The following is a 72,089-nucleotide window of genomic DNA, read 5'->3' on the forward strand; positions in this document are numbered from 1 at the left end:
TCAAATGACTGCAGGCCACAAGAACAGAGATAAAAGTCTCACAAACTGGCTTCAAATCTTCTTGTTGCATTTCATCAAAGCACTGCAAGGCAAGGAGATAGAAGCCATGCTGGACATATCCTCCAATCATTGCACCCCATGACACTACATCTCGCTTCGGCAATTTATCAAGTACTAGGCGGCCCTCCTTCAGGCTGCCACATTTTGCATACATGTCAACAAGAGTGTTCCCAATCACACCCTCTAACCCAAGTCCACTTCTAATGATCTGGTGATGTATCACCCTCCCTTGCTTTAAAGCTCCTATGCCAGAACATGCTTTCAGGATACACAAGAAAGTGACTTTATCCGGCTTTGTTGTTGCTGTCAGCATTCTCTGGAAAAGTTCAAGTGCAAGAAGATCAAGCCCATGCTGTGTATATCCTGAAAGCATTGCATTCCACGACTCCACACTTGGCCTTATCTCTTCCTGTTGCATTCGCTCAAAAAGTTGTAAAGCATGAGCAATATCCCCATGCTGGGCGTAGCCAGCAATCATTGCATTCCATGACACGACATTTCTAGTTGGTAACGTGTCAAACACTTGGTAAGCTTCTTCTAGGTTCCCACATTTGGCATGCATGTCAACGAGTGCAGTCCCAACAATCAAATTTGATTCAAGTCCACTTCCCATAATCTGGTTCTGCATCAGCTTGCCCCGCTTTATGTCTCCTATGCTGCCACATGCATTCAAGACGCATGAGAGTGTAAAACTGTCTGGTTCTATGCCCTCCTGTTTCATTTTCTCAAAATATCCAAGAGCTTTAATACCATGCCCATTCTTTGCACATCCAGAAATCATTGCAGTCCAAGACACCACAGTTCGATTTTGCAATCTGTGAAACACTCTGGCTGCCTCTTCTAGGCTTCCACATTTGGCATATGTGTCAACAAGCGTATTAGCAACTTTTATGTCCCACTCATCTCTCCTTCGGATCATATTATCATGAATAAGTCTTGCTTGCTGTATGGCTCCTATAGTGCCGCATGCTTTCAAGATGCACAAAAACATAACTTTGTCTGGATGAGTGCCTTGTTGCAGCATTCTATCATATAAGTCAAGAGCCATATGACTTTCTCCGTTTATTGAATGTGCTGAAATGATAGCTTGCCATGTAAAAACACTTGGTTCTTCAACCTTACAAAAAACGAGGTTGGCTTCCAGTAAGCTCCGACACGAGCCAAACAGGCGTATAAGATGGTCCCCAAGAACAGTCACAGAGTCAAGCCCAGCGGTCACCATCAGAGACTGTACTCGCCTTGCACCAGCCAAGTCTCTCTTTTTAGTGGACACCCTGAGTAAACTATATATACTATCCCTCGATTTGGGCATGTCCTCCGCCTGAAGTACCACATCTAGCACTCACCTATGGCTCGATTACGAAGGTCTGTGAGCGAAATTTTTGTTTTGAGGACTTGACAGCTGTGTGATCATGCTAGAGAGAATTCTAAGAGTGGACTCGAAATCATCTATCATTTGAGAACTTAAGGGACAGTTCTTAAAATGAAACATCAGCAGACTGAAGGAGACATGCATTATGCCTTGAAAACCAACAACTCGTCAAGGGAGCTGCGGCCTTTAAATTCCTCAGGGAGTCCATTAGGGGACGGACTACGTAGGGGGTGGCCTTTCTCGGGAGGAATCCCGCTCGATCCCGGCCATGGCCGGTGGGCCCGGAGCCAAAATCCGGCCAAATTTCGACCAGAAAGGAAAACAGGGAGACGCACTAGTGTGATGCTGCCACATGGCACTTTTTTCGCGGGTTCCTTTATGAGCTTTTTGCGTTGTAGGGCCGGTTGATCAAATGACTCGGATCACATTTGAGCTGACCCTTGACCTTGACGAGTTGAGCAAGATATTTGGCGTGCATGGATTGAACAATGTCGTAGTTTGAGATCCACGGGTGCATAAAATCAATATGAGCGAATGTTAATGAATTAAAGTGTGCAAATGCCCTTGTGTTAAAAGCTTTGTTTGCGTTTCAAACGTATCACATTTTATTAAAGCTTTGTTTTTGTTTCAAACGCAACACAGCATGCATGCCCCCTCTAGTAGGAAATTTTGAGCCATGTCTCTTGGTTCCAATATGAAGAATGGCAATGTTTCGCATTGTTTTTCTCTTCATGCACCATGTGTTTTTTTCTTTTAAGAATGATTTTAAGTATGTATCATGTAAACATGTAAATGCGAGCAATGTTGATGTAAAACAAGGATCAAGAATTGTTTTCTAAGAGAAGGAAGTTATGCACGTTGTAGATTGCTATGTAATACTTAGTTGACGTGAAAAATGGAAAGGCATGTATCTTTGCAATAAAGTATTAGTATTAAATCAAGGCAAAGAAAGACGATGCACTTTGACGATTGAATGTAAAGTATTCTAGCAAGGTTCTAAAGAAGTTTGAGCAAGTTGTAAAGTAAACTTGTGATTAACGTAGTTGTACTATATCAAATGACTAAAAGAATCAAGGTCCAAGCACTAAGTGCTTTTTGGTTATGAAGAATCGAGGGAATGTTGAGTATCAAGCTCTTTGCAGAAGTCGTGCATCCAACTATCCAATATCAATAGCAATCTTTTATAAAACTGTGTAGAACTCTCACTATCAAGAAGCAAGCTTCCAAGTATCCAAGCCTTATGACTGCTTCATTTAGTTGGACTTTATAATTTAAAAATGTTTCCCTGAGTTGGACTTTATAATTTGATGGACATTTCCTAATAAAAAAAGTACGATTCTATTGCTTGTAATTCATTTAGGATTTGTGATCACCAGCCCGGTGGTTGAAATCTGATAATAGATAAAAAGAACCAACCTGAAGGGGACTATTTTAGTATAGCTTTTTGCAACAATATGATCCGTTTTAGGATAGCAAGACGGGTAGTGCAGGATAAGTGGTCGCCAACACGCTGCACTGTAGGATATTAATTGCCACCAGTGCAGTGGTCAGGAAATTCATTCGTTTAGGATTTGTAGTCACCCGTGGATTTGTGGTCATAGCTCGATGGTTGAAATTTGACAATAGTTGAAGAGAACCAGCCTAAAGGGGACGCCATAAATAAATGCATTTTCTAATATTTCACTAGCTCGATGGTTGAAATCCGACAATCGTTATAGAGAACCAGCATGTTTGTGGGAGCTATTTTCCTTGTTTGCAACCAAGGAAAATGCAATTGGATCGCATGACATGCGATTAGATGACTAAAAACAAGCATGATGGTTGTTTGGGATATACTAAAAACAAGCGTGGGGTTAATTTATTGTTTGGGATTTACAAAAACAAGCGCGGTGGTTGTTTGGGACACATGATGAGGATCCAGTTGGCCTTTCTTGCGACACATGATGAGTGAGGATCCGGGTGGCCTACAGACTGCACATTCATCGGGAGGGCATCGATCCCCATGGAGCAATGCTCCAATACAACCAGATCTAAGATCATTCATAGCTTGCCTGCACAGGTCAATGCATAGGTCAAAACCTATGTGTGTTTGGCAAATTGGCAACAATAAACATTCCTATCTTTGAGTTTCCTGACGTACTAGGCCCCTTCCAATGTCCAAAGCTCCTCTTCCCAATTGAAATGTCAAGATTCCTACCCATCAAATTGAGATACAATCCATCTGTTGACCCAACATGCAAACCCCCTTTTTGTACTGCTTCGAGAAAAACAAAACAAAATACAATATGTGCAAGAACGTGGTCTAATTAAACCTCAATTAAACTAATCAACCTACGAGAAAACAAAATAATTTCAACCCCCGGGGGCTGGTTTAATATGGTCATATAGAATAAGATACTAGCAAATCAAAACAATTTCAACCACCACGTTGGTTTAGGACAGTCACAATTTCAACCACTAGGCTGGTTTAGGACATGGTCACAATTTCAACCATCAGGCTAGTTTAGGGCATGCCGATCATATACTTGTACATTTGAATGCTTTACCCTGAAGCGTGTTTTTTACCCTTGTGCGTGATGGTTAGAGATGGTGCATGTATTGCGCCTTGGGTGATTCTCAATGTTGTATTTTTTGTTTGCAGTCTATGCCTTTGTCATTACAACCTCCAATTTCCTTACATGCAATATGAAAAAATAAAATAATGCTTTGCCTTTGTCTTTGCAACTTCAATTTAAATTACATGCAATTCAAAGAAAGGAAAAATAACATAAACTAATATTTTTCCTTTGTCTTTGCAACCTCAATTTAAAGTACATGCAATTCAAAGAAAGGAAATAATAAAAAAGAAAGAAATCAATTGAAACTTGTAGTCTTTATTGATTTAAAGTGCGTTTACAAGGATCAACCCTTTCGGACGAATTTACAAGGATCAACGCTTGAGGGCACATTTCACTCTAGCCTATGCTTCTTTTTGCTAGATTCCTCACCCTCTTTGGCTGAGGACATGGTCCCACACTCCCTCTCTCTTCCTGGAGGATTAGAGAAAGTGCGTTTACAAGGATCAACCCTTTCGGATGAATTTACAAGGATCAACGCTTGAGGGCACATTTCACTCTAGCCTATGCTTCTTTTTGCTAGATTCCTCACCCTCTTTGGCTGAGGACATGCTCCCACACTCCCTCTCTCTTCTCGGAGGACATGATCCCACTCTTTGTAAGTAGATGGATACAAATCTGCAAAAACAAGTACAAGACATAACAAAGTCCCAAGACAAATGCAAATACTTTGAAGCCTGACTCTAGTTTACTTTCGAATACTTACAATCGGGCCTATGATATGGAAGGCTTGTATATGGATGCACATATATCTCTGCAGGGGTAAAGATGTGTTGAATAGATACCTGAGTTAGTACTTTACTGCTGGGAGACATCTCAAAGTCCGATATCCTATGTTTTGGAGATGTCCATTGCATCCTTCTGAGCCACTTTATAGCACCCATGATTAGTGGGTTGCATTGTTATCCATGAATATTTTCTGTAGAGCTAAGGAATCCATTCCCCATCCTCATCCTTGATGTTCTAAAGTAAAACAAATTGTAAACTACCTTGATATCTATCATTCTCCATCTCCATAGTCCCTATTCCAGCTCCATATGATTAACAACGTCTCTCTTCCTCTCTCATTTCAACCATAAATAAACATAATAATCATTCCCAGAATTCTCTCTCTCTCTCTCTCTCTCTCTCTCTCTCTCTCTCTCTCTCTCTCTCTCTCTCTCTCTCTCTCTCTCTCTCTCTCTCTCTCTCTCTCTCTCTCTCTCGTACTCTCCCCCCCCTCTCTCTCCCTCTCTCCTTTAGCCTACCCCTCACACAAACAAACAAAATATTATTTTAAAATTTGTAGATTACTTCTCTCTCTCTCTCTCTCTCTCTCTCTCTCTCTCTCTCTCTCTCCTTCCTTTAGCCTACCCCTCACATAAACAAACAAAATATTATTTTAAAATTTGTAGATTACTTCTCTCTCTCTCTGTAAAACAAAAAGAAATATAATCTCTCTCTCTCTCTCTCTCTCTCTCTCTCTCTCTCTCTCTCTCTCTCTCTCTCTCTCTCTCTCTCTCTCTCTCTCTCTCTCCAGCCCTCTCCATCTCTCCCTCCCTCTCTATATCCCTCCTCTACTAGAGAAGAAACAAATGTCAAAATAATGTTACAGCTCTAAATATCATCCACTTCTATCTTCTCTTCCTCTCTACCTTTCTGCAACAAGCATATAGATGAATTGTGAGACAAAAACATAATAAAGAGAGAAATTTCAAAGTGAAAGAGTTTTTTCTTCTGAAGTTGATTCTCTATGCTTTGATAAGGCAGAGAAAGAGGCAAAAATGATAAAACGCCCTTTTTTTATACTTCTTTTGAGAAGAATCGGGTAGCACCTTTGGTTTCTAAGAAGAGAGTAGTAATGTATGGATGAATGAAAGTGATAATGAAATAGGAGAGAAGAGGGAGGAATAGAGCTTGTACGGAGGTTTTCTTTGAGAGGTTTTTGCAAGTGTAAGAAAAACGTGAACAAAGAGGAGGGAAAATGACTAATCAAGGATAGAATAGAGATAGTTTGAAACAAGTTCTAGAAGATGGCAGGAATGCGTTTTTTGAGTGCATGGAGGAGGTGAAACATTTTGGAAGTGAGAGAGTTGATTTAGAAGTCAAAGTTGGTTGAACTAGAAGGAAAACGTGAGCATAGTTCTAGTTTAGGGCTAGTTTGGATGGGAGGAAAACTAGGAGGCCTGACATGAATAGGCCACTCCTGCCATGGGGCAATATTTTATTTTAAAGCACCAATGACGTTTTTTGGGGTATTTCTAAAAAAATGAAATTTCCCCTAGAATTGGGAAGCCTCCATTATAGAGAAGTCCACATGGAATAATCTCATGGACGGATTCCATATTCCCTTATCTAGGCCTCTAATATTTTAATAGTTCTCTAAAGGGCCCCTTTTTTAGTTGAAATTTTTTGTAATGCTAGATCTTGCCGTGTATGGCTTGTCCTCTTTGCCATATAAAGGACTTTGTTGTGAATAATACTATATCTTGGCTCTTACTACCCCAAGAATTTGTTCAAGAACCATGCAAGTAACAATTTCCTATTAGTGACTTGCTATCCCATTAAAGTCACTAGATCCTACCAAGTATGATTTGTCCTCTCTACCATATAGATACTTTGTTGTAGTGTCCCCTTGACGTATCAAAACACCTTCTTCGCAACTATCCAATGTGCCTTTGGATTGGCCCTCTCAAGTGTGATCATATGTTAGGCTTCGTAAAGCATAACTATGCCACATACCATGAGTTGGGCTTGGTAAAGCATAAGTATGCTGCATATCATATGTCAAGCCTAGTAAAGCAAAGTAGTATAAAGGACCCATAGTTTGTCTGTAGAGGGTAGTTTATATAACTTTAGTTTTAAAGTAATAATTTGATGTTGATTTTGTTGCTGATGATGACCACTTTGCTAGAAAGATCTACCTTTGCCTCTTCTTCTATATGAAGTTGTAAATTCTTGATCATTGGAATGACCTTTACGTGCGTGAATGGCTTGAGTCCTATGTTCTTCACTTGGTAAAACTGATTGAAGTTCTTCCAGTGTCAAAATTTGTCGTTGGATGGCAATACTTTGGACTAGATTCTCATATCCCTCTCCTAGTCCATTCAGGATTACTTGAACCAATTCTACAAGATTCATTGTCTCTCCTGCTGCTATGAGTTGATTGTTGTAACCTTTGATTCTGAGTACGTAAGCATGACCAGTTTTATTGCTGTTGTAGAAACTCTGGTTGATTTGGTTTCTTAGTGTCAAAATCCTAGAAGTGTTTTTGGACTCATAGAGAGCCGCAAACATATCCCATACTTCTTTGGATGTCTTGATTGTGTTAAGTTGTCCTAGCATGACATCTTGCACAATCTGTTTGATCAAATGATATGCATACTTGTATTTCTTGTCCCATTCTGCTTATGCTTGGGCAATGGAAGGATCTGCTACATGTGCAGAAACTATTGGTGTATTTGGAGATCCCACTATAGATCTCGCTACTAGTGATGTGACAATAGGTGGAGTAGAGGTATACTAGTTGGATCGTCCAATGGTCTAGTTGTAGCTCCATCGACACACTCCCATTTGTCCTAAAGTACAAGAATGGTCTCCATTCGGTATTTCCATGTGCTATAATTGGAGTTGTCTAGCTTAGCAAATGCCTCTAGATTGAGGTTGCTAGTCATAGACATGGTGCAAGATATGCACTCAAAGTGTCTGTGAAAATCACTGTCTGAATCAACTGCAAAACATTGACTAGAGCAAGTGAGATCTGAACTGTTGGTGAAGATAGAACTACAATAATAATCCAATTTGTTACTTGTGGCAAATGCTACCGGGAATAGCCAAGAGGCTTTACAAGCCTTGAAATCATGTGCGCAATGCCGAAAAATAGCCAAATAGGCTTTACAATGATGGCATGTGTGTGAAATCAAATCAGGTGCTATTTGCCCATTGATCTATCGATCAATATCTTTGAACACTCTGAAGTTTGCTCATTGAACTGATGAACGTCAGGTTTCAGGTAATGTGATGATTTGAAATCACATGTGAATGTTGGGACTGAGTAGGAACTATTTAGGAATTTTTCAGCATGGATTCGATTGGCTGCTTTGGAGTTCTCTTTGCTATGGATGTTCTAAAATACTCTGAACTAGAACTAAACCAACCATCGAGCGATGAAAAAGCAGCAAATAATTCCTTTTCTTTGTTCATTTTAAGTGCTGGGTCAAATGCATCGATGTAGAGGCTAATGTGCATGAAGGAAGTGGATTTGTCGGTGAGGCTCAAAAGTGTGTGATACTTGTGCTGAAATATGCGTGTGATGTGATGAGCATGCAGAGCACAAAAAATTTAGCGTTTTTTCTTTTTGGAGCGCCCTCAAATTCTTCTTGGGCCTAATGACATGGTGTGATGATGTGGATGTTGACGTGGTCTAGTAACATGGCATCTGATGTCAACGTGATGACATGGTAGCTGATGTGGAGGTGCTGATGTGTCAGTGATGACGTGGTGGATCAGGTGCCATGTGGCAAGATCTATAACAAGGTCTCTTGGATTAAGATAAGGCCATGTGTCAACTTGTGGGTGTGTCATGTATCACGGTGGAGTGTGTCAAGACATCCATGGAGATAAATTGGAATCTTTAGGATGGCTCAGAGTCTATTCGAGATTTCATCAGTTTAACTGAAATCCTAAGATTCCCGAACAGAATTTACGGGATTCCGTTGGTGGATGAAGTAGTCGCTAGAGTCATCTTGTGAGCCTCCGGAGCTAGTGACATGCTGTATGTTCATCGTGTAGGCTAGCCAGAGGTCACTGTGTTGTGGAAGAGCAGTCTTGTTGGAGCGTGGAGCTTGGTCGATGGCACGTGTTGCATGAGCTCCTTACATTGAGCGTTGGCACTGCACATCGATGATGAGAGCTAGAGATGTCTATGGCGATCACGGATGCAGCTGCTATGGCATGTTGGAAGGCCATTGGTGGATTCAATTGTAAGAAGCTGCTTGGTGTTGGAGCCTTTGGATGAAGCTTGTGATGCTTGTCTTGCTAGAGGTCATAGATGTAGGAGGTGCATTGGCTATAGTGGCCTCAGTTCTGTTTGGTCCTCTAGGAGGTCGCTCGTTTGCTGGAGAGACTCCCAAGATAGTCGTGATGCTGGCCTTTATCTCTTCAGCTCTCTCTCTCTCCCTCTGTGGTGCTAGCCATCACGAAGATTAGAGCTCGTTGTATGCAGCTAGCCATTGCAAAGGTGTGGAGGTGTCCTTGGCTCATCATGTGGAGCATCAGGAGCAGGGGACTGCTTGGCGCCTCAGCAAAAGGCAGAACCATGCTCTAATAACATGACAATATATGAAGAGGGGAGAGGAGAAGAGTGGAGATGAGGAGAGAGGGCATAGCTAGAGAACACACCACAAAATTTAGTTGAAAATGTAGAATAGATACAATACGGACGAGGAAAGGAAAGCTCAACAGAAGAGAAGTCTATGTGAGAGAAGCAATAGCTGACAAAAACATTGAGAAACTATTAAAATCAAACATTGGATTTTGAGATCTGGTGTGCCTATGAACTTCTCTAGACTATAAGCAAACTAAAGAAAATCTCTTTGCAATGGTGTGACAACTAGGATCTCCCACGTTCTTCAAAACCTTCTTTGTAGTGGAGAGATTCTAGGAACCATGTATGTCATGCTTGAAGAACTCAGAGGCAATGGATCACAAGTTGTAAGGGCGATAACACCATTAGAGGTACACGATCCATTCACTACTGCTCAATATTATGTGCATAGATTCAATGCAATGAAACATTTTCTGCAAAAGGACTCGATGATTGTGGGAAAACTATTAAACTATTTCTTCATGACTAAATTCCAAAGTCGTGGTAGCCAGCATGACCACGGCCTATCGTGGATTAAAGATGCACCAACACTATAGTCTACAACTAGTGACAAAATTGTTGCATTCATAGGTCGACATATTTCAACCAACTCTTCATTGCTACATACGTACTGGAACCGATTTCAAATCGACATTACAAATTGCCTTACTGTTTCCCTAATTCTAGCGGGAGTGCTTAGGAACATCTAACAAGGACATTCAAATGCATAAGCATAGGAGAACATGCAAGAAAGGAAGAAGGGACTATAGATTTGGATTCCCGCGGCCACCAATGCGTACAAAACAAATTCTATTGCCACTTAATGTGGAAGAAAGCAACATAGAACCAAAAAAAAAACTCAAGAATATAGAATTTATACTAAATGACTCCACAATCATGTCAATGGACTTTGACACATTCTTACATCATGTCGACATATCCGAACAATAATATATTATGGCACTAAGGTTCAAAATACACGAGTCCACAATGTTCTTAAGAAGAGATCCAAAAAACATTTTTACAAACAACTTCAATGCTACGATAACAAGCTCTGGGGAGCAAACATGGACATACAATTCATTCTAAACCTCCATGGTGCTGCAGCTTATTGCACTTCATACATTGCGAATGAAGATAGAGCAGCAATTAAGCAAGCATTAAATGAGAGTATAATGTCTAAGGCACCAGCTAATGAATATGTACATAAAATAGGAAATGCAATACTAAACACTCAACATATAAGTGCTCAACAAGTTGTCTACCTTTCCTTATCCCTACCTCTAATAATAGCACTACTAGAAGACACACTTACATAAACACTAGCCCACCCGATGAGCATACACTATTGTTAAAGCGAAGTAGAGAACATGGATCCAGAAAGCACATGCATCTTCTTTGATGACAGTATTACTAAGTATCGAAGAAGACCACTACATCTACACCACATGTGCCTTGCACAATTCGCGAGCGAGTACTCACATGACAAGAAGGCCACAAGAAAGAAAAGAAAAGAAAAGGTGATAAGATTTAATAACTACAGCAAGAATAAGGACCCCAAGAACCACTACAAAGAAGAATGCCTTGTATACCTACCTTTCATCGAAAGGGAACACACTGTAATCGAGAGCTTCCAACATGGCATGACTTATATAATGAGAACAAGAAAACCATCAAACATAATAGATTCAAATTTAATAAAATGTTGCTACTCTGACATGAAGTTGGGGGTAATAAACTTCACACACCTCTTCACTTCCTACTGCTTTCAAACTGAGTATACCAAGAATGAAGATGATAACATCCTAAGTGATGTTGTACTCAAGCATAGGGAGAAGGAAAGGATCAGTAGAGGCCATAATCTCAGCAAGCCAGTCTGTGCCAAAGAAAAGAGCGATACGTTGTTGAAAGAAGATCTTGTTGCTCAACATGACATGAATTGATATATATTGAGGAAGTGTAGGAGGTAGAGGCAAGGAGAGAAGTACAGGGCATCACGAGGGTGGAGAATACAAGGCACAGGGGGGAGAGGTAGTGACCGGTATAGGAGGTAAGGAGGAGAGGCTCAGACCTCATGGACAACACAATTGACATAGGTGCAATGTTGCAGTAGAGGGGTCATCACATGCGGCTATAAGGGGGAGTGTAAACGGAGCTGAGGTAGGCCAGGGGGAGGTACAGTGAGGGCAGACTGCGTGGGGGGGAGCATAGAGGAATAGGGAGACTTTGGGGTTTGAGGGAGAGGCAGTACAAGTGCGAGGACTTAGGAGTAGGAGATGAGAATACAGTGTAAAAGGGTTTAAATAGGGTGTTTAGTGAGGGGTAGGAAGAGAAATGAAGTGTGTGTGTGTGAGGGATAATCAATGCGAGGAGTAGCGGTCGGTTAATATTGTAGTTTGCAGTGATGCAATCGGGACAACAGAGTGTGATGTGGTCGGTGGATATCGAGGGGTTGGAAGCCCAAGGGACCAAGGAGAGCCACGACAGTGGGACTAAATGCATGATTGGGGGAGGAGAATATTAACGAGGGAACAGGATAAGTGTGGGAAGTGAGGAGGAGGGGGGGGGTAGAGGGGTTTGGGAGGGTTAAGTTAGGTATAACTAATTAGAATAATTAAGGGATAAAATTTAAAATTTAAAAATTAGGAGAAAGGAAGCAAGAAGACTTAGGAAAGTTAAGGGAAAAGGAAAAACATAAGAAAATAAATACAAAAAAATATTATAAAGAAGTGGATGAGTCTCAAATTTAAGAAAAGAGTGGGAAAAAAAATGAAGAAAAAATAAGGAGAATTAAAGGACCATAAGAAATTAAGAAAAAGGAAAAATATGATGTTTTAAAAGAAAAAATTAGGAAAATAAGAAACAATAAAGGAAAAAATAGGCAAATAAAGACAAAATAAGAAAAAAGCCAATAAACAAATTTTAAGGAAACTGAGGAAAAAATGGGGGATAAATGATTTAAAATTTAAAAGAGTTTAGAAAAAGTAGGGAGAAATATACAAGGAAATAACTTTTTGGAAAAGGGGTTGGGAGAAAGTATTATGAAAAAGGGACTAAAAAATAAGGGATATTTAATGGAAGCAAGGTTATCTAGGGAAAAGTAGGGAAAATTAGGGGGGGAAAGGTGAAGATAGGAGAAGGGGGGGGGGAATAGAGAGAAAAAAGGAGGAAGGGGTAGAAAGTGTGTGTGTGTGCAATACACATGCAAACTAATTCTCTCTATTGTTGAACTTTAATTCAACATATTGATTCAATACAAGTCAAATTATAAGCCCTACTTTGTAAAATAAATTAATGCTTTAAATTTCATGTGATATTTCAATCGATTGGTAAATTTCTTTTTCTAGTTCTGTCTTTAGAGAAATTTCCAAAAATCTAAATATCAATCCCTACATCTATGTATAAATAAAATCCTTTGTTTTTAGATAAAGATTCCTATAACGGCCTAAAAAGATGCCAATATATATAAGGTATAAAAAGAAGCCAACAAACTTATTTTTGAGACTAATCTAATAACAAAAACTTAATGAATATATATATATATATATATCCAAAAAGTATAAATATACAAACATATATAACTATATATAAATAGCTATAGATATATATATATGTATGCATGTATGTATACATTTGTATCATTATATATGGTTATGTATAACCTCTAGAACGAGCCTTATACTAAGAGAACAAATATATAAGGCCTACTTTAGAGAGAAAGCGCTTTTACTTTACCATCACATATACATTCTCACCCTTAAACTTAGTCACACACACATTTAAATATAAATAAATAAATATATATATATACATATATACACATGTATATATGTATATATATATATATGTATATATATATATACATATATATATATATATATGTATATATATATATATATATATATATATACATGTATATGCATACATACATATAAAATTAAAAGAAGGCGAACAGTCCAAGAAAATGAAAAATTATCGGGCCACCTTTAGAGACATAAATTACTGGCCGTTATTCGTATTTAATCACTCCCTAAATTACTAGACATACATATAAAAGAAAGCCTATGAAAGTGATAGAGCACACCACAACGACGCTAACACAACGGCACTAACAAAGGAGAAGTCATTTGGAAGATGCTTCTCCACCTGATCGTATGTCAATACAACATCAGACTCGTGAACTTGCACATGAGGCCTCAAATCATCGTCCGAAAAGTGCTGTAGATCAACGTGATAATTCTTGCTATTCCTTTAATTGAACTTGCAAAGACTAAACACAAGAAATCAAACACGCACAACATAAAAAATCACCACGTTCATCCAAACCACAAATGAAATGCCAATGAAAAAATAACATCCAGCAAAACACTTACTCCACAAAACCACCCTGTGCATCTGAACCACGAATGAAATCCCCATGAAGCACATTATACAACTCCTTCCCACCACGGTTCCCAAACTGAGACAAACAATGTCAGTTTGTGTGAGTCTGGGTGCCTATCACTACTGCTAAGTGCACACAATCCACCTGCTGGATTTTGCTGGTAGCCCAGCCTAGCATAGGCGATCATATACATCATCGTCTAGCCATGACATGCGATTAGATGGTTGCCATGGGAGAATTTCTCGGTCATTGGAGCCAAGATCATAATAAGTCAATGGGATGAGAGGGGAGGTGAGGTGGCACATGCACCCAGCTTGCTAGTAGCCCAGCCTAGCGTAGGCAGTCATATACATCATCGTCTACCATGACGTGCGATTAGATGGTTGCCATGGGAGAATTTCTTGGTCATGGTAGCCAAGATCATAATAATTCAATGAGATGAGGGGGGAGGAGAGGTGGCACATGCACCCAACTTATTGGTAGCCCATCCTAGCGTAGGCAGTCATATACATCATCGTCTAGCCACCATGACGTGTGATTAGATGGTTGCCATGGGAGAATTTCTCGATCATCAAAAAATTCTAACAGTCTGATATGTTCTTACGGTCTAACTCTAGTCTGAGCATTTGAATTAGATGGTCCCTCATGCAAAGTCATTGTTATTACAGTCTGGTTCTGACTCAATGCTAATCTGAGCGTGTGAACTAGATGGCCCCTTATGGAAAGTCATTGATATTACAGTCAACTGCCTTGAAGAAAGGCAAGATCAAAATAGGACATCAGATTAGCATTGATTCTGTTCATTAGACTGTATAACAATAGTTCTCGGTCATAAGAATGAGAACTATTGTTATTAAAGTCTGATGAACTAACTGAATGCTAATTTAAGCTTGTGAACTAGATGGTCCCCCATGCAAACTCAGTTATTACAGTCTGATTCTAGCTCAATGCTAATCCAAGCCTATGAATTAGATGGTCCCTCATGCACAATCTTTGTTATTACAGTCTGTTGATTCTGACTCAATGCTAATCTGGATCTAGGAATTAGATGGTCCCTCATACACAATCATTGTCACTAAAACAAATGCAGTGGTTGTTTGGGATTAGTATTTTATTTGGAATTTCATTTTCCCTTGTTTGGGATTACTTTGGGATTTATTAATTGGGATTTACTAAAACAAGCGCAGTGGTTGTTTGGGAATTACTAAAGGTTATATTTTGTGGGGTTGCAATTAATCCTAAACCAAGGAAAATGCATTTCCTTGCCAATGCCTACCTCCTCAGCCTTAACTATCATACAACTAACGTGTCTGACATATTCATCAATATAATGTGTGGGGAATCTATCGGTACATGGGTCTTCAAAGATGGCAAAGATCTCATTGGATTACATTGTCATGCATGTCAAGACGGCTTGATTTGACAGATTAGAATATGTGAACAATTAAGCTGGGATAGCAGGAGAGCAAACTAAGTTAAAAAACCCGACATGTCTCCAGTGAAGGAACAGAGATGGAAAGCCCCAAAAACAATGACATTTTTTTTGGCTGCTTGTCTTGAGCTTGATGAAGCCATTTCACAAGGGGTCCCTTGGCAACCCAAGATTGTCATAGATGAGATCGCTTGGAGGAGGAACTTAGAGTTCCTAAGAGTATCATTCACAAGATGGTCATATTGTAGGAGGAACTATGGCAAGGTCTTCGATATTATAAGAACCCACAGTTTGTGAAGTATGTTGCTGAAGGCTCCCACTGTGCGAAGTGTCGAGACCTTGTTCCAAAATCCTTGCGTAAATATAAATTCCTTCAAAGATCTCGGACCTGATCTCTTGGAATCTTGGATATATATTACTTGAGACTTTTTTAGGGGCTAACCACCCCTCTAATACAGTTTGCTTTTCAATAGAACTTGAGCTAAGTAGTAAATTTTCTTCTTTGAAAAAAAAAAAAAGTAAGTTATCTTTGTATTTATCCATCCTTAGATACGATGGTGGTCTCTTTTCGAAACGTAGAAGAGTAAAACTTGGTTGTATACTACCCAGATATATAACTTTGGGGGTTGACTATACATTTGGATTTTTTATATAACTTCAATTTTAAAGTAATAATTTGCCATTTATCCATGATAGTTTTATATAATAATTTTTTATATAACTTCAGTTTTATATCTTGTCTCTGCTGAAAGTTATGGGTCTCTATGTCTTATGATAGTTTGGAGAGTGTTTTGAGCTAAGTGTAAAGGTGTCTATGAAGGAGGTGCAATGTTTCCTCTTGGAACCTACCCATCCGACCCAATCAGCCCCTTCCGATCTTGGAACTTTCATAGATGAAATCAACTAACCTAAATTAACCTAACCAAACCAGCGTAACTACACCGAACACTCACTAAACTCGAACACAACTAACACTCAACTAACACATGTGCAAAGCTAATCAACACACAAAGAGGCACTTAACTCTCCATCCTCCCCACTAAACGCAGAGGCACTTAACTCTCCATCCTCCCCACTAAACGCATGCAATTCATCTTCCTCCCATCTCCCTCCCTCCATTCATGATATCTCACAACTCCAAAGCTCCATCCTTGATCTCTCGCATTCTTAATGTCTCATAGCTCCATCACTCCATCCTTGATCTCCCGCCATGTCCGACATTCCATCTTTCGTTCTTGTTCCTACAGATTCAACTCCTCCAGAAGCCACACCAACCTCCACTCCACGTGAAGCCCGAGCAACCATGGAACTCTAGCCTGACTCACAAAACCCCATCGATCGCGGACCAAAAGCAGAGCCAAACTCCGTCAAATGAGGACCTTAACGAGAAACACCTCCATTCTTGGAGATCGACACCAAAATCGCAAAGGAACTCGCATAAGGAGGTGAAAATAGAAGCATTATCAAAGATGACTAGGCATGACGCCAATCTGATCAGTGGCGCAAAGCAAAAGGCATGGACTATACAACGCCAATAGAGAAGATCGACCTCTGACAACTGAACGAGCTGCTCAAGCAATTCATCCTATAGATGATCAAACTCAATCGTAATCTCTATCCAGTATGAAGCCTAATGCTTCGGGAGAATTGTTAGGAAAGAAGAAGAAAGGTGAATCGCTACAATCGGCATTGCGAAGGTACCTTTCAATATCTGCAACAATCCTATCTTTACAAGCAGCCATTAACCACTCATGTTTTTTATGAATAGAACCGTCAGAGAAGATGGAAGCTCAAGGACTAGGACAAAATCCACAATCATCGAATTACAGGATGAAAGACTAATCTTCATTAATGTAGACTTCACAATCACGTCGCCTAGAGGCCTGCAAAGGAGATTCGCATTCTATTGCCTAGCTAGGTTCTTCATACGTAGAGGAACAGAACTTTACAAAGTCCAACGTGCAGACTTCCTCACCAGTCAAGACAGCATAGGAGAATTCCTTGACTACCTTGCCTTTCCAAACATGCAAAAGAAAATTCTTTACATGATAAAACAGACATGAATAAACAACATTGACTGGCTTTCTTTGAATGCAGGTATAACGAAAGGCTCTCTAAGAACCACAGCGTCAACATGACATACTACAAAGAGAAGACCTCCATTCACCGATAAGTATCCGTGAACCAGACGTGATTCTTAGTATGAAAAGAATCTCCCCCCCCAATCCTCCGACAACAAGACCAAAATCGAAATACATCTTCCTACAGCCTATCGCAAAGCCCCGTGGAGTGGTAAGTCCCAAATGACATCCACACATAGAATTTCAATCTTTTTTTTGTTACAATTTCTCAGTTCTCATCCTCATTTTACAGATATGGTGTAACAAAAATAGGGTCGAAAAGAAAACATTAGCTTCAATAGTCTCACGCATGCTGGAAAGCTGTGAACTTCAAATTGCAAACATGACTAACAAAAGTTTGTGGAGCACAGCAGTAAGCAGGCTCATGATGTGCAATGTTCCTCTCGAGGTAGACATGCTAGTTACAGGTCATAAAACACTAGACGCCTTTAGAAGATACGATCAAACAACAGACATGCAAGTACAAGTAGCGCAAGAAATACTATCAAATCCTTATGATGCTCAAGGAAAGGTCGGAGATTATGCATAGGTTCTGAAGGACAAAATGCAAGAATACACAACCAAAAGAGACACAATCACGCGCCTCCAAGGTACCTTAACAACACAAGCTACACAAACAACAACTACGAACAAGCGCAGATGAGCCACAGTTAGGACTTCAATTTCAATTACGAGTACAATTCCACAAATTGACATGTTTCATGCTCTAATTACAAATTCCCTTGTAGGACTTAGGCACAACTCCAATACTCACTCACCATTTGACAATTACTTCAGGAACAATTCCAATTGAAAGTTAGTCTATTGAATTTCATAAATGATTTGATAAATTTGAAAATCACAAAGACACAATGGCATACAACACCACTTGGCAGGAGACAAGACATATTAGAACGGGATAACATCACTAAAAGTGTCACTGTCCACAAGTGAAGGACTCGACAAGATACACTAGATCTTTGACAACTTGCACACAATTGATATGAAATTCATTGAAGAGTTTTGGCCACAAGCATTAAAGGCGCTAAACATAGAAAAATGCACGGATTATCACCAGATCAACCATTCTACAGCAACCAATCTTCAACAATTGTACCGCCAACATACTTGTAGTCGAAACCAGCAACCAGAAAAAATGACAAAGTTCCTATAGTCTACTTCCAAGTTTTCAGCATGCAACAGAAATCCCCAGAAAAAACATTATTGTCTCATGTTTTGTATTTTGTACATAACTTTTCATCAGATCTTTAGTAAAGTCTTCATCTTTGTAAATCTTTAGTCAATTTCGTTATCTAATACCAATGTAAATATCACGATAGAATACAAATGCAAAATTTATTATCTTCGTTGATGTCTCTAAATAACAATTGTGACAAAACACCTTTTTGCCTCTTCGATTTTATTGCCAAACGATTACACTCTATGTGATTTCGTGCTTTGGCAAACGATTCCGTGCTTTGGCAAATGATTCCATCACTTCGGCAAATGATTCCGTGCTTCGGCAAAACCATTTCCATCCATTCTTTTGTCGCTTTGGCAAACGATTCCGTCGCTTCTGAAACTCTTTTGGAAAACCCACATAGGTTAGGCCAAAATGACCATAGGTTACGTGAAAACAGCCATAGGCTAGGAAAACCTAACCACACTTAGGCTAGGTAACCCTCCCCGGGTGCTCCACGTTGGGGAAGGGTCCGCGGTCGGACTTTCCAATCAGGAAAGTCCTCCCACGGACCCTTCCCCAATACATCCGTGCTTTTGCATAATCTACAACTGCCCCCCCCAACCTCTCTGGTTCCTTGATTCTTGGCCACGTCCCGTCAGCCTTGCCACCCGAACTTCATTGCCTTCAATCCTCGCACGTCTCCTCCGAATGATGGACTCGCATGTCCCTCTTTCTTTAATTAATTTTTTGTTGCATTATGTTTACTTCCCCCCCCTTTCTTTGTTCGTTTATTATCCTCATTATAATTTCCTTCTTTGTCTTCCTTTTTTATCCTCATTCTTTGTTCTTCTTTGTTCATTGCCTCATTATAATTTCCTTTATAATTACCTTTTGCCCAAGCCCTCCCCCCCCTCTCCCCTTTCGCAATATTTATATCTAATTTAACCCTTCCCAATATGTATATCTAATTCCCCCTTTCTATACATTTATATCTAAACTTCCCCTTCTAATATTCCTCTTCTCAAATATTTATACCTAACCCCCCTGCTAGTCCCCCCCCCCCTCCCTCTCTATTTAGACATCTGCTCCCATTCCCCCCCTCCTCTCTCTCTATATATCTTTTCCGCTTTTTTTCTATTTTCTATTGTTTCTTTTTCCCTCCTCCTTCTCTACTTATATTATTTGCCCTTTATGGTCCCTTTACATTTCCCCTTCTAACCCCCTTATATTTTTCCCTTAAATTCACCTTCTAATCCCTCCCCCGCCTCCTCTTAAATTACCCTCTCAAAAAAAAAAATCTAATGCTAAGCTCATTTATATTTTAAATGTTCCCCCCCCTCCCTTTATTACCCTTCTATCTCTATCTTGTCTATACTTTTTCACCTCTCTTAAACCTTTGCACTGTCTCATTTAATTTCCCCCTTATATTTCTTTTCCTCTACATTCTTTAAAACCACGTTCTCTTAATTATTCCACCAACTAATTCCCCCTTCTTTACTTACACCTTCCTTCTACAAAATTGCCAAATTCACTCTCTATCATCCCTAAGCACAACACTCATACATGGTTACTCCAATTTACTTGATTTTCATAATATTAATGACTCGCTTGATAGGTTTGTGGTTATGAGTTATTTTTATTGTGACCCTGATAACAAGGGAGGCGTGTTTATAACACCTATCTTCCCAACTAAGGTCTAAGCGGGTTCTCACCACGTTTTTCTTATTGGTGGTAGGTATGCAGACTCTCCTCTTCAATAAAAGTGACGCTTGCCAGGACTTCTTCAAGCTCTTTTTTTTTTTGCAAATTTTTACAAAAACGTTTTATCCTTTCTCACCAAAACTCATGTACTTTTTATAAAAGTTAGTAGGTTTTTTACCTACTTGCTCAAACTTTTCCTTAATTCTATAAGTTTCTATCTCTTTTCCATTGTCCTCACTCTTTCGTCACTTCACTATAAAAAGGGGTTTTGTCTTGTCTTCCACACACATGTCCTTTCCCCTACAACTGCGGACGGTTGCACATAATCCCCTTAAGTTATTAAGGCCTTTTTTGGCTTCTTAACTCCTTTCATTAAGCTTGTTTTCCCTAAATTTTACATTAATCGTTTTACTAATCCTCTTCTTGTCTCTTTAGAAGTATTCTTGGGATGCTATACTCCAGTCCAAGTCTCTCAACAACCCACTCTCGACTCCTTCTCCCACCTCCCAAGCGGTACCTTCATGCTTTTAGCAACCCAAGTTCTTTTCATTTATTAGAACTCATGACCTCGAAGCCCTTTCAATAACTCTCCACTACTCATCAAAACTCTCTCCCTTGATGACTGGATCAAACTCCTTAAATGTACGCACAGCAAAAGTGATGGCACCGTCACTAGACTTGAAAGAGTTGCCTCAAACCTTGCCGCAGCTAGTTTATATTATCCTTGGGTTTTTAACTAAGGAGACATGATTAAAGCTCCTACGATGATCCTTGCCATTGCCATTCAATGGATTCTGAGCTGGGGAGCCGAGCTAGGGAGCCATGCATTCATAATAACCCTTACCTTAGTCCACCCATGTATGGATGTACGATTTTGTTTGAGCTAGTTTATATTATCCTTTGGGGATATGCTTAAAGCTCTCTGTGATGATCGTCCCCATTGCCATCCAATGTTTTCCCCAACTATTAGGGAGCCATGCATTCCCAATAACCCTTACCTTAGTGCACCCATGTATGGATGTAGGATTTTGTTTGAGCTAATTTATATTATCCTTGGGGGACATGCTTGAAGCTCTATATGATGATCATCCTCATTGCCATTAAAAGGATTCCTCAATGATCCTCCTAGTTGCATGGATTTCGAGCTACTGGGGCGACATGCATTCCCAATAACCCTTACCTTAGTGCACCCAATGTATGGATGTGGGATTTTGTTTTAGCTAGTTCATATTATCCTTGGTGGACATGCTTAAAGATCTCTCTAATGATCCTCCCCATTGCTATTGAATGGATTCCCTCATGATTCTCCCTATGCCATTCAATGGATTCACAATAACCCTCACCTCAGTGCACCTGTGTATGGATGCAGGATTTACTTTGTGCTAGTTTATGCTATCCGTCAATGGCTAGAGTCAGCAGAGGACAGATTTGGGCCATCCGATTCGTTAGCCTTCATAATTGTAATGCGTGTCAAACGGTGTAACTAGCTATTGATTGGCTAATAAAGGTAGTGCATCACGACAACTGTTAGATTGTTCTCCAATCAAGGGCTCACGGGTAGCGTTCAATTTTGAGCCTCAAAATCAACACCTCCATCCAACGGTCCACGAAACACCCACAACTGCCGCCTCCAAACCATTCCCTCAAAATACGCATCTCCCACAGTTGGCACCTCTAAACACAAAACACTTTTATCCCCGCCACCTTGTCTCGTTGCAAAACAAACTGACCAAAAACCGCCTAGTACCTCCCTTAGTTGGCGATCGGCTCCAAGAGCCGATTCTGGGGAGGAAACCAGAGGAACTGGCTAACAGTAGCCGAGGGAGAATGCTCAAAGCACTCTCTCTTATGATCCTCGAACGACCAATAATCACTTCACCTCAAATCAGCCGATCCTCTTACGCTCTATCTCCCCCGAAGGACCGATAGCCGCTTAACCTGATATCCTCCCGAGAATCAGCTCCTCCTGAGAACTGGCTCTCTCTCTCATGATCCTCTAAAGCTCTCCCCCCCAAACGACCGATAGCCGGTTAACCCAGTCAATGTTCAGACAGAAAACATTTTTTCCAACAAATCACAAAACTTGGGGTTTCAAATATTGAAGGTTTTTCCCAAAAATCTGCCGATTTTTTGGCTAAAATATAACTAAATTGCCTGAAATTTTGCAGATTTTACAAAATTGAGAAAATATTTTTTATGGGTGAAAATGAAAATGTTGGAGGTTCATTGTATATAGTTTGCAGGTTTTCTGAGAACACTGATTACCCGGTGTCCTCTCGGGAATGGGCTCCTCGATTGTATATAGTTTGCAGGTTTTTTGTGAACACTGAACCCGGGAATGGGCTCGTCGAGCGGATTGGGGCGGGGGGGGGCAGAGTTGGGGACATACTTGAAGCTCTCTGTGGAGGTGAACCTTCCCCTTGCCATTCAATGGATTCCCAGCTGTTGGGGAGCCACTGCTCCTTTGTTTGCAATCGTCCCCTGCTTCCAATTCAACTCCACCATTTCAGACCTTCATGCACCTTTTCATCTCTCTCCTGTATACCTCTTCTCAATCCTTGCACCTTTGCAGATTTTGCTCCCTTGCCGCTTTTGCCAAATTTCAAGCCGTTTTCCCTGTTTTGCAGCTCATTGCCATCCGTCGTTTCAGCACAGGAAACTCTTGATTGGACTTCCACGAACGGAATGCGTACGTACGTCAATCCTATCCTTGAAGAGGGTGGCAGGTTTGTCAATGCAAGGAAGAATTCTGTCGTGCAAACTGTGTAGAGCTGACGATACGGGGGGCTCGCTGGTGGAAGCAAATTGTAGTAAATTTTGTTTGTGGAATTCTTAGAATGGCACGCCCAAAAACCATACATTTTCACGTCCGCTTGAGCAACTGGGACACAATATGAGAAGGGATAGGGATGCATGTACATATCTTATTGGCAACGAAAAGCTCTATCCCTCCAGCTGCTGCGATTAAACGTGTAGTTTTGACTGCAGCTGCTGTTTTCTGCCAATTTCAAAGGCATTCCTTCGGAGGGGCCATGTCAAAGTGAGGTCTGCTGTTCATGTTCTGTGAAGAATCAATTGGAAGAGAAAGGCATGTGAAAGTGGTTGCAGCTTTTGTCGTTTTCACGTACAGGCAATAAAATTGCGGTATGCTGTTAATGACACATTGTTGTGATTTTGGTCTTTAGAAGTGGATCAAGAACGTGACGGTCCAAGTATTTCAGAACCTCAAAGCTTTGGAGTAACATTTGCCATTGCTCTTTTACTCTTCTATAAAAGTGAGCCTCACCCTGCCTCAATACTCTTCTGTAACTAATTGCGAAAGAACTTGATTTCGTAGGTTTTTTTTTTGTCGCTAAATGGACTTCCAGTTTCGGAGGGAGCTTTGCCATTTTGGTCTGTTTGTGATGGTACATGGGGATAAGGCAACGTATTATGTGCAGATAGTGCATAGTCCTTACCATGCGGCGTTATATATTGCATCGCTTTTGTATGCAAGAAATGCAAAACTAATTGACATCGCGGAGACTTTTAATACTCGTGGTTGTGCAAGGTCGTTAAGCTCCCGAAAGGCTTTTCAAAGATTGTAGCGAGAAGACACCTAAATACAAAGACTCAGCGGTAGTAGTAGATTACTATATGGCCTTCCTTTGGTCAAGTCGACTTTTCATGATAGGAATCTCACCACATCTGTAAGTTACGCTTGAAAGCTTCTTTGCTACTAGACTGAGAAAACGGGCAAGCATGGTTTCTACATAGGGAGAGGGGGTAGACAGATCTTTTCTTATAGAGTATTGTCACCGTATCAATTTGTATGAACCAGTTGAGTACCGCCCAGTAGTTGTTCCCATTGAGCTTCACTGAGCGAATGTAACATCCAAGTGCAAATTCTACTTTGCTATACAAATTTCCACAAGATCTACTGGTTATGAGCATAGATTTTGGAAAGCTCAAGCAGGACCATCAACATGAAGTGAACAATTGTGAAACACTATTTCACAGGTTAACAATTAAGCTTTGGTCTTGAGTACTGATAAGATCCTCATCACAACTGTGATTGGGAAGACCATCATGTGAGGCTGAGTCCTCGAATAATAGAAGGACCCTAGTTGGGAGAAAATGGCTCCCAGGGTCGAGTCTGTAGAGTCCCCTGTAGCATCTAACTCTAAACACGGTCCAAAACAGCAAACAGCAAAACAAAAGGATAATCCGCAGGCAACTCACCTCCCAGCCCAGAGCACGTGGGCTAGAGATCAGACTCCCACAAGTGCATGCCTATAGCTTTGGCGTCCCATACCACAAGAACCTATTCCCAAGGAACCTTCGGCACAGCATCTCGTGATCTGCCATGTCGATGATAGGAGTCTAGGCTCAAGATCTAGACTAGATCATCTAGTGGTATGTACACACTGAATCTAGCTCACAATAGCCTTGGCCACTGTTATACAAAAGGGCATTCGTTTTTATGGAAAGCATCCTTGGCTAAAATTAGCCAACCGGCCTTTGCTATTGTCTTCTGTCTATTCGGAAGTTTTTTACCCTCCTGCTGAACAAACATTGTGACTACAGCATGCGACCGAGTGCAACATTGATGCACAGGGAGAAAACATACCTTAGTTTTGCATTATACCATTGCCTAGTGCTGTAGCAAGCCAAGTAGCATAGAGCAAAGATTCTTCAGAAAAGACGAACACTTCATACATTGATAACAAGAAGAAGAAAAATAAGTACTCTAACTGTGATCATCTTGGACACTTTGCTGTGGGAATGCAAGGAGAAAAATGTGAATCAGGAAAAGGAGGATCAGCCCACAGAAGGAGAGCCAAAACCAAAGTTAGCTAATTTGATCAAGGAGGATTTTTTCTGGTGATGACACCCTTTAGCTTCAAGATTGGAAACATTGACCAAGGCATTACATTGCTCATGTCCGTTGTTAAGCAGTGGTCAAAATATCCAGATTCCTTTGTAAAGGTGAAGGATCCACTGAGAATGATGCCATTTGCCTAGGGAGGATGAGGATAAGGCCGCTATGAGATGAAGCGTGTGGCAGTTGGAAACACCGAATGTTGTATGAGCACAGAGTTTTGTAGTGATGCTGAATTGGTAGATACTTTAAGGGAGGTTATCATTTATGGGCTTGCCCTTCTCCTTTTCCTAGAAGCAGTAAGTGCCTTCTCGTCTTGCAAGCTCCCTCATATAGCTTCTTCCATGCCTTCTTCTAGAGCAACAAGGGACTAAGCTCCTTGAACGTGAGTGGCTTTGATCTCTCTCCGGATATGGGTCATCATCAACCCATGGTAGCTTCTTGGCAGTTTACTAAACATGAGCATGACAAACTGATTACTATCCACCTTCTGACTAACTATTGCCAGTTGATCATGCAGAACCTTTCATCTTCACCAAGTGAGTGTTCACAGGTTCACCCTCATCCATTGTCACAACTGATTATGGAGAATGACAATCCACGCTGAATTGTTGGTCTTAAACAAATCATGCAAGATGTCGAGGCCTTTGATAACAACACGGCTGGTTGGATATGTAAAAGCACTGAGTTTGCCACTGTCATCTCGATGATCATAGATAGTGCCTGAACATGCTTGAGAACCACTCCTTGCCATTTGCAGGATCTACATCCTTTATGACTTTGCCCCGCACGCTTACTTCTTTCCACCCCTGCTATTGATCTGCAATATTCCTTGTGCAACCAATAGCTCTAAAATTTCATCTTCCAAACCCATTCAACATATCTGTCTCACCGAAATTAGAAATCGGCATGTGGGACACCATTCTCGCACCATAAGAATTACTTCAAAGGGAATTTCAAACCACAAATTACACTAACTCTTTCTTGTCACATCTGAAGTCGTTCTTTTTTAGTTGTCAAAGCCGACGGGCTTGATAATCAAGGCTTTTCACCTCCTTGGCTTTGATACAATGTTGTAGAATCTAATCATATTCGAGGCGTAGCTCTAATACCATGTTAGAATACAAGATGTAGCTTTTTGATAGTGGAAGACTTTCCCAAACTAAAGCAACATCCACGTTCAAATATAATGACGTATGCACATGTGACAAACAACAAATATGTTGATTTGAAGGAGTATGTAAATCAAATAGGACAGGTGAGATTCCAAATATCTGTTGCACCAAAAGCCTTCAATGTGTATACAAACAGTGCACCTTTGCACAACCCACATGTAAATCAGCCTTCGACCAGCTGAATCTAGATCTATCCAGTAGATTTACAGGACATATTAGAAAGTGATTTCAGGCATGAAAGGTGCAAGGGAGCAAGGAAAGTGCAAACTTTTTAAGGAGAAAATGGATCAGGGCTGTCTTGGAGCTAATCATAATTTTCTTGGAGAGCAACCCAAATTCCAAGAAGTTAGGATCTTTGAAAAGCTTGATGATTTGTAAGGAGAGAGAATTGTGCAGTAATTTGGTTATTGAGAGGTTGCGAGGTAAGGAAGAGCTTACATGGAGAAGCAAGTGTGCAAGAGCAAGGTCAAGGGAGAAGGCTAGCCCAAAAGCAATAGAGTGGAAAGCTGTAGGGCGGTTACTCTATACAAAACCATGTAACATGTGCAATCAAGTACACATTTAAAATACCCCTATATTTAAAATCGTACATTTTTTGGTATAATTGTTTTCCCCTCTTCCAAATACATACCATAATTATATTAGATAAGTGTTTTGAAAACCCCCTCTGTAAATGTTCTATAAGTCCCCAAAAGTAAAAATTCCCCTTCCATTAACGTATCTACTATGTTATGTGTTGTACAGAGTGACCACGAATGCTATAGGGCTTAAAAGCAAGATAATCTAGTCAAGTCGTGCACATTGCTGACATGAGGCAATTGGGTTGGCTATGTAAATAAAGTAATATTGATTTACAGGTAAAGGTTAATTTAAGGGAGTCAAGTAAGAGAATTGACCAGCTTTCTAAGCTGTGTGTGTATACATATATATACATATATATCTATATACAGACATATATATGTATATGTATATGTATATATATAGATATATGTATATATATATATATATATATGTATATATGTATCTTGAGGACTAAGGAAACAAGCTTTTGTTCTTGTGTGGAATTCAGAATTAAAAATGTTACTAAAGCCTTAAAACGTTGTCTTTTAATTTTGCTTTTTGGTGGGTCATTTTTGTAGGGGAAATATCACCTTTATTGCCAGGTAGTTGTCGATATGTGCCAACTTGCAGTGAGTACTCTATACAAGCATATAAGAAGTATGGTGTTTTAAAGGGAACAATTTTGACTGCATGGAGATTGAGCAGATGCAATCCTTTGGGTATGTGTTCATGAGTGTTTTCATCTTTGTGAGGAAGAGTATAAAAAAAGCATGTACCAAATTTGAAGAATGATCTTATTGAGTGTACTTGAAGTTTGGTTTTTGGAAAACACACACACACACACACACTGTTGTCTACATTCTGGGTGGCCTATCTTGCTGCGCATAATCCAGCTCTGAGAGTTGTCTATCCTCTATTTACTTGTGCGCCCATTGGAGAGAGATATAGAAAGGGAACCTGGGGACCCATATGCTGCTGCAGGTGTAGCTAGAGGTTGCCCTATTCTCTGACATGGTATTAGAGCGAGATGTTCTACTGAAGATTTATGTTCCAGCTAGTGCAGAGAGGAATCCCTTGCTTGAGGGAATGCGAATCTTCAGTTAAATGTGGTGTCGTCAAGTTTGGTGCAGGATGCTGAATCTCAGTTAGTTTCCTTTATTTCCAATGCATTCACGTATCCTATCCCTAACTTCGGTGAGGGAGGCAAGCTGGATGGAACCAACGATCCTTTATGGTAGTTAAAGATACGGAACCACTTGGTGGCAAAGAAGATCTATAAGGCCACCAAGGCATGGAGCTGAATCCCGTAGGCTTGATTGATGCTATGGGCAAGATAATGATAGTTGCATATTCAGATGAGGAGTGGGAAGACAAGGATGTGGATGCACATTCCATAATCACTGGGACTAAGGTAGATTCTATGATTCCACACACCTAGCTAACAGCAGCAAAACCCATAGACATGATTTGATGCTAGGGATTATAGCAGATTGGTGATCCATGAGATCCAAGAGAAGACGTCCTTTGAAGCCTAGACTATCCTGTGGGAGACATACATGATACAAGATGCACAACTTTACAAGAGTGCTCAACCTCCAGAACACTGTTTACATGAGGATAGAGGAATGATTTATAGTGCAGGACCAAATCATTAAGTTCAAAGACATTAGAGACTGGTTGGCAGAGCGATTTTGTAAGGAGGATATGAATGTACTGGCAATGCTTTCGCTGAACATGCTTCCATGAATCATAATAGCATTTTAAACTGGTGTGACGAGTGCGGAACTATCAAAGGTGCAAACCTTTGAGACGATGGGGGCTACATTGTTTAAAGAGGAGGTGAGGGCAAAGATGTTTGATGAAGAAGATGACAAGGTCCTTGTTGCATCCAGCAAGGGCAAAGGCAAAGATAACCCCAACAAGGGCAAGTCCAAGGAGGACAAGGACTCTCAAATGCGGGAGAAGTTTTCAGTCAGTGTGGACAAGAAGGAAAATAAATGTTTCTATAATGATAAGCCAGGACATTTGCAAGAAACTGCAAGATGGATCAGAAGAAGAGAAAGGAGGATGAGCCCCAGGAAGAGGAGTTGACATCAGAGTAGGCACATCTCTTGGTACCTAAAAAACTCTACGTTGTGATTGCACATTTGCAGACAGTGATGCTATCAAGTATATGATCATCAAGATCAAGTGGACCTTTGAGCCTCATATCCAGATTGAATAGTGACTATTGGGGATAGCCCGAGCTGCATAGTCAGTGGTTTAGCAACATGCCAGTCGTTACTAGTTTGGTGTTGATGAGCATGAGGCAGATCCCTTGGGATTGAGCTATGATGGGCTTGGGCAGATCGTCTGTCGCAATGCTTCAGAGTTACAACAGGTAGATGGAATTTGTGTCAAGAGAACAGGGCAGCAAACCCCTATATATCCCTGCAGTAGAATTTCTTACCCCAAGGATCCTCACTACTCTCAGATTTCACTTACAACTTGTGCACGCAAGTATACACAACGCACACACTCAGGACCGGAATATACAGAGAAGATAGTGCAAGACATAATGTATAAGCATGCTCCACGTAGGCAGCCAAGGTGCTGCTGTGTACCTTAGCCACACAAGATGCAAAACTGAGCTTAAGGAAACTGCCAAAATCTGCTTCTAACTCTGTTGGTACTCCCTCTCTGCATTTCTTCAGACATTTCTGTAGATGGGTTGGGGAATGGATCCCAATGGAACCTTTCTATAGATGAGGGTGCAAAGACGATGACTGGCTCAGATGGGCCAACTAGATTCCTGGCCTGCCACTGGCTGCCCATTTGAGCTGTGTCAGAGATTGACTTTGAATGAAACTCACTTTCTAGACCAAGCCAAACCAACATGCTCAGCAGAAAATATACCAGATCACACACTGATCTAGATTCCACTCAGTGTATGCACACAAGCATGTATAAATCCCATGCACAGATCTGGAAATGAAAAAGGAGATCAGGGAGTAGTAGAAGAGTAAAGCGAAGTTGCCTGAGGGAAAGCGGATAGCAAGGAAGGTACAGGGAGGGGGTACGCATTTGCAAGAGAGAGCAACTAGACTGCTTAGAACTGATCTTAAACTCCTTATAAATCTTGAGTGAAAGCAGAAAGCTTCAAAAAGCTGAAAGCACAAAAAGAAGCTGAAAAAAGTTGAAAAATCGTCTTCTAATATCTTATTTTCTAATTGAAATATTTGATTAGGTTAGAATAGTCTTTAGGAGTTATCTTAATCCTTTATTTGAGTCTCTTAAAAATTTTGTCCCATGACCCATCTACCCATACACACAATTAATTAAATTAATAGGCCTAGAACAAATGCACATCTTAGATTTGCTAGGCTCATAACTTAGACCTAGGCAGTTCAAAATTTATCCAAACTGAAGCCATCCTTTAGACCTCAACGTGCTCTATGGAATGTGTATGTGAGTGATCAAGGTGCTAGACCTAACACTCAAAGATTAGGGAATCTGAAGATCACATCCGCCCTACGGTCAAATACTACGTGATCTTGATCCGTCATCATTGAGCTAATCATCATTGTCCAACACACAAAGGCTCATCCCAAAGCTTGTCTGAATGATTCGAGAATAAACCCTGGGTACTAGAGACCCATCGGGTGCTAGAACCATCATGGATGTGTGAAGCATCATCAACCTCGTATGGCATGTTGATAACTTAATTATAGGTAAGGGTGATCCAGTAGGAAATAGTCAAACGACTCGAACTTCACTGATGTGAAGTCCACCTCATGCACTAGGTTCCAGCATCCTCTCACTAGATGTGACTATCATGAATCCATCACCATACTGTAATGTAAACAAGACTGTACTGAAGATGGCAAAAGTAAATCGGCTACCATAGTGAAGCTGGTAAAGTCATACTAAAGATGACAAATCACACTGAAGGTGATAGATCACTCTGAAGGTGATAGAGTTACATTGGAGGTGACATAAACATGCTGAAGGTGTCATGGACACACTGAAGCTATCATGTGCTAGCACTATAAATAATGTGGTCATCATGCTAAAGGTGACAGAAGCTATATTAAAGATAGCATCCATGGTGTTTAGCCATGAGAATAGCTCTTAACTGTGAATAACCATGCGTGCAGAATTTGTAGTTGATAACTGGTCGGAGTGTGATGTCTTGTCGAAGAACTCATACAAAGAAAACTCACATGTGTGCTTTTCACCTCTTGAGTGCTGATATGGGTGTGTGGATTTGCATGTGTGAGAGCATATGTTTTAGACTATGGTCTACACCCACTTTTGGGTGTTGATGACATCATCAGGGATGTCATAGTAGTTAGTCCTTGCTATGCGTGATGGAGTTTATGGCTTTCTACCTTATGAGTGACTATCATGAGCTTGAAACTACACACTGTGTTGTATTTTTAGAGGATGAGGTTGGGCATATTCTTGGATTCATCTAGATATATTTGTGGTCAGTAAACATGTGATCATAATAAATGAAAATACGATATCAATAATGATCTAGGAATGTAGGTGAGAAAGCTGTAGGTAAGTTACAGCTCCAGTGTCTTGCATTGCCTTTCAGGAGTGGATGCGGTAACCAAACCTCTGAAGCTCCTAGGAAGTATCTTCAAAACAACCAATGCTACATTAATTTGTGGAGCTTTTGACCTACAACTATAAGGTGATCCTTGATAACCTCTACTGTTATTACATGTCCATTTACTAGACCTTCTTTCTCTATCCTTATTGTAAACAATTGATTTTGTAGTGTCAGAACTATTCCATTGTCCTTTGTCTCATACAAGTTTTTCAAGATAATTCAAGCCTCATTTGAAGTATCCACCAACTAGATCTATGAAATCACTCAGTCTGTTGTTGTACCAATGCCTTTGTGTCCTCCTCTGATTCTTCCATCTTAATTAGGTTAGATGTTCCACCAGCTCTTTTGTGGAATCTTTCTGATCTCAAGGCTTAAGCTCTACACATGTGGCTACCCCCCACTTATTGTCATTAAGGAAGAGCTAACTGTGTGATGATGGTAGCAAACTTAATTTTCATTTGTTCTTGTAGTTTAGTGACTTTAGTTTACAATGGTTTCTGGGCAACAATGAAAAGCAATAACTTGACATATTAATTATTTATAACTTCATCACAATGCTTTCAATGATGCATAAGATGAGCCGTCTTGAGGAAGTAAACTCCATATGCCCATAAGGTGATGTTTTAAGCCTACAAACTTATATATATATACCTTTGTAAGAATACAATATATCCAATCATTACAAATTTAGAATTTTTGTTGTTCTAAAGTCCAAAATTTACATAGAAAATAAAAGAGAAAACTAAAGAGAAAAAAAAGAGGTAATTAAAGTTTTTTGAAAAACAAAATGAACACATACTTAGCAAGCAAAGCAACACTTATGTCGTCATCGGTGCCAAACCATAAGCAGCTATATTGGGTTTCTAAAGACCCACGGAGTCTCTTGGGTAAACCCTGTGCTTACTAGAGTAATGATCAAGTGGATACAACTTTTGAAGTGTTTTCTTGATTTGGCTATCTAACTAGTGTTCTCAGTGAAGGATTCTTTCTTGGTTACTCTCAGGTGGATCGGGATTTGATCCTCCACGATGGTTTGGGGAGAGCAAACCACCTTTGCACTAGTGAATGGTCTTTTCTTTATCTTGTGTATGGAATCTTATTTTGAAGAGCATGATCATATGCAATGTCTATGAATACAACCATGTAAAGGGGAGCATTGAATGCAAACTAATATATGATTGTGCGATTGATATTCAATTAACATGCGCAAGCTCTTGTGAAACCTGATAGTACCAACTAGTTGATGTTTTTAAAAGGTACGTATTATTTGGAGAGTGCATCCTTTGCACAATCTTCAGTTATGTTATGACATTTTGTTTATGAAATATATTTGGATGTGTTATTCTCATTGGCTATGTTTGCATCAGAGTAGATTGCTCTATTTTTCGTATTTGACCCGTCCATCATGACACTTTCATTATTTGAAGGCTTTGACAAAATAGCGCTTGGAAAATGTTTGATTTTCGTGCTACTTTGATTTCAAAGAGGAGAATTCTTAATTGATGAACATGAGGTTCTTGATTGTGGCATCATCAGTAAATAAAAAATGCAAAAGTTCCAAGTAATGAGATTCAACATCTAGACTACCACCATATTCTATTTTTTAAACTGATTAGAAAGTTGGCCATTAAGTATAGTTAATTGACCTTAATATTAAGCTTGAGCACACATGTTGTGTGTGCACATGTGCATGTGTATTCGTTCCTAATACTGTGCACTTTGGAGTGTAGAGGTTTCAATCCACCAATAAGAGATGTAAATTGAAACGTTCTCGAAACTAACAAAAATGGGCAAATGCCTTATTAGCTTATGCATCCTTCTGAGTCTCCTCCTTCCACACATGCAAGAGTGTGTGCACAATGTACATACACACACACACACACACATGTACAATGTGCACACACAAACATCCATCACCATACATGCACATGCACATGCACTTGTTCATGCATGCACATGCACTTACACATGGAAATGGCCATTACATGGGAAGATTGATAAACTTCTTTTGTGCATGCGTGTGATTCCTACCCTAAAGTGCTTGTTTGGAAATTTTACTTAACATATTTTTTGATTTTATGGATAGTTTTGCTAATATGGAATGAGCCTCTGATAGCCCCGTTACAAAACTATAAGGGTGACCTACCCAAGGCAAAAAGGCAATATCAAAGTCAAGGTGATCGAAAGGAGGAAACAACTCTTGAGAAAGAGTCCGTCAACTCTTTGAATCAAGAGAAGGAAGAACTCAAATCCCTCTTCTATAATCAAGATAGCAAAAAATCAAAGTGCTCACCGTGATTAAAGCATGTAGAGTTGTGAAGTAGCAATAGGAATGATGTAAAATGATTGCATACTAGATGTGCTTAGTGTTATTGAAGTAGTGATGGTAGTTGTACATTTTTTGGCCCTCCTGAAAAGAACTTTACTTTAGGCATCACGAGGACTCAATTGGGACAACAAAAATAAAGCAGCGATTGCGATCATTAATGACCTATGAGGCAAGATCTATCGATGTATCAAGCCAAATTTATATATTAAATACACTAAATGGAGAAATCGATGAACTAAGAAAACATGAGGATAGAGAGAGCCAAGCTATTTTGAGCTTAATCTTGTCCAAGATAATATAATTCCCACCATTACGGACACCAAGTACAATGCAAATTTGTCTAGATGAGGGGTGGAGAAGATGTTGATGTCGAATCACGTAGTATAGGCAAAGAGGATCCAAAAGTAGGTAAGCAAGTGAATTCTGAAGGCAAAGAATTCTATGAACAATTTAAGGAGCTTAAGGTGACACTAGATTTGGCGGCTCCTTTTGCAAATACTTGGCTACCACACAAAAGTAGCTACATAGCCATAGTTCAAATCACAAAGGCTCCGTTTTTAGATGATGTCATGCTAGATACCTTAATCAAAAATAGAACATTAATAATCAAGGGGTGATCATAGATGAGATGTTAATATCATTTTTAAAGACATGATGAAAGAATTATAACTCAAACAACGAAAGACATCACCTTTATGATTGATCATTTCTTTTCATGCCTGATGTATGCTGAAGGATGTGTGCATTTGTGTAGTTGGGAACTTGTTATATGGTGAGCTTGATTGGCATATGTCCCTTAAGGAACTCACATAGGTTCAAGAGGGAAGTGGGCTTATTATGGAGGAGACATGCATGCAAGTTCATTAACTCAAAAGGTATTGAGGAGGTAGTGTCTAATCCAATGTGCAACTTAACTCTAGGTACCAAAGAGAAATCTTGCACACTTTGAGCTAGCCAAAGTCTACCTATCAAGTTCTTAAAACAAATCTTGGGTAATGTTCCTTCAGTATTGTGATGTAGGCCTTCATTGAATTGGGAGGAATTATTGTCATTATTTGCCTATTTGTTACTTTTGGAGTCCCCCTTTATAGTCAAAGCAATCCAAGTATGCAACAATTGTATTGTACTCACCCAAACTAGCCTAAACAATTGAAGGAGAGTTGATTAGCTACTACAAGTAGGAATCATTGTGTTAAGGATATATTAAATTGGTCAAGTTCCCATATTGGTACATTATAGAAAGTTGAATGCACAAATTTTTGCCAATACCATTTATAATAGCATAGTGGCTATTATTGGGGCATAAGATCTCTCACCTTATGGATGGATATAGCAACTACAATCGTATCTCTAAAGAAGGCTAGCAAAAGATGGATTTTACCATAGAATGGGGAATCTATGAATGTAGAGTTATGTCATTGGATAAAGAATGAACCCTCACCATTCTAAAGGTTTATGGTGGCCTCATCATCTCACTAAATTCATGGAAATATTCTTACATTATTTTGTCATATATCTTAAGAAATGCTCATCTAACATGCCTAGACAAAGTTTCTAAAGTTTTTGAGTTACATTGTATATTAGTAAACGTTGTCATGTGCCTTGCTAAATATTATGGTGTAGATGTGCCCATGGCTGAGAAAAATCAGCATCTCCCTCATAGAAATCCTTGAGGGCTGTTAGCTCATCATGATAGGGGACTGAAATATTATGAAGTTGTGGTCTACGAGAGAGGGCGTCCACCACTACATTCTCTTTTCCAGGAGTGTATTGGATCTGAAAATGAAATGATTGCAAAAAAGTAGACCACTTCATATGTCTCTCCCTAATCAGTGGTTGAGTTAGAAAATATTTGAGACTTTCATGATCGGTCTTTACTATAAGATAGTGTCTCCACAACTTTACAGCATGAATAATAGCCATGAGTTCTTTTTCTTAGATGTCATAGTGAAGCTCAACATCCCTTAAGCCATCGGCTTTCAAAGACCACTGCATGACCATCATGGGTAAGAGAAGCCCCAAGGCAATCGCCACTAGCATCAACTACTGCTACTAGAAAAGGTTTCCTTAAATCACAAATGATAAGTACATGACCTGTAGTTCAGGGCAACCTTTAGAGCATAAAAGGAGTCCTTTTCTTTTTGGGTCCATCTAAACTTTAGATTTTTCTTAGTGAGGTCATGTAGAGGGGTTGCAATTTCAGCAAAGTGCCAAATGAACCTTCGGTAATATGAGCATAGGCCCGAAAAGGACCTTACCTCATGAGCATTCCTTAGGTCGAGCCATTCTACAATGGTCTATATCTTGGCCGAGTCCACACAGACACCTTCACGTGAGATGATGCGGCCAAGATAGTGGATCTCAGGAAGAAAGAACTCTTCAAAGGCCACTGCATGACCATCGTGGGTAAGAGAAGCCCCAAGGCAATCACCACTAGCATCAACTACTGCTACTAGAAAAGGTTTCCTTAAATCAAGAATGATAAGTACATGAGCTGTAGTTCAGGGCAACCTTAAGAGCATAAAAGGAGTCCTTTTCTTTTTGGGTCCATCTAAACTTTAGATTTTTCTTAGTGAGGTCATGTAGAGGGACTGCAATTTCAGAAAAGTGCCAAATGAACCTTCGGTAATATGAGCATAGGCTCGAAAAGGACCTTACCTCATGAGCATTCCTTAGGTCGAGCCATTCTCTACAATGGTCTATATCTCGGCTGGGTCCACACGGACACCTTCACATGAGATGATGCAGCCAAGATAGTGCAGGAAGAAAGATCTCTTTCTTCTTCTCATTGATGTGAAGAGAATTTTCAGCTAAGACTTGGAATACAATCTTTAAATGATTTTCTAACTGATGTGAAGAGCATTTTTAGCTAAGACTTGGAATACAATCTTTAAAAATCATTTAAAGATTGTATTCCAAGTCTTTAGCTGAAAATGCTCTTCACATCAATGAGAAGAAGAGAGAGTTCTTTCTTCCTGAGATCCACTATCTTGGCCGCATCATCTCACGTGAAGGTGTTCGTGTGGACCCAGCCAAGATATAGACCATTGTAGAATGGCTCGACTTAAGGAATGCTCATGAGGTGTCATTTTCAGGCCTATGCTCATATTACCGAAGGTTCATTTGGCACTTTGCTGAAATTGCAGCCCCTCTACATGACCTCACTAAGAAAAATCTAAAGTTTAGATGGACCCAAAAAGAAAAGGACCTCTTTTATGCTCTAAAGGTTGCCCTGAACTACAGCTCATGTACTTATCATTCTTGATTTAAGGAAACCTTTTCTACTATTGTGGTAAAATGGGTCATATGGCTAAAGATTGCTACAAAAAGCAGAATGACATTATGAATGGAAAATTGGAGCAAGGCAATTATGCATCTTTTAGTAGACAGGGTGATGACAGAAATGAGCGTTTATGGTGCAGCACATGACCGATTCTGTGACAAGTGCAGAAGAAAGAAATGATGTGTGGTATGTTGACTTAGGTGCATCAAACCACATGACAGGTCATGCAGAATGGATGCAGGATGCAAGGAAAATGGAAAGACCAGGATTTGTGGAGACTGGTGATGATACTGCACATTCTATTGTGCAGATTGGTAAAATTCCTTTATCTATGCAAGATGGGAAAAAGGAATACCTATCTGATGTATTTCATGTCCCAAATATCACCAAGAACCTGGTTTCTGTTGGTCAAATGGTTGAGCAGGGCTTGCAGGTCAGATTTAATCCTCGTGGATGCTTTGTTGAGGATATGAAAAATAACGGTCGCTTGATAGTAAAAGGAAAGAAGAAGGGCGGGATGTTTACGTTAGATGCGGACATGCCTGAATTGAGTGCAACAATGTTTGCACATGGGACCGGTGTAGTTGCAGATATTGATATCTGGCATAAACGCATTGGTCATGTTAATGTACAGCGACTTAAATCAATGCAGGCCCAAAACATTGTTGCAAAATTGCCTAAATTCAAGGTTGCAGAAATGCATGTTATATGAAGCCAATCAATTTGGAAAACAGGTAAGGAAACCATTTCCTAGACATGTTCAAGAGAGTAAGAAGCCATTGGAATTAATCCACTCTGATGTGTGGACTACTAAAGCTGCATCTATTGGAGGTTGTCATTATTTTATCACTTTTATTGATGACTACAGCAGAAAAGTTTGGGTGTATTTTATGAAAAAGAAAAGTGAAGTATTTGGGCATTTCAAAGCTTTTAAAGCTATGGTTGAAAAAGAAACAGGCTTGCAAATAAAATGCCTAAGGTCAGATGGAGGGGGAGAGTACCTCTCAAATGAGTTTGCAAGGTTCTTGCAAGAGCATGGCATAAAGCAGCAATATTCATGCAGTCATACCCCACAGCAAAATGGACTTGCAGAAAGGAAAAACAGGCATATTGCAGAGGTATCTCGAGCCATCCTAAATGAAAATAACCTACCAGATTATTATTGGACTGAAGCAGTTGCTACAGCAGTTTACATAATGAACAGGACTCCCACTGCAGCAATACATGGCATGACACCACAGGAGATGTATACTGGTAGGAAACCAGATATTTCTCATTTGAAAATTTTTTGTTGCATTGCCTATGTTCATGTGCCAGATGAGTTGAGGTCCAAGTTGTATCCAAAAGCTGAGAAGTGCATCTTTATTGGTTATTCTCTGTAGCAGAAAGGGTATAGATGCTATAACCCTTCTACTCGTAAGTTAATAGTGAGCAAAGATATTGTTTTTGATGACATGAGCAGCTAGTATAAACCAGTAAATGTGATTGATGATGTAGATGCACAAAATGGTAATGCTGCATAGAATTCACAGCAGCAATCACAAAATATTAGTGGACCTGCAGTGTCCTCTAGTAGTGGTTCACATACTTCGCCATGGACAAGCAAATTGAGATCAGAAGAATCTCCTCAAAGCAATGCAGATAGTGGTATGCAGGTATCACGAAAAGGAAAAGAGAAGGTAGATCAACCCATGTTTGATGTGAATGCAGGTCACTCTTATGTGGATGGTGAATCCAGTGGCTCAGAACAGAGCATTGATGATGAGTTGGGTATTCCTTCTGTTGTTACACCTAGAGTAAGGAAGACTAGGGATGTTTTGAGAGCACCTGGAAGTGAGCCTACTTTGCACAGGTCTACCAGAGCTAGGTATCCTGTGGATAGGTTGAAATATGATGGATTTACAGCCACTCACTATGCCTATATGGTCAAAGTGATACAAAAACCAGAACCCACTTCTTTTGAGCAAGCCATGGGAAAAGAAAAATGGGAGAAAGCCATGGATGAAGAAATGGATGCCTTGGAAGCAAATGCTACATGGGAATTGGTGCCTTTGCCTAAAGACAAGAATGCAATTGGCTGTAAGTGGGTTCATAAGGTGAAGCACAATGCAGATGGTTCTGTGAATAGGTACAAGGCAAGATTAGTTGTCAAGGGGTATGCACAGACATATGGCATTGATTATGAAGAAACATTCAGTCCGGTTGCAAGGATGGCAACTGTAAGAGTAGTCATTGCTATGGCTACATCAAAGGGATGGTCTTTACATGAGATGGATGTAAAGAATGCCTTCTTGCATGGTGATTTGCAAGAAGAGGTCTTTATGGAGCAGCCACCAAGATATAATCATGCTATTCATCTTGAGTTTGTCTGCAGGTTGAAGAAAGCCTTGTATGGCTTGAAGCAAGCACCTAAAGCATGGTCTGACAAGATAGGACAGTATCTTGTCACTATTGGCTTTCAAATTTCCAAGGCAGATTTCTCACTTTGAGAAAAACAGAGAAAGGTATTATGCTGCTTGTCATTTATGTTGATGATTCGATCATCACAGGTGATAGTGATGAAGATATCCTTCATGTGAAAATGCTATTGAAGCAGAAGTTTGAGATGAAGGATTTGGGAGAGCTGCGTTATTTCTTGAGCATTGAGGTGATTAGATCACCAAGTGGGATACGGCTCTTGCAGAGACAGTATGGATTGGACATGCTGTCCAAATATGGGATGACAGGCTGTAAGCCTATTTCAGTTCCTTTGGAGCAGAATGTGATGCAGGTGAGCTTTTGGAAGACCCTACTATGTACAGGCGCATAGTAGGAAGTTTGATTTATATGACTATTACCAGGCTAGATTTGAGCTATGCTGTTGGATTGGTAAGTCAATTTATGCAGGCTCCAAGGAAACCGCATTTGGATGCGGCTAGACACATACTCAGGTATGTGAAGTCCACATTGCAGTATGGACTATTTTACGAGGCTGGCATTCAGATACAGTTGCATGGATACACTGATGCTGATTGGGCTGGTAGTATTTCAGATAGATGATCTACTAGTGGATATGTGTTCTCTTTTAGGAGTGTTGTAGTCACTTGGAGAAGCAAGAAATAGCCTACAGTTGCCTTGTGGAGTACAGAGGCTAAGTACAGGGGTGTAGCAATGGCTGCATGTGAGGTAGCTTGGTTGCACAAGCTACTTTATGATATGCATCAGTCTACAAATGGGCCAGTTGTCATTTATTGTGACAACATGAGCAGTATACACTTGGCAAATAACCCAGTCTATCATGCTAGAACAAAGCACATTGAGGTATATTATCACTATGTGCAGGAGAAGGTTTTACTAGGTCTTATTGATCTAGTTTATGTCAGCATAGAGGATCAGGTAGCTGACATATTCACGAAGGCATTGGGCGCAGAGAAGCTGCGCAAGTTCAGAAACCTGCTTGGTGTGCAGGAATTGGGATTGAGCTCTAGGGGGAGTGTTGAGATATCGAGCTCCACTCTGATATGCCAGGGTGACCGTTGTGCATTTATGTCACCGACTTGTTAGCTGCAGATGCGGTTGGTACATCGCCCATGAATAATAGCTGGATGACAGCTATCCTTATGTACTCTAGTTCGTGGCTCAATTAGTATGCCACCTTAGTTAGCTGAGTTTGGTTTGAGACCCACATATTAGTTCGTGGCTCAATTAGTATGCCACCTTAGTTAGCTGAGTTTCGTTTGAGACCCACATATAGGGTTCTTCTATTTCTTTGTACAAGAGTTCTTTTGGCTTTCATAACTAAGAAGAGGAAAATTGTTTTCAGCCTCCACCTTTGTGTGTATTCCCCCATTGTGTATGTGAGAAAGCCACAAGTGAAACTCCTTCCTTCTCTCCCACTATCTTCACAATCACAATCCAAAAAGAAAACCCAAGGATAGTGGACCATCACATATATTATTCTAGTTGGATGTTGTCACCAAAGAGAGTTGACTAAAGAGAGTGAACCATTGCATATGTTACCCTACCTAGATGTTGTCACCAACCAAGTGCGACTACATTACAAGGTATATAATTTCTTGAACTATTTGCTACCAGACTCTCATTTATTGGATCAACAAAATAGTAGTCTAAGAAGACTACTAAGATTTATGTTTGAGTTGCAAGAGATAGTTCAATTGCAAGATTGCTCACTATTTGGCCAAAGTGCATTTAGGAGTAGATTTCCTTGATTGAATGCATGTCAAGCAAGATAAGTTTGGTGTATCAATCGTGGAGATACTTGACATGGTACTCTTTAAAGGTAAGCATGTGGATCTTAGTTAGGTAATCATCCAATTACTTGGTGATAGGTAACATTTTTCAACATGAATGGAATCATGTTTAAATCATGATACATTTTAAGATCCAATTAAATCTATTGCCAAGGACCTGATCAAATGTTACATAGATGGGTACTAGCTCATGAGAGATTTCTATTTCTTGAAGAGGCATATCAACATGACACGACTGCCATAAGAAATCAAGTTCAAAGCATGATACACTTTCACATACAAATAAATCTTCTACCAATGATTTGATCAAATGACAAAGCTAGGTTTTTGGGAGCTGTGGAAGCCTTTGGCAATGTCTTGGCTAGAATGTAGCTTGTATGAGTCTTAGATACTCTCAAGGGTATTGAAAGAGCCTTCTAATGCCTTAAACTTTAGCCATAAAGCTTTGAAGCACCTCAAGGGGATAGAATATGCATAGGAATGGGAAAACATTGAAGGAAGAGAATCTCCTTGACTAGAGAACCTCTTAGGCTTTTTCATCTTGCATTCTCACTTTGAGACAAAAAATATCTTCAAACACTCTTCAAAAGCTCTCTTTCTAGTAAAATAAATCTCACATAGATCACACTCACAAACACTTAAAAGCTACATAAAGTTCAAAGAACCATTACCCTCATTCCAACTATAACAATAGTAGGCTCTCTACCTCGAAACAAATATATAAATCTCACATAGATCACACTCACAAACTCACAGACTTAAAAGCTACATAAAGTTCAAAGAACCATTACCCTCACTCCAACTATGAGAATAGTAGGTTCTCTGCCTCAAAACAAAGATGGAGACTTGAAGTATGCAATGGAAGTAAGAAGAAGCACAAAATGCCTCAAAAGGAGGTCTTTTGCCTTGACAAAGCAAAGGTTTACACTCATTGAAGGAGTAGATGCATTGCACACCATGTAGGGAGGCTATGATACCATATTAAAGAAGATGCAAAGAGTTAAAGAGAGAGGCATGAACAAGAGATGACTAGCCATACACTTGATCAAAATGAAATAAAATGAGAATATATATTATGTTCACCCCTTTATCAGGATTAGGCCATGAACCCTTTGTAGTCCTCTATGCATGGTAAGAGAGCACAAGAGATGACTAATTGTAAACTTAATCAAAATGAAATGTGAAATGAATTGAGAATATATACACGTTAACCCATTTAGTTTGGGGTTAGGAGGTTATGGTTTCTCTCATGAACCCTTTATAGTCCTTTGGGTACGTGCAATTTACACCATTATCAACTTATATTCCTCTTTAAATAGGTATAGTGTACACAATTCTCCATGAATATTAACTAAGACTAGAAGTCATGAATATGTATTATCCAATAGAAAGATGGGTTTTTAAAGAGATTGAGGAAGCGAAGAAATTTAGGCCAACATAACAATCATAACAATCAACCAAGAGGAAACAATCCTCATAGCCCTAGCCAATAGTCAAGAAGTTATTAGTCCTTACAATCTTCATCAGGTCATCATCATCATAAGACCCTTCCAATAAAAGGGGGACATGGAATCCTAGAGTCACATTTGATGCACTGTGGGCCCGATTCCCACCAAGCTTCTTTTGTATGGCACTATGAGAAGGATGGGCTTCTTGGAGCATTGGATTTGGGGTGTTGTACCCCTATATGCCAAGAAGATGTCAATTGGGTTCCACTCAAGGGATTCCTTCTCTCTCTCTCTCTCCCTTGCAAAGTACTAGTGTTGCACTCTAGAGCCTTATCTTTTCCTCTTTGTGGAAAAGGCTATGGAATACTTTCTATACTTCCAAATGGCTAGCCTAACTGGGATCTATTTATCAATCCATCAGGATAATCCTCTCATCTCAGAGTTCACCAATGTTATAGCCTTTTTTTGTAGAGGGCATGGAAGAAAGCCTAGAGGGAGTCCCGGGTGCCCTTGAGGTACATGTTTTACCAATCATCTAGGGCCAGAATCTATTAGACCTAATTGGTTTACTTCCTTATGCTAGCTGAGGTCTAGGAGATCAGGGATCAGGGGCCTCTTGGCTTCCACTAGATCCTATGAGGTAAAACATTGGGGTACTTTGGCTGGTATGTGGGCATTGAAATTTCAATGGAGTAGCAACTTGACCTGATGCTAGAGAGTATGTCACACTCAATTTTGTATTCGAACTATCCCACATGAGGTGCGCCCTCATGGCCAACTAGGTCCTCTTGGTGAAGGCCTAGTTCCCAACATCATGCTAGTTTTTCAAAGAGGATATATGAGATAGATTAGATGCTTGCTGTAAAACTCCTTCTTGGTAAAATCAAATGGCGCAAGGAGGCCTGGCAAATGGTAATCCTTCCAAAGGCAGGACTTGGCATGATAAGGCCAGAGATGCAAAGAAAGCCCTATTTTGCAACTATGGACCCACTCCAGGCTTAAAGACTTGGAAGCTCTTGCTTTAGCCAAGGCCTCTTAGGAACACCCACTAATACATGGTCAGTGTGGTAGTTGTCGGGCAACAATCTTAATGGTGGATCTTCTCAGAGGGCCCCCCTCATTGGAAAGGGCTCACTCTTAATGAGGAGCCTACATAGGGTGTGGCAAAGGCTATTAGGAGTTTAGGTCATACCTCTATATAAAGAGGAGTATTAACACAAATCCCTTTTTGGCATCTAGAGGTTTGAAATTAGTAGAGCTTCATGCTAGGAGACTGGATGATTATTGACTAGGCATAGTGGGATAGTGGCCTAGATAGTTATTTTGGAGCTTGGAGTTATCTTGCCACTAAGGTTGAGGTGCACGGGAGAGACATCTTAAGGCAAGCACATTCTCGAGGCAGGCACACATATGCTAAAGGGATGGACTTCTAGATCTACCCTGCATTCATATGGGGAGTTCTCTAGAACATGTTAGGATCCAATATTTGTGTCGAGAACTTTGATCCTTCCACACTAAAAATTATAGAGTGTGCTTGAGGGGGGTCTCTAGCAAGATTCTAATGGAGACCTAGAGATGGATGAAACCCTAAGCTTGCTTAAGTGGTAGAGGATCAAAGTAGTCCCCGTTTGGCAAGGATTGAACCATCAACCCAACACTAGTCACTTTAGATCATGATGAGTCATGGTGGCCCAGAGGCTTTGGTTATGGGAGGTTTGCTCCCTTTTCTAGATACAATGTGATATGAGTGAGTGGTTTTGACCATCCAAAGTAGAGCACTTACCGATATCTGTGGAGGTTCCCTTTCGCTTATACATGATATGCATCATTCAATGTCTCCAAGTGGAGAAGACAATTGGACCCCTTTGACAAAGCAACATTAAATGAGCATTAGATTGAGAAGCAAGTGCCCTAAAGGTCATTTCATATTTTGGTCATGCTGATAGGCTAGTTTCTAGCCACAATATATTGTTTACTCCTTTTGTATGGACTTCCCATGGGGGTATACTGATCAGCCACCATTGGTTGGAGTAGATGTGTGTGGATGGGAGGTGCAACCATTGCATGGATGGAGACCTTGAGATGATGCTGTGCTATCTCTAAAGATTCTCCATAGCATAGAGGATTGGCAAGGGCCCCTTCAAATAATGGCTATGATCCAGAGGATGCAGTGGGACTTTACCAAGGGCATGGTGACTAGTTGATGAAGGGGGGCCACACCTTCTCCATTAACACTATCAACCCAACTTATACGATCTAGGGGAGAGAGAGTATTTAAGATTGAGATGTAGGATGTGATTTCCCCTTCTTGACGACGTCTTATTTCTTCCCTAGAAGATAGTGTTTGGGAGTCGATGTTCAACATCACTACTTGGAACATGTGGGTCGCTTGTTATATGTTGCAACTTGGTGATGGGAGGCCACTAGGTTACCCTAGTGCCTACCCTCATCACTATTTGGTAGGACATCATCTACACACTAAACACCAAATGGGAGCAAAGGACATCAAAATCTAGATGCAGTCGCTTTTCTCATGCATGTGTCTTTTATTTATCCGTATTGAGTACCTTGGTGATGGACTCTATTTTAGAGATTCCCTAGGCAGGAGCTAGATTCTCTAAAAAGAGTTTGGTTGATAGCTAGCTTTCTCTCCCTTTAAAGCCACAATCAAACATGACATGGATTTCTAATTTGTATGGCTGGTTTTCAAGCATTAATAGAAAGCTCCTTTCTATGAAAAAAATGTTATACAGAATGACACCCTAGGGCATCTGGTCAATCAACATGATTTCTATACTTGAATATGCTTCCATCAAATTCCTTGTTTAATCAAGTATTCTAGCAAAGGCCTTCATATCCTACTGAAACTCAAAATTCACATTTGTTAGTAATGCACTCTACCTAGGAATAATTGAACTCTTTCTTTTCTTATTCCTTCCACTCTCTAGACTTTCTTAGAACAAGGCATTCTTTTTGTGTATTTGATCCACTAGTCATCCCTTAACAAATATTCTAGTACAAAATTGATGTAACTATTTTGGTGCAAGTAGTGTTTATCCCAAATCTCTATGTAATATTTGAATTATACTCTTCAAGGTTGAAACGTGTAATGAACTCATAAAAATGAGACTTCCCCTTCTTTAATGCCAGGTTTTGCACATGGACCTCATAGACTTACTTCTCTTCATTGTACACCTATGGATTTTCCACAACACACCCACTAACTACAATACCAACATGAGGAGACCCTTCCTCTCTCTCATCTTCTTCCTTTTATCCATCTCTCTCTAACAAGACTTAGCAAGGTACCTACCATGAAGCATTTACATTTGGAAACCTACCCACATCAATGGTGGTGTGTGTTGCCTTAAAGGATGGTGCTGAAACTCCTTCTAAGAAAGTGTCCCTCATCATTTGACTCGACGCATTCTTCAAACTTCAATGACCTTTAATTTGGTCTTCATTAGAACCCTTTGCTTGACTTTGTCTCTTATTGCAGCCCTTCTTCATGTGGACAACATCACGCTAAACTAACACTCTAACCACATCATCATGGCTTGTATATCCCTTTGTTGTGACATGTAGTGTCGCTTTGTGTTTTCATTCCAACATGGGACATGTGGATCCCTGCATTTACAAAGCAGGTCATAGTGAGGTGCCTAATTGTTTGGGAGCTCTAGTGCAAATGTTTGGAAATTTTGAAGTACACGATCACCTCGTGTTTGTTTTGTGGACTTTAAATGTTGGAAATGGCATCCATCGGCATTGTTTGATGGTTATTTGCCACTTGCTTGATCTTTTGCACTTTGTTGATTCATAACCAGATGGCCCTTTTTCACCCCTTCTTGATGTTTAATGGAAAGTTGAAGGGGATTGGGAAACCAATTCACATTTTTTACTTTGGAATGCCCCATTTGGTGCATTGCTAGGGTCTCTTGGCAACTTTCCATGCTATGATGGGCATTAGTGGCCTATCTTCTTATCCCTCGGGCTTAAGCTTGGGTTCCTATTCTATTACGATGTTGTAATGGGTAGTGCTTATTATAAACTCAAATGATGTCCTTTTGCTCTAGATGTAGAAAATTTGGGCAAATGGCACTTAAGATGCCTTCGGACACCATGCCTACCCCAGTATAAATCAAGGATGCCCCTAGGACTCTGCACCTAAAAATGAGATAAATAAACCAGCCATGGTTGTCTAGGATAAAGGAAATTTAAATCCAAGATTAGTCCTTCTTCTAATGGTAATTGTACAATGCCTTCTTCATCCCAAGAAAACGCCAAGGACAAGTATTTAAATGAAGGTTGGAAAAACCCAAGGAAATTTGTCATAGTTAGGAGGGACCTTCCACCTCATAAATAGAATCTTGCATCTTCTAATGGACATGGAATTGGTACTATCACTTGGGCTAAAATTACTGCAAGTCATACTCTTCTTTTGGAAGATTAAGGTGCACTTTTAATGCCTAGTCATCAGGCTATGGTTCTACATCAGGATCGAACCTCAGATATTGAGGTGGACATGTAGTCTTGACTTTTCTTTTTTTTGTGTGATAAAGCATGTACATATTATAAATATGTTGGAACAACTAAAAAGCTTGATTTACAATGCACATGGGTTGTGATATGGGAAAATGGAAAATTGTATGACCATATGTCAATAGATCTTAGCTTGATATAGTGGCCTTACAAGAGCAGAATTAGCATGGTTATGCAGGCCAGGCAAAGCATTTCAATAGGATATGATATTTCCTATGTGGGTGACCACTCCTTTTCGAGTGTAATCATGACTAGTTGAAGGGACATCACACATCAAATCAAGATCAAATCAAGATTAACACCACCGACAAGTGTAATCATGACTAGTTGAAGTAGCAAATGGGGCCACGTCACCAAAATCAAGAAGCATTAAGTAGATTGAAAAGGGAACCGTACAGTCCGCTACTCAAGCTCTTCACAATTTTAGTCCCTCTTTTTCTTATTCAAACTATATCCACGCACATAAGAACTCTTGCCTCTATCATGTCCAAACTTACCACCTCCCAAATCTCATGGCAACCAACCATACCAAGCCGAAATTGTGGGCATCCCTTCCAAGAAAAAGGGATCTAAGAAGAAAATGAAGGTCCAATGATGAGGAATGTGAAGGTCAAGAAGACAAAGTGCATCAATATCCAACCACTGCCACAACAAGAAGTGCCAATTAGTTGACTCAAACTTGCTTCACCTATGGGACTCGATGAATTTCAAGAGCTTCCATGGAGCCTCGCATTTGACCATGCAATGGTGATTGAGACGATGAACACATATGGCACTACAACAAAAATATTTCAAGTTAAGGGGAAAAAAATCATGACCAATGAGTAGTCATAAGTATCCTTCACCTTCAAAGTGCTTGCTAAGGATGATGACTCCTAGAAGCTAGCAAATGCACAGTGCAATGAGATTAGCCTAGCTACAAGGCCAAGGCTACATCACAAACAATGAAAAGGATTTAGAAGCCAATAATGTTTTTTCTTCCTATTGGAGAGGATCCACAACTAAAGACCCTCCACACCTCCATCACATGCAAGTGATGAAAAAATAGCACTGAAGGTAGCAAGAAGAGGGTATGAATTGGGCAAATATTTTGACTTTGCCTATCCAAGACCAAGTTGAGGAATTGGGGTTAGGAAACCAAATGGCATCCTAAGTGGACACACATATTTCTCTACTCTCACGAAAAGGCAAAGAACTATCAAGCACATCATTGACCAAACAAACCAAGCTACTAGAGTAGCTATTAGCTGAGCTATCCTTGAACAGACGAGAGAAATAAACACAAAGGAACAAATGGCCACCAACACCACTACAAATTGACAAGGCAAATAGCAAGATAAAGAGCACCTACTGAGCAAATTTCTGAGCCCTCAAACCAATGGTCATTGAGAAGGGAAAGGGACTTGTAGAAGAATCATCCCATTAGGGAGAACGAATGGGTATACCCTCATAAAATTGGGTTCCTTGCAATGTGTCCCTCGTGCTGTGATGAGCGAGGAAGAGATCAAGATGTACCGAGGCAAGTGTGTGATGATTTACCAAAATATAAACATAATGGCCCTCATCTCTAGTATAAGTTTCCAACCTCTTAGCATAAAAGAATTCAAAGTGCAACATCTGAGTGCTAGAATGGAGAGGCAAAAAGCATCATCGGCCCCTGCATGACAAAAAGGATGAAGTGTCAATGTAGGGGTCAAAGGTAATCAAGGAATGCACATGGGAGATCCACCAAGCTGCAGAAGCAAAGTTCCAGGCCGGTTTGCTTAAATAAGAGCTAAAGAAAGTGAAGAATTGCAAGCACAAAGTGAAAATGGCCACGAGCTATCTAAATTGAACATTGAGCTTAAAAATCATGTCGATATTCTCAAAGAACAAGTGGAAATGGCCTTAGGCAAAGCTCATGGAGGTCTAGGAAAAAATTTTAAATGACGTGTCCATCATCTTTTAGGGCATTTGTCAACAATGCAACTCAATTATGAGTGAAGATAGAGGAGCTCCTCCAACTAGTCAAAAATCCCATCAAGCCCTCTCAACCAAACGTATAGAAGGAGGAGAAAAGGACTCCGATTTTGAGCCAAAGGAGCTCCATGGATGACAACCTCAATAGTTGTAGCATCAATCAAGGCTAGCTGCAACATAGAATAAGCATTAATGAACACCAAGCCCAACCAAGATGAGGCTCAAAAGCAATAAACTGAGATGGCGAAGGCGACAAATGAGATGCTCATTTAGAAACAATAAATTCTAGATCTTTGAGCATATTAATAAAGTTGAGTTGTTGACTTTACTTCACGTGTGGGCACATCCGCATTCCAAACTATGCAAAATGTTAGAGTTCCCATTTTTCCAAGGTGGATAACCACCTTGCCCAAATATGCCCTAATTTGGGCAAGAGTTTCCCCAAGCATTGAGGAAAATCCCGTCTACCCCACTGTGTGCAACAATGCCAAATCAAAGATGGATAATCTCCGGTGGAGACCACGGCATACATAACCATCTATTGCTTGTAATAAAGAGGAGAATTCTCCAAATGCATTTGCTTATGTTGCTCGTCTACCATGATACCACTTTGAAAAAACCCTTGGCTGCATAATGTACCTTTTGCACAAAACATCTCCCCCCCCTCCCCCAACACACACGTGCACGCACATACACACATGCACATGCATGCCTATGTGCTCTCTCTCTCTCTCTCTCTCTCACACACACACACACACACACACACACACACACAAAAGTTTCCTTCAACACGTCTAAACCTTCATCCTCTTGAACATGCAAGACCACATGCGCGTTGTGCCTTCACACACACACACACACACACACATGCATGCATGCATGTGCTTGCACATGTGTGCATCCATGCATGCCTATCCACATCATGAATGCTTAAATATATTCATGTATGGAGGTGCACATGCAAGCAAGGATATGTTCATGTGTGTACATACATGTAGGGAGGTCCACATGTGTGTGCATGTGTTTACACACACATGCATACATAGAGGCACACACATATGTAGGTGCGCAAGCACGTAGTACGCATAAATGCACATCCACAAACACATGCATGTATCCTTACAAGTCTCCTTTCATGCATGTGTATGCACATGTGGATATGCACATGTGCATGCAGGCTTGTGAGAACATATTTATGCATACATACAAGGGCATGTATGCACACACATATTTGCATGTGTCGATGGGAAATACATGCATGTAAAGGCAAATCTAACCAGGTAATGAGGCTTGTTTCTTGTTTGCTTTTTATTCTCATTTCTTGTTTGATTAAGAGTTGTGTTGTTTTATTATTGTTGCATTGGAAAATTTTAATTGTTAACTATGTTCCTTTACAGGACAAGAGTGTTATGTTGCATACATGGATATTTTTATCGAAGCTATGCTTATACCTTAGTATCGTGGCAAATTTTTATCGAGCTTAGGTTTTTAGTTTCACAATATTGATAGGATGTAGTAAACTTTTAAATATTTTTTGAATTTTGAAGTAAAAAATGTAAATCCTGGCGAAACTTTAAATTTTTTTGCATAAAAGTTTCAAATCCTGGCGAATCTTCAAAAGTTTTTTTTTATTAGGGCATCAAAATTTCTCATCCAAGCTTGCATAGTCTCCTTCAGATAACAAGCTCTTAGATGTCTCTAGTGATCAAGTACCTACTATTTGTTTACATGTTCTAAGGAAGCAGTAGAGGGAGTCCCACATTTATGTTATCAAGTAGCATAGTTACCTTAGCTATAAGAAGTATGATTACTAAAAATCCTTGTTACAACTCTTATTGTGTTTCTAAAGGAGATATAGCAATACTAAAATGGGTGTTCCACTAGCTTGCCATGTGGTTTGCAAATAATAAAACATATAGTCAGATGTGTTGCTTGTAACAATGACATGAGCTTAGTGAATGCAATATGCATGTTTTGTATAAGTCCAATACCCAAATTATAAACAATATTCAACTTCTACTAGCCAATCTTTAATCAAGTGTAATACTTTATGACTTGCACTAACATAATATGTTATTTCATGTAATTCGTGTTAAAAAAAGAAGAAGTCTTGTATGTTGCCGAAAGCTCTTGTTTTTTTAACCATATGGAAGACATGCATATGGATTCCTACTTATCTTGTCATACTAATTCTTCTTCTTGTTGATTTTCACACGATTACAATGAGTTGATTAATGATGTACGAGGTGCAAGTGTGGCTTAAATGAAATAATCAATATTATTCAACTCAAATGATGTGAACAAGGGCCCATTAATGAGGAGATGCATTTGAAATTTAAATAGATATGGCACAAGCAAGATTTTACTTTTATAGTCCTCTAATTACACACAATGTTAAGGTTTTAAAAATTGAATACTAACACAAATCATCCCTAAAGCTTGACTTCAAATGCGTTGGTGATATCGCGAGGAAAACACTCATTATATTCATGTTTCTAAACTCTGAGGCAACAATAAAGGACATTGCATATACCCAACCTAAACATGTTATTGCCAGTCTTTAGTCATGTCATTACCTCTAAAACTTGAACTTCAAATTGATGCTTCATCAATCTAGTCAAGGTTGTACTACTAATCGTACTAAGGTGGAAATTGTTTGTCATCAAATAAAGTACATGTTCTTTTTAAAAAAATAGAAAGAGTTCCATTATTCCAACAAGCTTAAATCATGATCGCATTTGTGAGAGACTTTGTCTAAGGTTGCCTTTTCGCTTTTGTTTTATTCAATATTAATGCCAAGGCATGATAACAGTGGCCACATAACTCACAAATCACAAACAATGCCCTTTCTTGTTTGAGGGAAATCTAATTAAAACAAGGATTTCCTTTCCAAGAGAAAGGAAAAATATGTGGTATAACACTGGGAATATCTACATGTATCACTATAGAGTGCACATTTTTTATTTAATGAAAGCCTATGCTAAGGAATCACTTTGGTACGTATCATGGTTTAATAATTGTTTCACGTCTTAAAGCAAGCATGACCTTACTTGCTTTCAAGAAATATAAAACCAAAGGAATCCACGTTTTTTGACATTTATGTGGATATGATAAGGACTCATATTTTGTAAATGGAGCATCTACTTTACTGTAAGTGAGCTAATGATAAGACAACAAAAGAATAGCTAAGGGAAGATTGGGTTTTTTAATTAGGATGCAGTCTTAAGATGGATAAAGAGAATGGAGACATATTTAGAGGTGATGCTTTGAAGAGTAAAGAATAGGAAGCAATAGAAAACATATTGGTCCATTGAGGAGGAAGGTATAGAGAATCAAATCCTGATTTTGAAAGCTATAGGTGAATTAAAGGTAGCTTTTGTGGTGAGTTGACGTGACTGGGCTAGGAGAAGCACCCCTCAAAAGTCATTCGCAAAGGTTAAGATTTTGATTATTTGCAATGGAAACCATTAAATTCGTTGAATGGTGCGGTATCTTATACAAAATTCCCATTGATGAGGAGCAGGATGCACAGTTACAGATGAAGTTGAGATTATTTAGATCTTCTTGGAAGCTTCGCATGAAGGGACACGCACAGCTACAATCTAATTGCCGACGATGGGGCACGAGGCGTGCTTGTGTGGGACAGCAAGAGCGAATAAAAAGACAGGGAAACAAGACACGCGAAAAAAGGGTGAAGACCCACATCGACAGAGTGACTCGCGAGGCCGAGGGTCAAAAGGGGAGAGAAATCTGGCCAAAGCTGATTGGGAGAGCAGGAGGAAGGGGCATGGGAAGCGGGAGCATCAGGTGGCTGTGGTGGTCTAATTCTCTCTCAATTTCGGGTCTCTGTCGCTGACAAGCTCTCGCACCCTGGGTAGTGAGCAAGAGCAAGAAGCTATAACAGGAGCAAGAGCGATAACAGTTATCGTTGTCATGAACAAGGTTGTGAACGATTGTGAGCTAGGAAACAGCCTTTTGGACATAAAGCTCCAGAATTGAAGGACACGAGCATTCTCAGGGGCCCTGTCACAGGCTGCCACGCAAAAATTTCCATGGAGGAAAAGCTGAGATGTGAGGCCAATGAGACAAAGCTTTATATGGTACCTCTACCAGCCTTTAGATGGTAACTCTACCAACGTTGAGGGCTCAGAAAGAGGGGGACAAAAACCTGGTGATGTGAAAGAAAGGTTCGGTCGAACTTCGTTATTGGGGAGCGCAAGTTGGCCATGAATGAGGAAGGACCAGCCACCGCCGCACCGGCCACTTTGTTGAATGGGCTAACTGGCAAACCAGCAAATCATTTTTGACGGAAACAGCCTTCATTTTGCAAAATTTTCAGGCAAAAGCACAAAGTTTTTTGGACCAGGAAACCTTCAAATTGCCTTTGTTTGACGGGCAAAAACTAAAAACAGAAAGACCAGGAATTACCACGTCAACCTTCAAATCTCGGGGGCAGGTGGGAGATGAGATCATCCTCCCGCCATGATTTACATCTCACAACCAGGGCTCGAACTGTACAGAAATTTGCCACAATTGTACAGAAACACAAAAAACTGAAGAAATGTCGATTTGAAACTTTGATGTGCCTGATAAAGTTTGTTTAGCTTCCGGCTACACTGTTGAGTTCTCGTGAACTAAAGTACAGCTACCTTCTCGTGGAGACTACAGCTAGGGCAAATGTTTGTCTGAATTGAATAACCTTCTCTACGGAGAGCAGCTTTACAGATGCTTGTAGTAGCCCTTTTCAAAAAGCACAGGAGGCACCCATTTATAAAAACGCTCGCAAACACTGTCCACCCATTTTGCAAGCCGTTCAGTTTGATGACAAAAAGAACGGTGCCCACTGTCCACATGAAAAAGGGGCAAATCAGCATAAGAAAAGGAAGAAACGGAAAGAAAGGCTTGCTACTAGATTCTTCAGGGGGGGGGAGAGAGAGAGAGAGAGAATACGCAAAGAACACAGTGCACACAGGAGTCCGTGACACCTTTGGACAAGACGTAAGTTTAATTCCGTCTGTAGAGAGGGAGGCAACTGTTGTGTCAATTGTTTTATCGTGTCAGCAGCCACACGTACATATTGATATATTATATACCATAAGTGTATTGCAAGTTGATCCACGGACCTCTTTGAGACGCAAGATAGTAGAGAGACAGAATGACGATTAAAGGTTGCTTTGCTGATGAATGTAGGCTGCAGGCACATGGTCATTGGAGAGAACGATAAAACTTTTCATTCATGGTGGAGTGAGACCCACAGGACATGATCAGGGGCCAGTCCTGCCATCTTTTTCTTCGCCTTTACCGGTGGGTTAAAGCATGATATGAGAGCACAGAGAGACGATGCCATTTTTCATGGTGGATTGATGCCATTTTTCATGGTGGATTGAGACCCACGCATCCGGCTGCTGCTTTTGTAGAGTTTTGCCTCGCCTTAAGAGAACCAGAAACATTACTTTAGTAAGCTCTTTGTTTCGTTGCGATAAGAGAATAGGTACCCCCCATTAATGAATTGTTTTGGGAACCCCAAATTAATTAATTTCTGCGTGCCCCTGAGGTTGGTTTTTACAAAAATTAAGCCTCGCTGTATGTAAAAATTAAGCACGATATGTAGAGAGATTGCACAATGCTTAAAAATTAAGCTCAAAAGCTGGGCAACTTCTTGGAGAAGCTTTTACCCTCCAGAAGCTTTTGCAGCTTCCTATAAAGCCCAGGCAGAGGAAGGTAAAGCAAGAGGAGGGCCTTTGAAAGGCTCTCAGAGGAGCGGGGTGTGTGAAAGCCTCTCTATGCCTCAAAGCGGAGAGGGGAGGGAGAGGGGAGGGAGCTGAGGAGGAGAATGGAAAATGAGGCATAGGACATAGGTTAATCTTTAACCTATTACCCACTGACACAAAAAAAAAAGGAGAGGACACGTGGCAGCTTGGAGGAGAAGAGCCTTCCACGTGTCACAAAGAAGGTGCTCTTGGATGGAGGCTTGGAGGGGGGAGGAGGTGGAAAGACAAGAGGGAGGCTTTGGGGAGGAGGTGGAAAGACAATGGAATGGAGGAGATGGAAGGTTAATGGAATGAAAGGAGAAGATGGAAGGTCTTAGAGCCATGGATTAAGACTTAGCCAAAATTTAAGAATAAAACATCCACCTTCAAATGGGGAGTGGTTGAGGATGTTTAGTACTCGTTAGGTTAATTGAGGCAAAAGGGAAAGTGAAAGAGGCGAATTAATCAAATAGCACGAGGAGCTGAATAGAAGAGAATAGCGTTGAGCAAAGAAGCCTTATTTAAAATTTCTATAGGGAAAACCAGACCCACCTTTCTCCGCAGCCTAATGAGATAAGTGTTTCTTGACCACATCTTAGCTCTATTCATTTGTTGTTTTAGCTAGAGAAATTTTGAGAGATCAGAGAAATTCACTGAATCTTCTGGATTTAAGAGACATGATGATGATTATTATTACTGTTTGAGGACCCAAAAAATGGTCCTTGAGAGTGTGTGTGTCTGTGTATGAGAGAGAGAGAGAGAGAGAGAGAGAGAGAGAGAGAGAGCTTATAACATCATGTAGTGTCGAAATTTATGTGTGAGAACCCAGACACCCCTAAATGGATTGGGCATCTAGAAGTCTTTCTCTAGGGTGGCAAAAATGTGGGTGGGCAATGTCTCTTTAGAAAGAGGAAGACATAGGTCGGGCACGTCTCTGTTCTGATAGAAGATTCCTACCGGATGTAATCGGAATCAGGGGCACATGTTAGCCTCAGCTCACAGGACCCTATCGAAGTTCCTGGCACATGTTAGGATTGAAATTCGATAGGTGAGAGAAGAATTTTTGTTGGATATCCCTCTCTTGCCTGCTGCTGAAGTGTGATTGCATGAGTCAGGCATCCGATTGCCTTCGGATAGGCCTGAACCATCCCAAAAAAGCTGCATGTGTCGAGGGTGAGAGAGCTTATGGATCTGTGGGATGGGAATTGATGAATGAACCCAACACCCCCAAATGGGGAGAGAGAGCGAGAGAGAGAGAGAGAGCGCGCGCTCAAGTGGCCTCGAAACTTTGGAGTTTGGTTGGCCATGGGCATGAGCTTGTGGTGGTGTTGTCACTATGGGCTGCATTGGAGGAAGCGAGAGGAGGAGACTATATATAAATAAGGAGAAAGAGAAGAGAGTATATATAAGTATATACAAAATAAGATAATGTATAACTATATACTCCATTAAAAAATATATATATATATATATATATATGCCCATATTTAGTAGGAGTGTGCTCATCCATCATCAACGTCGACGCGTTTGTCACGTTCGTCACCTTCGTCGTGTAATTGAGAGACTTCTGCGTATCGTGTGATGGACGATCTTTCTGTTGCATGAGAGTATGTGAAGAGGGCGAATGGCGAGAGAGAGCCAAATTGATTGATTGATTGTGCAGGAGGAGCACGAGCAAGTGTGCCTTGTGATTGATATCATCCGCGCCGTCTTCTATAAGCTCTCTCTCCATCCCCATTCTCCATCTCCATCGCCACCTTTCACGTCCTGCTCTGTCTCTCTCTCTCTCACTTTCTCTCTCGGCTTCTTCGCCTCTGCAGCGCTTGCTTGCTTCCTTCCTTCTTATCCTCCTCCGTCGCTCTCCCTCATTTTAAGCTCCTCACCACCTCCCTCCTTCCTCCTCCTCCTCCTCCTCCTCCTCTCCATGTCTCTCCTCGCTTATTATTCTTCCTCCCTGCCGTCCCCTTAAACCTCCCTCCCTTCCTCCTCCCTCCGGCTGCTCCATCTCTCCCTCAGCCTCCATCCTTCCTCTTCCTCCCTTCCTCCCGAGCTGAAGTCCTCCTCCCCTCCCCCCCCGCCTTGCCTCCCCCCACCATGGCTCTCTGCCTCGAAATCCCCATCGGTTTCAAAATGGCCAAACAAGTTATCCACCTCAGTGACCCCCGCACCCTGCCTCAGCTCCGCACCGGCTCCTGCAGATAACAGTAGCTCTCCCCCGCCTCTCTGCAGGAGGCGCCGCTTCCTGCGAACTTTTGCAACCCTTCGCCTGCCCTTCTCTCTGTACAGCGTTTTTGGGGTTAGAGTGACCGAATCTGCTGCGGGGCAGCTTGAGAATTGTAGAGTAATTTTGCTGGGAGGCTCTAGATCTGTTTCTGTTCAGGAGGCGTGTTTGCGGAAGTGATGGCATGGAGTGTTGCGGCTGGATCTGATGAGGGAATGAAGCTCCGTAAGGATGGCCGTGGTGAACTTGTGATGGGGCTGGTTTCTCCCGAAATCTCTCCGATTTCACAAGGTTCTTTCTCGTGATACTTGCCGTTTCAATATTTGCCTTCTGTCTGCTGTTGGGCTCACTCTGTCACTTTCTGGTTTGCCGAATTGTCTTTCAAATTTGTGTGAAGTCTTTCTTGTGCTCACCGTCCCTCGCTCTTCTGGTCTATCAGGCAGTCGAGTTGCTCTTACATTCCAAGGACTCTTTTGCTTTGCAATTCTTCGTCGATTTGTAGGTGCAAAATATTTACAGGGGAATGAGACCCACTGTTTTCTGTTCTCTTTACAGATCTTCTCAGCTCGGGCGGCAGAGGGCTTCATAAGCGCCAACTTCAACCTATGCCGAAGCGGCATGAGGAAGTTGACGACGATGACACGGCAGATGACCACGCCAATCCAGCAGAGAAGAAGCGCCGGCTGACGATTGATCAAGTGAGATTTCTGGAGATGAGTTTCGAGATGGATAATAAACTGGAGCCGGAGAGGAAGGCGGTCATAGCAAAGCGTCTAGGGCTGCGTTCTCGCCAAGTTGCAATCTGGTTCCAGAACAGGCGGGCTCGCTGGAAGAATAAGCAGTTAGAGCAGGACTATGAAGCGTTGAAATCCAAGTACAACGCAGCGGTGAAAGAGAACGAGACCGCGCTGAAAGAGAACGAGGTGGTGATGGAGGAGAACAAGAGGCTGCAAGCTGAGGTCAAGAAACTGGGCCATTTGAGCTTGTGTTTTCGATTGCTCGCGGATAGGATGAGGTAGATCAAACTTGCGAATTTTCGCAGGCGATTTGTGTTACTGATCGTTTGCAGGTGATTCTTGCAGATTGTTCGACTTACGGCCTTGCTGCAAAGCTCAGGCAGTCCTAGCGTCTACCATGGGATGGAGGAAGCGTTAGATGGCATGACGAAGGTAGCAAAAGAAGCTGCGGATGTTGAAGGTGGAGAGCAGAACTCAGATCAGGATGCCTCCTTGTTGAGCGAAAAGTCTGAGCTCACGTATCCCACCAAATCAGATGATCAGAGCGAAGTCCAAGACTCAGGGAGGAGCTATCCATCATCAGCAACGGCAGAAGCTGATGCACAGCCAGACATCAACCTCGCCACCACAACCAGTACGATGATATGTCCACTGATGAAGATCGATGACTCAACGCTCCTCTCATCTGATGATCTACTGGGGAACATCTTTAATCCGCTGCTCTTCCAGCACTTGGCTGCTAGTGGCGTCTGCCTGGAAGATTGCAATTTTCTCTTCAGCTGGGAGGATCAGTCCCCTCCTGGTTTTGCATGGTGCGAGTGTGAGTGATTATACCACCTCATTGCCGCCATGGAAGGCCTTCAAGCTTCTGGGCCTCAAGACCATGGAGCTCCTGCAAATTATTCAAGCTGCTTTTTCCTTACTTAGTACTTCTGTATAGACATATAGACATGTATATCAGGTTGTATATGGGAGCCTTTTAACTCTCAACGCAGAGCTGAAGCAGAGTACCATCTCTCTTGTTCTCATTGAGTGCAGAACAGCAGAATACTGCTGCTGCTATGTTTGTGATAGCTCCGAGGAGCTTCAATGGATGTAATAAAGTATAGCCAAGGTTGTGTCCTACAACTGGTCTGTTGCTCAGGGTTGGATGCTTTAGGGTAGTGTGATGTGCTAATTATACTGTGCAATAAATGGTTGCCATAGATGTACGGGCACACCTTGATCAGTAGCTTTGGCTTGGTTCCAAAGGAACTGGCCAAACTACGAGCAATAAAGATCATCTACTCAAACCTGTTGCTGGATTTGTGTCAGGGATTGTATGTCTGCCTGTTTAACATCAGTGCTGAGAACTTCAGTGAGAAGTTCAATAGGTCAATGGCTACCCGCTGAGTTTATATAAGCCTTAATGCTTTGGAGAGCGTACTCTGGAGGAGTCTGGACACTTAGGAAACTTCAGACCGAATTGGGCAAAATGGGGGTGCAATCTATGCTTTGGTACTAGAGAGTTGTATTATAATAGGGATGAAGTAATTGGTTTACAGCTTGACGGTCAATAGCAAAATTGTGGCCAGACTTAAAAATACGTATGATTATTCAGTCGTAGAATCCCTCTTCCAAGAACAAAATAGCGTATTGTTTTACAATCATGGCATCCTGATTGATGGTCTTCTTTCGTTCTGAATCAGACTTCTGATTAAATTCCCGAACCCACTTTTCTATTGATGTCTAACCTTTACACTACAGGTTTCTAAAACCTTAGAATTGTTTGACTCATTTTTCTCCTCTCCATCCAAAATAGTTAGGGATGAATTGCCATGGCCAGGTGTGAAAACCACATATTGACCTATGCTTCTTACCTTCAAAAGTCATGAAATGCCTCGACAAGATGCCTATTTGCCTTTAAAATAATTTTACTAATGTCCAAATAAAAGTTACACACACAATACCATTCGAGAAAACATTTGCTATACATACCTCCTTGAGGATTTTGAAAAACTTGGAAAAGCTACAAAAATACATGTATCTTAGAGCATCCCTTCACTAATTGAGAGTATATGTCAGAGAGGGTCCTATTTTCAAGATGTTCCCATCAATTTTGTCCCCACATTAAGGGTTGCCATACTACTGCAAACCTTCAATATACCAACCACTACTACACACGCATCCTATTGCAACGTTTACGTACCGACGATTAGCGTCTGCCTAGCGTTAATCGTCGGTATAAAAATCGGGTTTCGTAAATCGTTGCTATATAGCGACTTTTGCCAAAAGTTGCTATATAGCGACGTTATTAAAGGTCGCTATATAGCGACTTTTAAAAGTCGCTATATAGCGACACTGAGACAAAATATTATAGCGACGTTTTACAGAGGTTTTTTTTTTTTAAAAGACCTTAAAAATTATTTTTTTCCAATGACAAAATTTTTTAAATTTTCATACATGTTTGAGCTCATAGAGAATTAAAAAATGAGAGCATGTACATCAAGCCTTTGAAGCTCATATATTCATGTCCAAGTTTGAGATGAGAAAAATCAAATAAGAGCATTTACATCAACTGTTTCATCTTGAGCCAAGTCTAAGGCGCCAAGCAAGTCTATCTCCAACTCTATACCGAGTTGATCTCCTATATCATCATCGTACTCTAGTATCGTACGTTCACCTAAAAGTATTTGATCATCTTCTTCAATAAAGCTTAAGTGTAGTGATTGATCTTGATGATTATTGTCTTCCTCGTCAATATCGTGATCTCCATCCTCCTCCCGTGCGATGTCATTATGCGCATCTTCCTCTTGCCTCATATGGTGATCTACATCTTCTTCGCTAGATTCATCAATTGGATCCGGCATTGGTAGTGGCATCTCCATATCCACATGTCGATCTTCAAAAATCTGCTTACTTCGTGGTGCAACTTGGATCACGTACCACCATCTTAGATCAGAACGATCCGGATGAAAAGCCACCTATATTGAAGATGAAAAATCACGTGCCAAATGTCGTCAATTATATATATATCAATGGACTTTAAAAACGAAAGCTTCGACTAATTAAATCATTAGTATGCATCTGCTCACAGTGCTCGGGAAGAACAAAAGTATCACTTTCATCGGTCCAATGTTTGGTGGAGTCTATTGCAAAGAGACCGCTACTATCTTTTCTCACTGTCGCATGGGGACCGTTGTAAGTAGTTCTAAACCATTTTACATCAAGAATGAAAATAGTAAATCGTCTGAAATCAATTTCATAGATGTCGCGTATGGTTCCACAATAATCCAACAATAATCCAACTGTGAGGAGAGAAGATTGGTATCCGAAGCACTTGCTCGGCTATCTTGTGTGAAGTTAGCCATGACTCCACAATCATACGTGACTCTCTTTGAATCGATGCGTTCCACGCGAAAATGTCGTCCATATGACCATAATGCACTGTACTTTTTGTACTGTAAAAGAGCATCATTAAAACAATGAAGATGCACCTATTTTATAGCATATATTGCCACAAATAATTACTTAATTACGTCAAGAGATAAGAAACTTACATGCACCATACATCCAGATGATAACTCCCGCTCACGCTCGTTTATTGTCTCTCCATCACGTTCGGCTTTACGTACAGCTAGTTGTAGCCAATCAAGTGACATGTGAGTAGGGAAAAGAGCCAGATCTCGTGGATATGGTTGTGATCGCCTGTACATTACTCTGAATCTCGTCCTTGCATTTATTCTTTCTGCTTTGGCCACTTCATATCTCTCAATCCACTTCTGCATCTCAGGGCTATTGAGGATACAAAACTTATTGAATTTCTCCATTTGCTCTTCGCTCATCTTTCTTTCAATCCCTTTTCCTTGGGGGACCTCGCCAATGATGCGATCATCATCCTTGTTGTGCCAAGCTTGCGGCATATCAGGATCCGTGGATGCAAGAAACTCTGTGATATATACTAATGACTCTTGCACAAGCCATCCCTCTGCCATGCTTGCTTCTGGTCTTGCTCTTTGTCTTACAAACCCCTTTAAAGTTTTCATAAACCGCTCGAGAAAAAACATCCATCGATTATGAACGGTACCTGCTATAGCCACCTCATCAACTATGTGCACAAGCAAGTGGACTTGAGTTGTCATAATGCTTGAGGGAAAGTGCTTCTCAAGCAAGCATACGGCTTCGATGGATTCCACCCTAGCCTTCTCGATGCTCGATATATAGAGATCTCTTTTTGAGATATCCACCTATTTCACATGTCCATGCATATGTAAGATATTTGAGATATCCACCTATTTCACATGTCCATGAAGAAAATACATAATGCGAATTGATAGTAAGCATACCTCACAATACCACAGATCTTGAATATAGCATTTCTAACATCTTCTTGTAAGCACCCTTTTATTGTAATTGGAAGGATGAACTATCAAAGCAACAATGAAATCATGTCAACAATATAACATAATAATAATTACGCTAATGCATCACTATTATTGGTACACTAATTCTACTTAGAATACCTGTAAGACCTTGTGCCAATCATGGGACTTGAGGCCACTAAGCTTATTGTCCTTTGAAAATGCTCCTTTCAAGCAACGCATGTACCCTGTCGGTGTTTGAAAAGAGGCAATGTCTGCCTTGATCGCTGCCTCCTCCCTCGTAGAGAGGATCCACGTTGCTTTCGGGAGGACAACTTTTCCTGAAGCATGCACTTGGGAACGAGACATCCTATTCATAGCACGCAAGTCTTCTCGCACTCCTCTCGAGTCCTTGGAACCAACCAAGTGTGCCCAAATGGTAGCCCCCACATTCTTAAAGATATGCATGGGATCCAAGAGATGATTGATTTGTAACTGACCCCAATAAGGAAGCTCGTGAAAGATCGATAGCCTCTTCATACCAGGAGGAGGTTCCTCTCCATTCTCCCTCCAAGCTTGAATCCAATCACTTGCTTTCAAATATGATGGTGGTGGATCAAGCTGACCTCCACGTGCGAGATGGTCGAGCGGAAGGTATCGAGCATGACCTTCATAAACATTTTTCCTCATATGTTTGGAGTAGCGTGCAAGCGATTTCAGAGCGGGTCCACAAACAGGACAAGCATGGTACCCACTTGTAACAAGTCCTGCACGCGTGCATGAATATGTTAGTATAAGACATGCGTGCAAAAGAGAGTAAAACATAGTCCCTCATTGTACATGTAAAGACATAACCACTTACCTGCGCACTCTCCATATCCTGGGTAGTCATGCATGGTCCACATCAAGATACCCCTGACCAAAATATCATTGGTATGCCTAGGAGCTCTGGAAATATCAAAGACCTGCACTTCTCTCCATAATATCTGTAACTCCTCTATCAAAGGTGCCATGTACACATCCATGTTTTTTGCCTTGTACTTTCCTGGCACAAGTAGTGCAAGCATGAGGTGTCCCTTTTTTATTGTTAGCCATGGTGGGATATTATAATTCACCACGACTATGGGCCATGTCGACCAAGATGTCGAGCGTAACCCGAAAGGATTCACGCCGTCCATGGCTAGCCCAAGATGTAAGTTGCGTGGCTCTCTCGCAAAGTCCGGCCACTGATTATCTATGTGCTTCCAAGCTGCACAATCTGCGGGAATCCTCAATGTGTGATCAGTGGACCGATGAGATGCATGCCATGTCATCAACTCCGCTATGGATTTGCATCGAAACATGTGTTGTATTCTTGCAATGATGGGAAAGTGTCTTAAGACCTTTACCGGTATCCTCTCACCCTGCAAGTCATCTCTATATCGTTGCTCCCCACACTTTGGACAACTAGCCAAATCTCCATGCTCACGACGAAAGAGAATACAATCATTACGGCAAGCATGGATGGTATCATAATCCATACCCACCATTGTTAGCATCTTTTTCGCTTCATCTCTTGATGCGGGCATGGTATTTGGTGCAGGCAACATCTTCTGGAGCAACCTATGACAAAGACACTTTCCAAATGATGATTCTCAAAACAAACAATATCCAAATAATGAGTCAAATTAATGCAAGGGCTAACCTCATTAAGGCCGAGACACTTGTATCCGACCACCCATACTGTACTTGTAGATTCAAGATTGAGAGACAAGCACGTAGTTTAGACATCCTAGCACCCTCGTACAATTGTGTTGATTGCAACTCTCGCATTTTGACCTCAGACTCTGACATCACGTGTACGTGGGATGTAGTGCCCCTAAAAATGGAATCCATCATGTCGACCATACCCTCGTCGTCATCCGGGAGACTATAGTCTTGTTGAAAGTGAGAAAGCATATGTGTACCCTCGTCACCCTCCTCATCCTGTCATAAGCTCATTCGTGTAAATATAAGATCTTCTATTTCCGGGTATACAATAAGATTGCGAACTTAAATAGCTTTGACTTACCGATGATCCATCAACATGTGCAACACCAACGGGGGGTACTGGTTCTGGCTCCTCCCCATACATCCGCAAGTGGCGCATGATAATACGACGTTGATGTCGTACTTCTCGCTTGCAATGAGTGCAATGACAATATAACCTCTCCGTAAGCCACTTCGTGCTCCCGGGCGTTGGCGCATCATCGAATGAGCTTCCACTCGTCCCTTCCATCTACACTTAGAAAACCACAACATAAGCATGAAGAGGAGATATTGACAATTATAAGCATAGCATGTTTAATTTGAGCTTCTCTTGAGGCCATATAAAAAGAATGACGTCGCTATATAGTAAGGATTGAAACAAAAAATCCTATATAGTAAGGCTATATAGTAAGAGGAGATATTGACAATTATAAGCATAGCATGTTTGAGCTTCACTGGAGGCCATATTAAAAAAATTAACAGTAAGCGTCGCTATATAGCGACGCTCTGTTCCGTCGCTATATAGCGACGTTTTTAATTTAAAACGTCGCTATATAGCGACGCTTTAAATTAAAAACATCGCTATATAGCGACGAATAAGCGTCGCTATATAGCGACGCTGTGGGTTAAAACCCGAAACGCCGAAACGTGCGGCGTTTTGCTCAATCCATTCCTAATCTCTCAAGTAAGCAACCCAAAATCTCCTCCCACCTATTTTCGACGACCTCCCATCTATTCCAAGCAACCTCCCACTCTATTTTTCACTCCTCACCCTTCTCCTACCTCTTGTACTCCCTCTCTCTCCTTTTTCCCTCTTTGGTTTCCAGAAAGAAAGTTCTTCAAGAGGTGAGTTTGTTTCAACAATGTAGGTTGTTTGTTTGTTAGCTTTGGTTTTGTGAGTGTTTCTACTTGTATTGCTAAAGTTGTAAACTAGTTTTCATGCTTGATTTGAAAGGATTGAAACAAAAAACGAGATTTCAAGAAAGAAAGAAAGAAAACGCACCTCTTCTTCCTGTATTTCTCTTCCTTCTCTTTCTCCTTGTCTCCTCAATCTCCTCCTTTCCTTGTCTCCTCAATCTTCTCTTTCCTTGTCTCCTTTCAAGAAGTTGCTTTTGTGATCTCCTCTTTCCACTAACATCTTATTTGAAAAAATGGGTTGTTTTCTCTCTTTTGTAAGGCCAGTCCACTACACCGAGCGGGACATACTCTCTCTTTTGTGGGGCCAGTCCACTACACCGAGCGGGACATACTTTTACAGGTAAGTGCTTCCTCTTCTTTCCATTTAATATTTTTGTTATTTGCATTGGCTTGCAGCAAGCGCTAGCTGTAGTGATGGGCGTAGGAACCCTCTCTTCCCCTCTCTCTCTTTCCGTCTTCCCCCTTCTCTTTTTCTCATTTTTCCCCCTTCTCTTTTTTCCCTCTTCTCTTATTCTCTCTTTCCCCCTTCTCTCTTTCCCCCTCTCTCTTTTCCCTTCTCTCTTTCCTTTCCCTCTTATTCTCTATTTCCTTTCCCTCTTATTCTCTTATGCTTATGCTTCTCTCATTCCCCCTTCTCTCATTCGCATAAGCTCTTTTTCCGCATGAGCATAAGCTCCTTCTCTATTTCCGCATGAGCATAAGCATGAGCTTATGCTTATGCTTATGCTTAAGCATAAGCATAAGCATAAGCTCATGCATGAGCATGAGCTTATGCGTAAGTTTCCGCATAAGCTTATGTGGAAATAGAGAATGAGAGAAGCTTATGCTTCTCTCATTCTCTTTTTCCGCATAAGCTCTTTCTCTTTTTCCGCATGAGCATAAGCTCCTTCTCTTTTTTCGCATGAGCATAAGCATGAGCTTATGCTCATGCATGAGCATGAGCTTATGCTCATGCATGAGCATGAGCTTATGCGTAAGTTTCCGCATGAGCTTATGCGGAAATAGAGAATGAGAGAAGCTTATGCTTCTCTCATTCTCTTTTTCCGCATAAGCTCCTTCTCTTTTTCCGCATGAGCATAAGCTCCTTCTCTATTTCCGCATGAGCATAAGCATGAGCTTATGCTTATGCTTAGCTTATGCGTAAGTTTTCGCATAAGCTTATGCGAAAATAGAGAATGAGAGAAGCTTATGCTTCTCTCATTCTCTTTTTCCGCATAAGCTCCTTCTCTTTTTCCGCATAAGCTCCTCTTTCTCCTTTTATGCCATGCTTATGCTCATGCATGAGCATGAGCTTATGCTTAAGTTTCCGCATAAGCTTATGTGGAAATAGAGAATGAGAGAAGCTTATGCTTCTCTCATTCTCTATTTCCGCATAAGCTCCTTCTCTTTTTATGCATAAGCTCCTTCTCTATTTCCGCATAAGCTCCTCCTTCTCTTTTTATGCATAAGCTCCTTCTCTATTTCTGCATAAGCTCCTTCTCTTTTTCCGCATAAGAAGCTTATGCGGAAATAGAGAATGAGAGAAGCTTATGCTTCTCTCATTCTCTTTTTCCACACAAGCTCTTTCTCTTTTTCCGCATGAGCATAAGCTCCTTCTCTATTTCCGCATGAGCATAAGCATGAGCTTATGCTCATGCATGAGCATGAGCTTATGCGTAAGTTTCCGCATAAGCTCTTTCTCTTTTTCCGCATAAGCTCCTTCTCTTTTTCCGCATGAGCATAAGCTCCTTCTCTATTTCCGCATGAGCATAAGCATGAGCTTATGCTCATGCATGAGCATGAGCTTATGCGTAAGTTTCCGCATAAGCTTATGCGAAAATAGAGAATGAGAGAAGCTTATGCTTCTCTCATTCTCTTTTTCCGCATAAGCTCTTTCTCTTTTTCCGCATGAGCATAAGCTCCTTCTCTATTTCCGCATGAGCATAAGCATGAGCTTATGCTTAAGCATAAGCATGAGCATAAGCTCATGCTTATGCTCATGCATGAGCATGAGCTTATGCGTAAGTTTCCGCATAAGATTATGCGGAAATAGAGAATGAGAGAAGCTTATGCTTCTCTCATTCTCTTTTTCCGCATAAGCTCTTTCTCTTTTTCCGCATAAGCTCCTTCTCTTTTTCCGCATGAGCATAAGCTCATGCTTATGCTCATGCATGCATGAGCATGAGCTCATGCATGAGCATGAGCTTATGCGTAAGTTTCCGCATAAGCTTATGCAGAAGTAGAGAATGAGAGAAGCTTATGATTCTCTCATTCTCTTTTTCCGCATAAGCTCCTTCTCTTTTTTCGCATAAGCTCCTTCTCTATTTCCGCATGAGCATAAGCTCCTTCTCTTTTTCCGCATGAGCATAAGCATGAGCTTATGCTCATGCATGAGCATGCGCTTATGCTTAAGTTTCCGCATAAGCTTATGCGGAAATAAAGAATGAGAGAAGCTTATGCTTCTCTCATTCTCTTTTTCCGCATAAGCTCCTTCTCTTTTTCTGCATAAGCTCCTCTTTCTCTTTTTATGCCATGCTTATGCTCATGCATGAGCGTGAGCTTATGCTTAAGTTTCCGCATAAGCTTATGCGGAAATAGAGAATGAGAGAAGCTTATGCTTCTCTCATTCTCTATTTCCGCATAAGCTCCTTCTCTTTTTATGCATAAGCTCCTTCTCTTTTTCCGCATAAGCTCCTCCTCTTTTTATGCATAAGCTCCTTCTCTATTTCCGCATAAGCTCCTTCTCTTTTTCCGCATAAGAAGCTTATGCGGAAATAGAGAATGAGAGAAGCATAAGCTTCTCTCATTCTCTTTTTCCGCATAAGCTCTTTCTCTTTTTCCACATGAGCATAAGCTCCTTCTCTTTTTCCGCATGAGCATAAGCATGAGCTTATGCTTATGCTTAAGCATAAGCATAAGCATAAGCTCATGCTTATGCTCATGCATGAGCATGAGCTTATGCGTAAGTTGCCGCATGAGCTTATGCGGAAATAGAGAATGAGAGAAGCTTATGCTTTTTCCGCATAAGCTCCTTCTCTATTTCCGCATGAGCATAAGCTCCTTCTCTTTTTCCGCATGAGCATAAGCATCAGCTTATGCTTATGCTTATGCTCATGCATAAGCATAAGCATAAGCATAAGCTCATGCTTATGCTCATGCATGAGCATGAGCTTATGCTTAAGTTTCCGCATAAGCTTATGCGGAAATAGAGAATGAGAGAAGCTTATGCTTCTCTCATTCTCTTTTTCCGCATAAGCTCTTTCTCTTTTTCCGCATGAGCATAAGCTCCTTCTCTTTTTCCGCATGAGCATAAGCATGAGCTTATGCTTAAGCATAAGCTCATGCTTATGCTCATGCATGAGCATGAGCTTATGCATAAGTTTCCGCATAAGCTTATGCAGAAATAGAGAATGAGAGAAGCTTATGCTTCTCTCATTCTCTTTTACCGCATAAGCTCCTCTTTCTCTTTTTATGCCATGCTTATGCTCATGCATGAGCATGAGCTTACGCTTAAGTTTCCGCATAAGCTCCTTCTCTTTTTATGCATAAGCTCCTTCTCTTTTTCCGCATAAGCTCCTCCTTCTCTTTTTATGCATAAGCTCCTTCTCTATTTCCGCATAAGCTCCTTCTCTTTTTCCGCATAAGAAGCTTATACAGAAATAAAGAACGAGAGAAGCTTATGCGGAAATAGAGAACGAGAGAAGCTTATGCGGAAATAGAGAATGAAATAAGCTTTTGCGTGAGCATAAGCGGAAACATGAGCATAAGCTCATGCTCACCCATGAGCATAAGCATAAGCTCATGCGGAAAAAGAGAAGGAGCTTATGCGGAAATAGAGAATGAGTTTCCGCATAAGCTTCTCTCCTTCTCTTTTTCTGCATAAGCTCCTTCTCTTTTTCCGCATGAGCATAAGCATGCGGAAACTCATTCTCTATTTTATGCATAAGCTTCTTCTCTATTTCCGATGCCTATGCTTATTCTCTATTTCCCACTCTATTTCCCACTCTATTTCCCCCTTCTCTCCTTCTCTATTTTCCCTCATCTCTTTCCCCTTCTCTATTTCCCCCTTCTCTCATTCTCTATTTCCTCATTCTCATTCTTTTCTTTCCTTTACATCTTCTTTCCCTCTTCTTTTCCTCTTTCCTTTCCCTCTTCTTTCCTTTCCCTCTTCTTTCTTCTTGCCTATGCCTATGCCTATGAGAATGCTCATGTTTGTTTTTTGTTTTCTGTTTTCGTGTTTGTGTCTATGTTAGACATGGGATCACGTCGCTCATCCGATGAGTACGGACAGCCTCGCAGGAGGAGAGCTCACGATCTATATGCTCCAGAGGACTTTGATTCCTCTCAGGCGACTACCCCGAGGACTACCCCTGGTCCGACTCCTCTCGGTCCTAGCACTGTGACTACCCCTGGTCCGACCCCTCTTCCATGTAGCACTGCGACTACCCCTCAGGGAACTCCTTTGCTAGCCGCGCATGGCTTTGTCGGGACTCCCGACGAGTTTGTAGCGCAGATGAGCGATGAGGAGGCAGCGAGATTCTTCTCTCTACTCTCTCAGAGGACCTCCGCAATTCCTTCCCCTACACCGACGGGTGGACGTACTGCCCAGCCATCCCCTCGTGCCCCTTTGACCATGGGATCATCACCTGCGCATGCCTCCCACAAGGGAAGGAAGAGTAGGATGGGCGGCTCATGTTGTGCTGACTCAGGAGATGTAGACGAGTCAGCACACTCATGCTCCTTTAGGTCTCCACTTGGTCCGGAGACACAGTATCAGTCAGGTCCCTTTCCCTCTCCTACTCCCACTGCTACTCCTCGATCCGGACTCTCGATCCGGAAGCGGTCGCGCAGCTTCCACTCCTTCAGACTCTGCTACCGTCAGTCCCCCTTACTCATCAGGGGATCTCTCCTATCAAATCACATCTGTCGGAGAGATAATATAAGACAAAAAGGGCAAAGCAGTGATGGCCACCATGAGGAGGTTGATGAGTCATCACTTTAAGAGTGGCATAAATATCGATTGGCGGTATCAAGATGCCCAAAAGAAGCAGGCGGTGATCGATGAGTTAAAACAAAGATACCCTAATCCGCCAAATGTGGAGTTTAATAACAATTATATGCTCGAGCGCATGGGTTTGGTCCTAAAGCATCGTAGATCAACCTTGCGTACTTCCATTACAAGGGGGTTGGCTAAACCCAGCTGGGCAGACAAAGCTGATTGGAAGTACTTCAAGAAGCAACATAGGGACCATCCCGAAATGTTCGAGGGTTAGAGGAGGGCTGCGAAGAGACGGTTGGACGTCATAGGTACTTCGCACTTTGGTGCAGGTGGACGGTATGCGTTTGAGGCAACCGTGGTAAGTCTACTTCTTCCCATTTAATGTATTGTTCTATTTGTTTTACTTACATATTACATGCACTTTAGCTAACTCTAACTCTCGTAAATTGGATCTACAGCAAGCTGCGATGGGTCGTCTTCCTACGGATGCAGAGATGCGGCGCGCATTTCGGATAGGAACAAAGCCGTGGTTCATTGAGCAAGAGGCAATGGGAGCGACAGTCGATTGGGCTGAGGTGGCTGCTCGCACGATATAAGTTTACTCCTACTTGTAATCTCACTTTTTAATTTAAGTTCCAATCTAATTTTTGATTTATATGGTTCACTCTTAGGGTCAAACCTCAAGCGTCCCATCATCGGAGACGAGCGATCGACAGGGGCAAGGATCGGACGCAGGTGCCGAGGACGAGGGAGAAGACGCAGGTGTCGGGGACGAGGGAGAAGACGCAGGTGTCGAGGACCAAGGAACAGGCCAACAAGATGATTCAGATTCGGATTCGGATGAGTAGTGGTAATAGCATTTTGTATATCCGCTCGTTTGAGCAATTTTGTATCACCCTTTCACAGGGTGATTTTGTTACAAACACAGTTGTATATGTATATGCATTTCTTCCTCATCGTTCACAAGAACAATTTTGTATCACCCTGCAATTACAAAAAAAAAAAAGGATTAGTGGGGCTAAAGAGGGCCAAAAGGAAGCCCTGTTTAGCCCCACTAACCCTTTTTTTTTACTTATGTTAATCGTCGCTATATAGCGACGTTTACCAGTGTCGCTATATAGCGACGATTAACAGTGTCGCTATATAGCGACGTTTGTCATCGTCGCTATATAGCGACGATTAACAGCGTCGCTATATAGTGACGGTTTATAGCGACACTCCTTTTCCGATGATTTTAACGACTTTTATAGCGACCTTTGCGCCCGTGAAAAAAAAAAAATTTTATGTAAAAAGCGTCAGTATTTCCGTCGGAAAATGGCCTATGCCTTGTAGTGAACGTAAGTATGATGATCTAGGATTGTGTATACGCAGGCATGCGCACGCACTACACATGCACACTCACGAATGCACGTGCAAGCACGACCACACACACAAACACACACAGACACACAATATAAGCTGACTTAGCATGCAAGTACTTAGCCTACATGAGTTCTCGTGCATAACCCGCATTGAGAAAAACACACCTATTCTCTCAATGAAGTATGGGACCTGCTTGATGTTGCAGTTGCCAAGATTGTGTAAAATCCCATATTGACCTATGCTTCTAGCCTTAAAGTCACAAAATTTCTTGGCGAGACAATGCAATGCCCATTTGCCTTCAAAATAAAATTTTTGATGTCCAAACAAAAGTTACACACGAATTACACTCCGAAAAACATTTTCCATGTACTTGCTTGAGGATTCTGAAATACTTGCAAAAGCTACACAACACGGATAATATATATAAGTGTGGAGTATCCACTGAATAACTTAGAGGGTTGGCTCCATGAATCTGTTACATTAGCAAAGCTATTCTAATGAAGATCACATTCTCTTAGCCGAAAGGTCCATGAAACATAGCAAAAGGACAACACTCTCTA

The 72,089-nt window shown here is 40.9% G+C and overlaps 2 protein-coding genes and 1 pseudogene across 4 annotated transcripts; 2 read left to right on the top strand and 1 right to left on the bottom strand.

The window, feature by feature from the left end:
* Window positions 1–1,568, bottom strand: part of LOC147891249 (putative pentatricopeptide repeat-containing protein At3g15130 pseudogene) — a 2,773-nt pseudogene extending 1,205 nt beyond the window's left edge.
* A 21,008-nt stretch (window positions 1,569–22,576) lies between these two features.
* On the top strand, window positions 22,577–32,712 carry LOC147891250 (membrane protein insertion efficiency factor). 3 transcript variants are annotated; one of them, XM_087389700.1, is made up of 6 exons: window positions 22,577–22,750; window positions 22,839–22,900; window positions 23,200–23,299; window positions 23,400–23,486; window positions 27,387–27,527; window positions 32,412–32,712. In XM_087389700.1, exons 1-6 carry the CDS (start codon window positions 22,642–22,644, stop codon window positions 32,468–32,470), a joined length of 558 nt encoding a protein of 185 aa, XP_087245826.1. In that variant the 5' UTR covers window positions 22,577–22,641; the 3' UTR covers window positions 32,471–32,712. The 3 variants fall into 3 exon arrangements, with proteins under 3 accessions (XP_087245826.1, XP_087245827.1, XP_087245825.1); XM_087389701.1 differs by having other exon boundaries at window positions 22,579–22,750; window positions 23,397–23,486; window positions 27,387–27,437; XM_087389699.1 differs by having other exon boundaries at window positions 22,582–22,750; window positions 23,397–23,486; window positions 32,412–32,706.
* A 23,997-nt stretch (window positions 32,713–56,709) lies between these two features.
* On the top strand, window positions 56,710–58,914 carry LOC147891251 (uncharacterized). Its single transcript, XM_087389533.1, has 3 exons — window positions 56,710–57,478; window positions 57,743–58,146; window positions 58,270–58,914. The coding sequence occupies exons 1-3, from the start codon at window positions 57,367–57,369 to the stop codon at window positions 58,750–58,752; spliced, it is 999 nt and encodes a 332-aa protein (XP_087245659.1). The 5' UTR covers window positions 56,710–57,366; the 3' UTR covers window positions 58,753–58,914.
* The last annotated feature ends 13,175 nt before the right edge of the window (window positions 58,915–72,089 follow it).

The sequence above is a fragment of the Dipteris shenzhenensis genome, chromosome 18, assembly GCF_047967505.1.
Source record: "Dipteris shenzhenensis isolate YYH24624 ecotype China chromosome 18, Dip_SZ_1.0, whole genome shotgun sequence".
NCBI lineage: Eukaryota > Viridiplantae > Streptophyta > Polypodiopsida > Gleicheniales > Dipteridaceae > Dipteris > Dipteris shenzhenensis.

Bases quoted from the DNA above. Each gene is read 5' to 3' on its own strand.
- LOC147891251 (XM_087389533.1), top strand. From the start codon at position 57,367: ATGGCATGGAGTGTTGCGGCTGGATCTGATGAGGGAATGAAGCTCCGT. The intron at 57,479-57,742 runs GTTCTTTCTCGT...TTCTCTTTACAG, and splicing joins AATCTCTCCGATTTCACAAG to ATCTTCTCAGCTCGGGCGGC. The intron at 58,147-58,269 runs GTCAAGAAACTG...TGATTCTTGCAG, and splicing joins ACAAGAGGCTGCAAGCTGAG to ATTGTTCGACTTACGGCCTT.
- LOC147891250 (XM_087389699.1), top strand. From the start codon at position 22,642: ATGGATTCCCAGCTGTTGGGGAGCCACTGCTCCTTTGTTTGCAATCGT. The intron at 22,751-22,838 runs GTATACCTCTTC...CCTGTTTTGCAG, and splicing joins CACCTTTTCATCTCTCTCCT to CTCATTGCCATCCGTCGTTT. The intron at 23,487-27,386 runs GTGAGCCTCACC...TCATTTTTGTAG, and splicing joins TCTTTTACTCTTCTATAAAA to GGGAAATATCACCTTTATTG.